This window comes from Syngnathus scovelli, chromosome 22, assembly GCF_024217435.2.
Source record: "Syngnathus scovelli strain Florida chromosome 22, RoL_Ssco_1.2, whole genome shotgun sequence".
Taxonomy (NCBI): domain Eukaryota; kingdom Metazoa; phylum Chordata; class Actinopteri; order Syngnathiformes; family Syngnathidae; genus Syngnathus; species Syngnathus scovelli.
The window spans coordinates 6,188,409-6,257,433 of NC_090868.1; the positions used below are offsets into that span (position 1 = coordinate 6,188,409).

The 69,025-nt window shown below is 45.3% G+C and overlaps 5 protein-coding genes and 2 long non-coding RNA genes across 14 annotated transcripts; 3 read left to right on the forward strand and 4 right to left on the reverse strand.

Annotated features, from left to right (window-relative positions):
* The first annotated feature begins 1,616 nt into the window (after positions 1 to 1,616).
* On the forward strand, positions 1,617 to 3,711 carry kera (keratocan). 2 transcript variants are annotated; one of them, XM_049760632.1, is made up of 3 exons: positions 1,617 to 1,759; positions 2,270 to 3,144; positions 3,224 to 3,711. In XM_049760632.1, the coding sequence occupies exons 2-3, from the start codon at positions 2,283 to 2,285 to the stop codon at positions 3,385 to 3,387; spliced, it is 1,026 nt and encodes a 341-aa protein (XP_049616589.1). In that variant the 5' UTR covers positions 1,617 to 1,759; positions 2,270 to 2,282; the 3' UTR covers positions 3,388 to 3,711. The 2 variants fall into 2 exon arrangements, with proteins under 2 accessions (XP_049616589.1, XP_068505755.1); XM_068649654.1 differs by having other exon boundaries at positions 1,689 to 3,144.
* Positions 3,712 to 4,197: 486 nt separating this feature from the next.
* epyc (epiphycan) lies at positions 4,198 to 18,421 on the forward strand. 3 transcript variants are annotated; one of them, XM_049760602.2, is made up of 10 exons: positions 4,198 to 4,503; positions 6,730 to 6,919; positions 9,632 to 9,791; positions 10,019 to 10,654; positions 10,809 to 11,003; positions 11,258 to 11,377; positions 11,534 to 11,692; positions 11,767 to 11,969; positions 12,052 to 12,147; positions 17,743 to 18,421. In XM_049760602.2, exons 2-10 carry the CDS (start codon positions 6,734 to 6,736, stop codon positions 17,911 to 17,913), a joined length of 1,926 nt encoding a protein of 641 aa, XP_049616559.1. In that variant the 5' UTR covers positions 4,198 to 4,503; positions 6,730 to 6,733; the 3' UTR covers positions 17,914 to 18,421. The 3 variants fall into 3 exon arrangements, with proteins under 3 accessions (XP_049616559.1, XP_049616561.1, XP_049616560.1); XM_049760603.2 differs by lacking the exon at positions 4,198 to 4,503 and adding an exon at positions 4,541 to 4,601; XM_049760604.2 differs by lacking the exons at positions 10,019 to 10,654; positions 10,809 to 11,003; positions 11,258 to 11,377 and having other exon boundaries at positions 4,218 to 4,503.
* On the reverse strand, positions 18,422 to 20,144 carry si:dkeyp-38g8.5 (uncharacterized protein LOC568385 homolog). Of its 2 annotated transcripts, none has more exons than XM_049760641.1 (3): positions 19,967 to 20,144; positions 19,448 to 19,629; positions 18,422 to 19,358 (listed from the first exon to the last, which is right to left on the reverse strand). In XM_049760641.1, exons 1-3 carry the CDS (start codon positions 20,037 to 20,039, stop codon positions 18,747 to 18,749), a joined length of 867 nt encoding a protein of 288 aa, XP_049616598.1. In that variant the 5' UTR covers positions 20,040 to 20,144; the 3' UTR covers positions 18,422 to 18,746. The 2 variants fall into 2 exon arrangements, with proteins under 2 accessions (XP_049616598.1, XP_049616599.1); XM_049760642.2 differs by lacking the exon at positions 19,967 to 20,144 and adding an exon at positions 19,809 to 19,948.
* Positions 20,145 to 20,545: 401 nt separating this feature from the next.
* Positions 20,546 to 23,718, forward strand: psmc2 (proteasome 26S subunit, ATPase 2). The gene is made up of 12 exons (XM_049760615.2): positions 20,546 to 20,842; positions 21,205 to 21,242; positions 21,327 to 21,408; positions 21,712 to 21,811; positions 21,976 to 22,107; positions 22,186 to 22,258; positions 22,331 to 22,426; positions 22,571 to 22,735; positions 22,825 to 22,912; positions 23,000 to 23,202; positions 23,300 to 23,396; positions 23,461 to 23,718. Exons 1-12 carry the CDS (start codon positions 20,773 to 20,775, stop codon positions 23,616 to 23,618), a joined length of 1,302 nt encoding a protein of 433 aa, XP_049616572.1. The 5' UTR covers positions 20,546 to 20,772; the 3' UTR covers positions 23,619 to 23,718.
* slc26a5 (solute carrier family 26 member 5) lies at positions 23,716 to 36,119 on the reverse strand. Of its 4 annotated transcripts, XM_049760592.2 has the most exons (19): positions 35,786 to 36,119; positions 35,119 to 35,144; positions 34,457 to 34,694; positions 33,332 to 33,471; positions 33,011 to 33,121; positions 32,290 to 32,465; positions 32,038 to 32,202; positions 31,706 to 31,941; positions 31,273 to 31,420; positions 30,424 to 30,537; positions 30,266 to 30,343; positions 29,901 to 29,996; positions 27,171 to 27,277; positions 27,004 to 27,073; positions 26,828 to 26,920; positions 26,487 to 26,585; positions 25,917 to 26,123; positions 25,736 to 25,790; positions 23,716 to 24,139 (listed from the first exon to the last, which is right to left on the reverse strand). In XM_049760592.2, exons 3-19 carry the CDS (start codon positions 34,642 to 34,644, stop codon positions 24,012 to 24,014), a joined length of 2,211 nt encoding a protein of 736 aa, XP_049616549.1. In that variant the 5' UTR covers positions 34,645 to 34,694; positions 35,119 to 35,144; positions 35,786 to 36,119; the 3' UTR covers positions 23,716 to 24,011. The 4 variants fall into 4 exon arrangements, with proteins under 4 accessions (XP_049616549.1, XP_049616548.1, XP_049616550.1 ...); XM_049760591.2 differs by lacking the exon at positions 35,119 to 35,144 and having other exon boundaries at positions 35,786 to 36,118; XM_049760593.2 differs by lacking the exons at positions 34,457 to 34,694; positions 35,119 to 35,144; positions 35,786 to 36,119 and having other exon boundaries at positions 33,243 to 33,360.
* A 1,629-nt stretch (positions 36,120 to 37,748) lies between these two features.
* Positions 37,749 to 38,259, reverse strand: LOC125992079 (uncharacterized). The gene is made up of 2 exons (XR_007489528.2): positions 38,010 to 38,259; positions 37,749 to 37,869 (listed from the first exon to the last, which is right to left on the reverse strand). It is a non-coding gene; the product is annotated as an uncharacterized lncRNA (long non-coding RNA).
* A 2,945-nt stretch (positions 38,260 to 41,204) lies between these two features.
* LOC125992072 (uncharacterized) lies at positions 41,205 to 42,272 on the reverse strand. Its single transcript, XR_007489519.2, has 2 exons — positions 41,949 to 42,272; positions 41,205 to 41,574 (listed from the first exon to the last, which is right to left on the reverse strand). It is a non-coding gene; the product is annotated as an uncharacterized lncRNA (long non-coding RNA).
* Between the last annotated feature and the right edge of the window lie 26,753 nt (positions 42,273 to 69,025).

The following is a 69,025-nucleotide window of genomic DNA, read 5'->3' on the forward strand; positions in this document are numbered from 1 at the left end:
ACAAAAAACAGCAACATGACAATAAAAGATTTTGAAGACAAAGGCTTCATAGATTCTGACTGAAAACAAGAGACAGCTGGGCATAGAAGATTAGGGGAAACTTATAACAGGCGGACACAAAGCAGAAAGCATTAAAAAGATCATTTTACACCATCAATTTATAACCCAGTCTCCTCTTACATAGAATGTTTTTGTCTGAGCTACAGCAGAAGTGCATTAGGGTCTTCTACCAGAAATCTGTTATTATAGCAGATATTATGTTAAGCTTATACATGTGTTAGCTATTATTGAAATGGCTTCCGAACTGGTGTTTCTTTAAGTCACTGAAAACTAGGATAATTCGGTATTAGCACATTTGCTCGTGTGTTTTCAAGAAGAGAATATATCAATTCTCCGCTCCCTCATTGACATTCTACTTCTAGACAATGTTTTACTTTATGAAGCGTTGATCCTTCTGCTAGTTCCAGAAATTTTAAAATTGAATCTCTTTCTAAATCCCAAATATTCCCAGCTGTGTTAGACTCGAACCATGCATACATTTTTTTTTTTTTTAAATCAAACAAGGGGTTTGGGTTCTTCTATCAACTCACCTAAGCCAGTTTTGAGGCCCTTGAGTGGTGAACATTAATAATACACATTGACAGGTAAAAAGCAAGACCACGTAGGGTAGGATGAAGACCAGATGTGTATCCTCCTTCACACCCAAAAAAATATGAGGTTTCCTAGACCAAGTGCTGGACCAAGGATATCCCAATTGTCGCAGAATCATCCTCAACACGGTAAGCTTATTGGGGAATCCAAATCACCAATGAAAAATCAATGTAGCTGCTCACTGTAGACTTTACAGGAACTGTTTACTGATCGGACTTTGCCTTCGTACAGGGAGAGGAGGTAATGCCAACAATTTGGGTTTCTGAACATTTATGTTTCTAAAAGTCTTAAATGGGACATTTGAACCTGGAGTTCTGGTGAATGTAAGATTAGAGATTGATTACATCCTGTTAGAAGTGCCTTTGGCTAAGTCTTAGGGCATGTCTAGGCCGAATGTCTGAATCCATTTGACGTACTAATGTTGGGATTCACAAGCGTGCAAACGTGCTTAGAAGCTGTAGTGTGGTCTGTTGCCTATGCCCTCACACAAGTCGCTAGGGATTATCCTGTTGCGGACTCTGCCGTCATCGCTGGAAAGGAGGGCTTGTTTAGGAAGTAATTGACCTAACGAGCCTGCTTTAAATTAAATCCCCTCAGATCAAAGATGACATCACGCCAGTGGGGCCCATGTCTTCAAATGACAGGTAAAATGGCTTCCTGGTGCTGTGTGTAAATTACCTTGCAGAATTGCAAAGACAAAAATCCAAATTGTTGTCTGCATGTCAAAGAGAAGACAATCCTGGATACACCGCAGATGTTGGCAGCACAGAATTAACGCAAAGGTTGGCACTGACCCTGAGGGATTTGTTAGTTCAAAAGAGATCAAGTGTAGCACAGTGGAATTAAGCAAGAGGATGCAAGCAGACAAGGTAGAACAGGTAGCAGTGCGGTGACCTCTTTCTAAATGGGCTATGTCCCGAGTCTTATTAAGGCTTAGCGCATGAGTCCTCATTGGTCAGTCTTCGAGTGACAAGCTGGCATAGTTTGAATGGAAAAAAAAAAAAGTTGTACAAATACTAGGAAGGGCATGCTACAGCTTCATTACTTGGATCACTTGGGAGAAATCTTGACAACTCCAGGGTGGACGTGTCGTTTGACAAAGCTTCAGGTAGGTTTCTTGAGTAGTTTTTGTCCTGTGTCCTTACTTTATGCAGAACAGTATGAAATAAATTTTACTGACAAAACTTTGATGGCTGAAGAACGGAGAGCACATCAAGTACACCGCTTTTGGCTTTTAAGAGTGTCTATCTATGGAAAAAGTATACCTGATAAAATTAGTTCTGCACAAAATGTTGAGCGCATTAAGAATTCAAACCAGATGTCCAACCAGATCTGCAAGGACTCAAGTAGACGCTTCAGAGAAATACGGAAAAAGCTGACCTTGATTTTTTTTCACCCAAAGTAGAAATGTACCTAAGAATCAACTGCATCCTTAAATCTGACCTTTATAGCTGTCTTACTAAAGTTGATCCTGATCTATGTCCACTCAGGGCTGACCCAGAAAAATCTTTCTCTCCAGTATGTGTCTTGGTATTGACATTAGTGGTAGACAAGCAGCAGTACAGGTCACTAGTCTTCATCATATTTCTCAATGTTTTTTTATGTCTCTGCATCACAGTCTGTCTTTCAAAATGGAACTCTTTCTAAGGCTTCTCTGTGCCATGTGCCTGCTTGGGACAGTCCTGAGCCAGGACATGCCTTATGAGGAACAAATGGCCCAAATTCAAGCGTGCCCTCGAGAATGCCGCTGCCCTTCCAACTTCCCCCGTGCAGTCTACTGTGACAATAAAGGTCTGACAAGAATCCCCCCAATCCCCCCATTCACCTGGTACCTCTACCTGCAGAATAATCAAATTCAAGAGGTTACGGCCAACGCCCTTCGCAACGCTACCCAGCTGCGTTGGGTGAATCTGAGTCGCAACAAAATAACCAGTGAGGGAGTGGAAAAAGACACCCTGGATGCAATGACACACCTAGAACACCTCTACATGGATGACAATCTCTTATCCTGGGTGCCGTTTCCTCTTCCGGCCAGCCTGGAGCACTTAAGTCTTTCTCGCAATCGGATCTCCAAGATCCCTGACGGGGTCTTCTTTGGCTTGAATAAGCTGACCCTCTTAGACCTGCAGGGGAATAAGCTGATGGATGATGCCGTGACTGAGGTCAGCCTGAAGGGTCTTGACAACCTGGTGCAGATCAACCTTGCCAAGAACCAGTTGAGCAGTATGCCTCTTGGCCTTCCGCCCACCACCACTCAGCTCTTCCTTGATGGCAACAACATCGACAAAATCCCCACAGGCTACTTCAAAGGTTTGCCCAAGGTGGCTTTCCTGAGGCTAAACCACAACAAGCTTGGAAGTAGTGGTGTTCCTAACAACGTGTTCAACATCTCCAGCATCTTGGACCTGCAGCTGTCGCACAACCTGCTCACTGAGGTTCCCCTGATCCCCCCAGGCCTTGAACAGCTCTACCTGGACCACAACAACATTAAAAGTAGGTTTCTCATGAACACACTAGTATTAACTTCGTGGAAAATAATGAGTGACTGTAATTGTTTCCTGTTTCATTTCAGCCGTGAGTGGCTCCAACGTCTGCCCCATGGACATTGATACCGTGGATGCTAATGACAGCGTGCCACGACTGCGCTACCTCCGACTGGATGGCAACAATATCGAACCGCCGATCCCCAGGGATGTCATTCTCTGCTTCCGTCTCCTTAGGTCCATTGTCATCTAAATAAGCAAACATGTCTGCACGTCGGACACGTGTGGCAAGAGATAAGATTCCTTTTCTCATTTACATTTTCAGGGATTTTATTCAACTCAGTTTAATGGACTACGAGTTGTGCCTTCAATGTTCAAATCTGCTGATAATTTAAATGATAACATCAGAAGACCTTGAACTGAAACCCAAATCTTTTGACTTTTGTTTGTTTTCTATTGTTTGAAGTTGTTAGTTGTTGAGAAATAGTAATTTATTTTCTATTCATTGTTCCTTTTGGAATTCTGGTCTCTGTGTAAGATTTATTCTTCTGTTTTAATAAAAGAATACATCACCGGATGTCCTGTATTTCCCAGATTTATTCCGACTGTGTCAGGTCAAGAGTTCTTGTTGCCTCTTGCGTTCTGATTCTAGATCAGATCTTTTCCCTCCAAGTACACTTGCGTTGTTTGCGGCTGAACTCAGATCAGCTTTGAGCACATCTGAGGTCGGCCTGAAAAAGGAGGGCCTTCCTCGAGAAGCGGGGGGACTTCCTCTCAGCTCTGTGCTAACAGGGGCTCTTCACAGAGGTCCCATTGTGTGCACAGGCCTCTGAATCGTACATGTATGCACACACACACATACACAAAGATGAAACATCAAGTTTCACCTTCAGGAAGTGAAATATTTTAGGCTGATTGAAATACACGGAGCAAAATAAGGCCTACTCTTGTAAAGGATAAAAATCTACGGGGGGGGGGGGGGGGGGGGGCTTCCTCTTGCTCTGCTGTCTTGTTCTTTGTGTTTGATGTCTGGGTGTGTATGTGTGTGTAGTGATGTACTCTTATTTGGGATGGTGTGGGTTGCCGTCCACCTCCCCTACCCCAAACTGAGTGACCAAAAGCAACCTGCTCCGGTCCAATCAGCCTCAGTGCCTACCTTCACACGTAAGCGGCAGGGGCACTCAGGTCTGTCAGACCCTACACATGCAAACGCTACATACACACTTGTGACACCCGGACACACCCTTGCCACCTGTCCCCGCCCTCGTCGAGACACCTCTGCACGACCCCTCCGCCATTGGCCGAGTTGCGGAGCCCTCAGCATCTCCATCGTGGCTGAAGGGAGCATTCAGGAGAGCGGGAGACACAGGTAAGCGTCCTTGCAAACGCTATCTTCACGATAAGGAGAGGGAGGGGGGCACAGGGGGTTCCTTATTGACTCATGGATTGAGTTTGGGGGCACTAAAGGTGACAGATTATTTTCCTTGATCATTTGGATGCTTTAGATGGTGGTTTTATGACCGTCGAGATGGATGTATAAGAATGCTTTTTACCCTGGGTACTGATTCCTTTGGAAAAAAACGAGTTTACCATTGCTCAACTGTCTAAGCCATTTTGCATTTAGGCTGTTGGCTTGACTTTGGGAAAGCTATAGGTGGCATATTGTTATACTTGATAGTAATGCACTAAATGGTGCCTTCATAATAGATATATAAAGGTTGCTTAAGGTTGCTCATTCCGTGTGGTTTTGGGATTTTTGGTGGAAAAAAATTACCATTGCTGCTTTTTCTTTCAAGCTAAAATATTTTAATTTTATTCTCATGATATTTATGCTTATTATCATTGATGAATGTGATGCATTGTTACATATATTGTTCATGCTTTTGGGCTTACTATTGCTCAGCTGTCTTTAAAGCCAAGCCTTGGTTGTACTTGATAAGAAAACTACAGGTGAACGATTGTTATGATTAATGACTGGGATGCATTGAGTGGTGATTTTCTGACCTTTATGATGGCCGTGTAAAGATGTTTAATTATTCTTGTTGATGTTTCTTTGGGATCTGGATTGAATTTACCTTTGCTCAATGGTTTTTAAGGCTATGGCATAGTTCCACTTTAGCGAGTTTGGGTGGCATAATTGCTTTTCTTGATGATCGAATGGTAGTTTTATGGCTTTCACGATGAATCTATCTAGATGTTTTTGTTATTCTGGTTGAACTTTTTTTTTGCATTATAGGATCTTAGAAGGGCTTACCAGTCATTAAAGGGCTTTGGTTTTTAACACCTCCCTGATGGAAGTGCACTTGATGTGATTGTGGTTGGCTTTTTGGGAACCTGGGATACTGATTTGGGTCAAAAAGAATTTAGCCTAGCTACACCGATAGCTTTTTTGCAATCTGCAAACTTGCGAGCTGCAACTATGTAGTGTGGGTATTAAGGGAAAATGGGAATGTCTAGTGTGGGGTCAAGGACACCGCTGTCTTCATTCTTATCATGTAAAAATTTGTATATTCTTACGTTTTGTTCTGGATGTACAACACTTGAGGCATCTCTCTCTTGCTCTCTCTCTCTCTGCTTCTCTCTATTTATCTGAGACAGTGTGCATTTGTGAGTCTTTCCAAATGTATGTGTGTGTGGTTGTGTGTGTGCGCGTGTTTCCTCACAGCCTGAAAAGCTGACTGCCATTCTGTCCACAAACCTCGGTGGAATTTGGAGTTTGAGTGCTGAGACAGGCAGTGACCAGGCCCTCATAAAGGCCCTCTGTGAAGGGCCAAGGGGTCGAGCAAGTCTTGAACCGGACCCCTCCTCCCTCTCGTCCCTCCTTTTTGCACTTTCTCCAGCAAACCCTGAGGGCCAACATCTTGTCCACGTCTCTCTCTTGCTCTCTCTCTTTCTTCTTCTTCTTTCTCCCCTGCTCTCCGTTTCTCTACCCCGGCCTGGAGGACTCCTGGGTGTTTTTTTCTTTTTTTTTTTCTCAAACGTGCTGAGACTTGGACTTGGCTGCACCTGTCACACTAATAAATCCCTGTTCTAGAGTCTATGCAAGATAAATAATATATAGCCTCTTATCATATTCTAATCTTCTGATAATCCCAAATGAGTCACCTCAGATTGAACTGGGATACAAACGAGAATGAACTGAGGAATCCAAAATAAATAGAAGTAAAAAATTGTGATCTTCGGTGGATTCTAAGCCAAACCTAATATTACCACAAAAAAATATACAGTTTTCCCCCTATGTAAGTGGTATTTGCTCCCTAAAATTTAATAAGCACTGACTTGGCTCACCTGTTTGACTAGTTCATGCAAAAGTTGGCCCTGCACACACAAGAAACAGAAGCTCTTCGCACTGGGATAATTGGGCGGACCCTGACCCGTGAATTATAACACAGTAGTGGTGGTGGAACAAAAAATACTAATCCAAACAGGGTCTTTCAACGAGGTTATAGATAATCACGACAGATGTATCGAGATTTTGTGAACCACAAACAGGCAGCAATTTGCAGCACTAGTTTTTTCCCGCATGGTCAAAATGACTGAAGACATTTGGTTTCTTTTCTAACTGCATATACGTTTATGCTCTGCATCCCAAAAGGTGAATGATGAAGACGCTCGTACGACTGGTAGTGGGACTGCTCGTCCTCGAAGCTGTGGCGGCCAATCCCCGGTTCTCTCGGCAAGCCGACCTGGACTCATATGACGACGGCAACTACGATGTGGACGACGTTAACTCGGAAAACCAGGAGTATGACTATGAGGACGGGCCGACCATCGAGGATCCCGAGGTGAGTTGAAAAGGGGGCCCCGACGGTACGGTAAATTTGTTGGAATTGAGAATTCCTGTTTAGCCAGCTGCAAAACGTTTTCTTCCGATGTCAACAAATCACATTAACAGTGCGATTGATTTTTTTGGGAACAGGTCAGCAGGATAAAACTCATTCCAAAGACTGAATACTTCTCCAACTTGGAAGACTAACAATGACTCTATATGAAATAATTCAAGATCGCAATAGACAGTTGTTATATGAAACAATGACGGCTGTTTCTTCCAAATCTTGTGCAGTTTTCTTCCCCCCAAAACACGGAATTCCACAACTGGTTTAGCTCAACTCCAGACGTCTGATGTGGCGGGCCTGTGAAGCATGTGTTTCCATCTATCATGTGAATGTAGGCCGCAGAGTGACAAGGTTCAAGGCAAATGGGGAGTCGAAGAGAGGGCGACTTTAAACCCGTAGACTGACTACTATGTCAACAAGCTTAAACATGACTTTTAAGCCTAAGCACACCTAACATGTATCACGGTAACCCATGACTATGACACCATTGTAATCAATCAGAAACCCCCCAAAAACTCATTTAAGGAAAAGGTGCAATGATGAATCAAGGAAAATTGACTCGTAAGTATGGATTGATAGGGAAGCGGATTCATCCTTGGTGACTATATTGGGAGAAAATAACCAAGAAAAATCAGCTCTTGGTCGAAGCTCATCATATCGTAAAGCTAATTACATTTGGCCATGTATGGAAAAGTATACGAACACGTAAAGGGATCTAGATTGGATGTGTTTTCGACAGATTTGGTCCATGTGCATTAATTGTCGAGGGGACAATGAAGCATGAGGATGAGGATGAGCTCCATGCCTCTGGAATGCTGAGTCTTGACTTTCCACTTCCAAACTTTTGTGTGTGTGTGAGTTGCAATTTATCTTCTCTCGTCTTCTCATGGGGGAGTGAAGGCTCATTGGGAATGAAACTAGAGTGAATCTCCAGCTTTTAATAACCAACTTGGAGGTTTCTTTCGCTCTTTACCATGACATATTTGGACTCTATGCAGCTTTTGCACAGGGAAGGCCTGGAATATCAGCAAAAGAAGCACAGCGGTGGTCATATTGTGCCATATTGTCTTGAATTGTAATCTGCAACAATATGTGTTGTTGTACTTTCTCTGAGAGAAAAATACACATTTTTGCGGGATTCAGAAATTGCAGAGACAAACCCTGAGTATCAGTCTTGTGTTTGTCTTGTTGATATGCCCATGCAAACTTTATTTTGGAAACCTCAGCAACTTTGTCTGCTGTAGAAGCCACAAATATTCAGACTGAGCAGGACACTGCATATGCATGATATTAAGTATTTTTAAAAACTATTTCAGCTTCTCCCCGGCTGAATGCTTCCAGTGACTGTTAAACTATGAAGTGGGGCAGCGACATACTGTTTGGCTTTGACTCCACGCTTACATTGAGTGTCAGTATTCCCATGCTGTTTTTTCTGCACGTCTGCATGCCAGCTTTTCGCCTCTTCTTCCCCCATGGGTGAATATGTTTGTTTTGGGGAAAGGGTGGCGGGTGAAGGGTGGGGGGAGTCAGTGCTTTCAAAGGCCTGCCTTGTTGCATCCCGCACTGTCATCAGCCCAAATCTCTAAAACATTAGGACATCGCTTAATTACTCCCATGCATGACTTAGCTTCCGGAAAGACCTCCTCATGGTTCCTACATACAGTAGCTTCTCGCTGTTAAATTGTCATAGACTTACTATGACATAGTTTAAAATGCATTGCAAAATAAAGATTCATCCAACTACCATGTGTGTCTTGGTTCCACAAGGACCATTGAGTGGTGTTTTTAGTGGTGTGTTTAAGTGTCAGGTCTTACCTGTGGTGTGTGGTGTGTGGGAGTTCATTGCCACCAACTGGAGGAGGCTTGAATTGCAGCGTTGTGCTAATACTGTAAATTATCATGTGTTTACATAAAATTACATATCGATCTTATTTTTATCCTAATTTCATGGTCTTTTGTTCTTTTTGCCGATATTAGGTGCATGAAACTATCATTAGTGCTATGTAGGTTAAGGAAAGTTGTGGTGGATTTTGAGATTAGGCAGCATAGGGAGTCTCTGCTGCTATCTCGTGGTGGAGCCTGAGCCCACATGCAATTTTGATGAGCTACTTGGACATTATTTAGTGCTGATTCTGTAAAAGGACAGGACAGGACAGGACAGGACAGGACAGGACAGGGGAGGAGAGGAGAGGAGAGGAGAGGAGAGGAGAGGAGAGGAGAGGAGAGGAGAGGAGAGGAGAGGAGAGGAGAGGAGAGGAGAGGAGAGGAGAGGAGAGGAGAGGAGAGGAGAGGAGAGGAGAGGAGAGGAGAGGAGAGGAGAGGAGAGGAGACGTTGGTACCTCATAGGATAGGACAGCATAGACCGAATAAGACAGCATAGGATAGGATAGGACATCATAGGATAGGATGGGACATCATAGAACATCATATGACATCATAGGATAGGATAGGACAGGACAGGACAGGACAGGACAGGACAGGATAGGATAGGATAGGATAGGATAGGATAGGATAGGATAGGATAGGATAGGATAGGATAGGATAGGATAGGATAGGATAGGATAGGATAGGATAGGATAGGATAGGATAGGATAGGATAGGAAAGGAAAGGAATGGATATTGGCTGGCATTCTGGTCTCAGGGCTGTTGTCTTCTCCTCAGATAGAGATTGGCACCCTGGCTCCACCTGACTACAACTACCCAATGCCCGAGGCCTCGTTGGAGGAGCAGGAGGAGGAGGAGGAGTTGCCCATAAAGCCCCAGCTCATCCCTCAGGGCTCAGGGGGGTCCGGTGTTCTCATGGGCCCAAACACACAGAAAGGTCTGAAACAGGTCAATCCTGTCATAAATAGGAAGTTATTTGAAATCGTAGGTTTTTGGAGGGTCTTGGAGTTGTGCAAGCAGCATTGTCCTTGATCAGTAACAACTAATCTGTTGTGGTTTTCTGCATCTTTTCTTTGTGCATGTGTTCCATTTAACTAGCTGTTAATGGTTAAATGTGTCATGTTTGTTGTGTCTCCATTAATAACTAATGTTGTCTCTAACAAGAGGTGGAGCTGCGTCTGACGGCCAATGACATCCTTCATGTCTCCGGGGATTTTGGGGGCTCAGTGGGGTCCGGTGCCTCAGGAGCCTCTGGGGTTTCTGGGTCAGGAGGCTCAGGAGACCCACTGGTCTCTGGTGCCTCCGGGGGTTCCGTCGATATTATCTTCATCTCTGGGGCTTCTGAGGAGATTCTCAGCAGCTCTGGAGGATCAGGGGAGTTCTTGGTGTCTGGGGATGTGGATTTCTTGATATCAGGGGATCGCTATGAATCTGGGGAGGTCTCTGGATCTGGAGACCTCCTGATGTCTGGGGAGATCCTAGGATCAGGGGATTTCCTATTATCCGGTCATCTTTCTGGGTCCGGGGATCTCTTGATATCTGGAGATCTATCAGGATCTGGAGATCTCTTGATATCTGGGGATACCATGGGATCCACAGCTTCTGGAGATTCTGGAATTCTAATAGAATTGGGATCAAGCGGGTCTGGGCTTGAGCTCCCTCTGGGCTCTGGAGGGTCTGGGGACCAAATTGGTTCTGGGTTCTCCGGAGATCTCCTGACCTCAGGTGCCTCTGGAGGCTCTGGGGTTTCTGGGGACACAGATGAGTCTGGGGAGTCAGGGATAACATTATTGCCTGGAGGTTAGTACTTTTGATACTCATCACTCCATTATTTGTAACCTTTGTCACCCTAACCTGCTGTTTAGTCTTAATTGTGAGAACGAATGGTTAACAAGTTGATTGAATGTCCATGCCACATCTCGTCATGTCATCACTCCACCTTGGCTCAAACAAGAGTTGGAACTGCCTCTCATTCCTACAACTATCCCACAAGAGGCATCGGGTACTTCTGGAGATTTCTCAGGAGTTTCAGGAACCTCAGGGGACCTTGGAGTCTCCGGAGACATAGATGTCTCTGGAACTTCTGGTGTCTCTGCCTCTGGAGAACCCAAGGAGCCTGATTTAATTCTGATTCCTGACACTGATAAAGGTCAGTATTTAATCTAGATTCAAGACATGTGCCAAAGGCTATTTTGATTTTTAAATCGTGGTGCCAGTGGAGTATGTCTGCTTACTAACACTCAAAAGTGATTTCCATTTAACTATTGTTAAATGCAATGAACACATTCTTGGTAACATCGCTAACTACTGCGGCAAACAGTTTCCCACTGATTGCCAGACTTGTGGTTCACGTCCATGCTCATCTAACCTGTTTCCTCAACGCCTAATCTTGTCTCTAACAAGAGGAGGGGCTGCTTCCGACACAAGAGACCCCTCAGGAGGGTACTGGTGGTGTAGAAACAACACTGGGCTCTGGGCTACCAGAGCCAGAGGAACCCGAAGAACCTGAGGTTGACACGAAAGGTGAGCAAGTAAAGGAGAATAGAAAAGGAAATCAAGTTCCACATGCATTCAACATCAAACCATGGTCACAAAGTTAATCCAGATGACGCAACACAGCTCTTACTATTATGTTCTTTTGCTCTTTTCCTGGTTCCTCTTGCTCCTTGTGTCCTTCAGGTATGCCCACTTGCTTGCTGTGCACATGCCTTGGTGGCTCAGTCTACTGTGATGACTTGAAACTGGATAACGTACCACCTCTGCCCAAAGACACAACTCATTTCTATGCCCGCTACAACAGGATCACTAAGATCAACAAGTCTGACTTTGCCTCCATGAGTATGTTTTATACCTGCGGCTGGTGCGATCTGCTAATGCAAAGAGCTGACAGTGTGGGTCTCACTGCATTCCAGACAAGCTGAAGAGGATCGACTTGACAGCCAATGCCATTTCGTCCATTGAAAGCAGGGCGTTTATGGGTCTGCCGGAGCTTGAGGAGCTGGTGATTCGAGAAAATCACATTTCACAGATGCCCGACCTGCCGGAGACCATGACTCTGATTGACGCCAGCCACAATAACATTGAGTCCAAGGGCATTCCCAAGGAGGCTTTTAAGGTTTGTCGATCAGAATATGAAAATTATTGGTATCAACTTGTCCTCTGTAATTCAATTGTCAAACATGACTTGTGAAATCCAGGACATGACCGGCTTGCTCTACCTGTACCTGACGGATAACGAAATAGACTACATCCCTGTGCCTCTTCCAGATAGTCTGCGATCCCTACATCTACAGGCAAGTTCTGCTCAGGTTTTGAAAGCACTTGCTCTCTGGTTCTGCGGCTCATCCTTTCGATAGCCAACTTGGTAGAATGAAGTACTATAGTGAGAACAGTGGGAATCATTGGGTAGAGGGTTCAAATCTGGTTTAAAGGAACATTCATTTTTGCTGAGTAGAAAACATGACCAGTCATACCAATGAAAGTACTTGCCCAGTGAGATCTTAATCATATACATAGGCCTAGTTTGCAAGCAGCTGTTAGTAGAACGGCGGACTAGGGTAAATTATTTTAGGTCAGTGTTTCAAATCGGGTTTGAAATAAATGTGGCTTTCATTGTGGTTTACTCACGTGACTTCCACGAAAGCAGTGTTGATTCAGTTCCCATTCAGTGACATGTGGATGGTTACTGAGTGTCCATCTGGCAGCCAGTCCATAATATAGTCAGTCAGATGAAAGTCAGATGGGGTAGGTTCCAACTCCGTGTGACCCTGAACAGGATGAAGAATACAGAAAATGGATGGGATGATAACTTGGAATATTGCAAGGTCAACAAAAAATAATAATCACAATTTTTATATGTGATGTGTTTTCACAAAATCAGGTGTATGTTGTGGAAATTAGTTTTGAGTTATTGACAAAATTATTTGTTTGGTTAAAACTTGACATTTTGAGATTTCTCTACAAATAACCGCCTTACTGTCTCTATTTTCATTTCCCATCAGCCATAAGGTTAAAATCCTTGTCCAGGTTTATGAAAATAAGTGATTAGTACACAAGATGCCCTTAACTAAAGCCTCTCGTGCTTGATTACATCTGACAGTGTATGATAGCATCTCAGTAACCTGGCTTTAATAATTTCCTCGCCTGTACCGTTATTTCCCAAATGATTTCCCGAGCAACCAATAAAAGTAGAAATCCACCCTAATGTGACGCCAGCACGAAATTGAACATGACACATGACAAAGTGCATTGCGTAACCAAGTGCTTGTTTACAGCTGAGAACAGTATGATGGCACCTCTCGGTAACCCACCTTAACCAACTTCACGAATGATTTAGAAAAAAATGACCAAAGCAGCCAACAAAAGTCAAAATACACCATAATATGACCCCAGGACAAAATCAAACAGAAGACAGACCGACAGACAGTCGGTAGTTTTTGACCATGCCACATAGTCGAACCGAATGCCACCATGATCCATTCGAAATGTTTGTAATCCAAATATGATTAATCATCAGTCCAGGGAAATTTTTTTCTACTTTTAATAGAACGCTTAACAATGTTTTCATCACTTTTCAGCGTCCTCGTCACTTATTTGGCGACCGTTTATAGTCTATTGAACAGTACGTTGGTGACCCCTGCTGTACAGTCTGTAAATTGTTGATGTGTTTGTATTACAATCCATCCATCCATTTTTTTCCCCATCCATTTTTTAACCTATCCTCACGAGGGTCGCTGGCGTGCTGGAGCCTTACCCAGCTGACTTCGAGCAGTAGACGGGGGACACTCGTCAGGGGTGTCAAACTCATTTTTTTCGCGGGCCACATTGCAGTTATAGCTTCTTTCGGAGGGCCATTATGACTGTCAACTCAAATAGATGTATGAATACCTCATATTGTATACAGTAAAAGCTACAAAACAAACAGACAAATAACTCGTTTTCAAATCAGACGAATAAAAACTGGTCAAATATATTAATATTTTAAAAAAACATAAAAAGTGAAGACAATTTGCAATTCTAGTAATGACACGAATTTAATGCACAATTTGTCTTCGCGGGCCACATAAAATGATGTGGCGGGCCGTATCTGGCCCCCGGGCCTTGAGTTTTAGTTTGAGGTTTAGATTTAAACTGGTTGCAGGGCACACATACACCTCCCATCTCGCCCGCAAGGCAACCTCAATTGCGAGAGATGTGAGTCACCCGGCTCACTCTTTGTTTGACCTTCTGCCCTCTGGGAAGAGGTACAGGAGTCTGCGCTCCCGCACCACCAGACTCGCCAACAGCTTCTTTCTCCAGGCTGTTAGGACCCTGAACTCGCTACCCCCTTCTGCGTAGCGTGCGGCACTGTTGCGCTATTTTCTGGAATGTCTGCTGTACGCTCACTTGCTCCTTTTTGCTCCTCTTATTTATTTATTTGTTGTGTTATTTATTCGTTATTTATTCAGCACGCTGTTGTTTACTTGTTTACTTGATTGTCTGTTGTGGGCCATGTCTTGTCACCGTGGGATAGGGGAGAACGAAATTTCGTTTTTTTTGTGTGTCTTTGGCATGTGGAGAAATTGACAATAAAGCTGACTTTGACTTTTTGATTTTAAAAACGAGCATTCACATTCACAATCATACCTAAGGACAATTTAGAGTGCACAAATAACCCAATCATGCATGTCTTCGAAATACAGTGGAGCCTCGGTTATCGACCACAATCCGTTCCAGAAGGCTGTTCGAGAAGTGAATCGTTCGAATTCCAAATCATGTTTTCCCATTACAAATAATGGGAAAAATGAATCCGTTCCAAGCAACAACAACAACAAAAAACGCCTTTTTTAAGCATTTTTTCATTTGCGCATTTTTGTCCGATCGTGCAACTGCAGCGCACCGCCGATCGCGCAACTGCAGCGCGTCGCCGACCGCACAACTGCACCGCGCTGGTCGCATTATTGTGACAGAGCGGTCGCTAAAATTTTGAAAATATTTTAAAGTCCTAATGGACGTTCCAAAATTTAAGTGGACCTCAGTCGAAAGAAAGGAGCCTAATTTTGTCCCATCGCGCAACCGTAGCGCGCCGGGCGCTCACTGTCGCATTGCTTTAGGAGCGTCTTTGTGTTTTAGGATGGCTTTACTGGTCCCACTTGCTTCCTTTGGAGACATGATTAGAGTTGATGCAATCCTCAGGCTAACGAGAATGTAATAACGAACGGAGTCAGTTGGCATGCGGGTCCTCTCGGCTCATCTCGCGAGGTTCGACAACCGAATTTCATCCGACATTCGAAGCAAAAAAATCTCGAATACTGATTTGTTCGAGAACCGGGACGTTCGAAAACCGAGGCTCCACTGTACGTTGAATGCAACAAAAAATGTGCTGAGCCATCAAATCTTTTTTTTTTTTTTTTTTTTATGCATCCAAATGTATTTGATATACGTATGATATCCATGGTGGGAAAAAAAAATCATGTTACCTTTTCGTCGGTTTGATCAGCTCCAAACCATAGTTAGGGCAAACTGACTACAGCGTCGTGCCACTAATTCTGTGTTTCGTTTTTATTTCTAACACAGCAAGGGCAATACACATGTACGTCACTTCTGGAGCACCTGCTCTGCTCCCGCTCTAATTTCTTTTTCGGGCTCTTCTCACTCCCCCCTCGTTACGTCACACAGCTGTCCCAGGCTGTGCCTGTAAAACATAACACAGATGGCAATAATCTTGTGACACAGAATTCTTCAAATTTTTGTCTGCAGTAATTTTACCTGATTTAAAAAGTAAAAAAAAAAAACTAAGAATCAATAATAATAATAATAATAATAATAATAATAATAATAATAATAGGGCGGGGGCGGCTCGGTGGCGCACTGGGTAGCACGTCCGCCTCACAATTAGGAGGGTGCGGGTTCGATTCCACCTCCAGCCCTCCCTGTGTGGAGTTTGCATGTTCTCCCCGGGCCCGCGTGGGTTTTCTCCGGGCACTCCGGTTTCCTCCCACATTCCAAAAACATGCTTGGTAGGCCGATTGAAGACTCCAAATTGTCCCTAGGTGTGAGTGTGAGTGCGATTGGTTGTCTGTCTCTATGTGCCCTGCGATTGGCTGGCAACCAGTTCAGGGTGTCCCCCGCCTACTGCCCGATGACGGCTGGGATAGGCTCCAGCACGCCCGCGACCCCCGTGGGGACTAAGCGGTTCAGAAAATGGATGGATGGATGGATAATAATAATAATAATAATAATAATAATAATAATAATAATAATAATAATAATAATAATAATAATAATAAAAAGGTTTGGTCGATGGCGGCTCGGTGGCGCACTGGGTAGCACATCCGCCTCACAGTTAGGAGGGTGCGGGTTCGATTCCACCTCCGGCCCTCCCTGTGCGGAGTTTGCATGTTCTCCCCGAGCCCGCGTGGGTTTTCTCCGGTTTCCTCCCACATCCCAAAAACATGCTTGGTAGGCCGATTGATCACTCCAAATTGTCCCTAGGTGTGAGTGCGAGTGCGAATGGTTGTTTGTCTCTGTGTGCCCTGCGATTGGCTGGCAACCGGTTCAGGGTGTCCCCCGCCTACTGCCCGATGACGGCTGGGATAGGCTCCAGCACGCCCGCGACCCCCGTGGGGACTAAGCGGTTCAGAAAATGGATGGATGGATGGGTTTGGTAGATGATGCCTCAGGAAATGACTTGTTTGGAGATGTTTTGGAGTTGAGGCCAAATTACCATTTTGCCCAATTTTACCTGTTGAGATGCCAAACGTCCTCACTGTAAAATGTTTAAATTTCAAATGATGTCCTTACTTGCTATTGGAATTTACTTCATTTCCTGAAGGTTTGGGGGCAATATCTTTTTTCTGAGGTACTGGCTGCTATGGACCTTTGAAAGATCTATGTGCCAAAACTTTAGACACATTTTTCTCAACAATTTCAACCTGCTAACATTGAAACTGCTTAACTTTTGTCAATTTTTTAAGGTACTTCCATGTACTACACACAATTTTAAAGGGAAGTGAAGAATTAGAATACATCAACATCTCAATTTTTATTCTTGGAGATATAAGGGGAGTAGCGTTACAAGTTTTTTACGAATATATTCTGGATGATCAAATAAAATGATGGAGGGTCTTTGTGCTACAATTCTGTCAAAGGTCTATACCAGGGGGTGCTCAAACTTTTTCAGCTTACGAGCTATTTTTAAAATGACCAAGTCACAAAGATCTACCCACTACAATAAATAAATAAATAAATAAATAAATAAATAAATAAATAAATAAATAATATAGTGCGTGTATTTTTGAAACGCACTTAGAAAATGACATTGTGAGAAAAAAGTCCAACTCCCATTCCGTATGAAAGTGATACGTTTTTGGCTTCTTACTTGGTTTTTTGATGGTCATAAACTTTCTTTTGTTTAAAATAAAAAAGCGAGTGCGTGCGTTGATTCGCTTATAAACTTTGGCGGTTTGTGTGTGCGCGGCCGTTAAACTTGCTGCGGTGAGGGGGTTGTAGTCACTGTCTATTGCGCATGTGCGGTTTACTGTGATTGCCTCCCGACAGGCCTACCTGTATGTCAATCAAGCGATGGGCTGGATTCTAGCGTACAGTATTTTATTTATTTTTTTTGTTAACCGTTATGCAATCAACCAGTAGCAGCTTGGCGATCGACTGGTCTATACAGTGATCCCTCGCTTCTACGCGTTTCGTTTATCGCGGCTTCACTACATCGCAGATTTTTTTTCCAAAGTAAAAAAACATTTAAAAGTCAAAATAAAACTTCTAAATTGAGGAAACATGTGTCTAACCTTTAGGACAATGTAGTATTGCTCCAAATATTCGCCCCCCCCCCCCCCAGCTGTGTGTCGCTCCATCCCAGCATAACACTCGTATTTTTTCCAATCCTTCCACAGCGTAACAACATTCAGTCAATGCACGAGGACACCTTCTGCAACCTGCACGACTTCAATTACATTCGCAATGCGCTGGAGGACATCCGCCTTGACGGCAACCCCGTCAACCTCAGCCGAACTCCGCAGGCATACGTTTGCCTGCCCCGCATCCCGGTCGGCGACCTCATCTAAAATTCAAACACCAAAACAAAGCGACCGCCGCCACGCGTCCCTGTAAATAACGACCCAACAAGTGCACGGGGGGCGTGCGGATGATACTCATCTTTGGCGTCTTTCCATACGCCGATGGATACAGTATTTTGCGGAGAGGTACCACTCTGCGTGGACATCCACGATTCCATAAATGCGTGAGATGTGACTGACAATGCACATACACACCGATGTAACACACCTTCAGAACGGGTGCACACATACACACTTAAATAAATAACATAAGCCAAACTGTTTCACAACTTGATTTAGGAGTTAAAGTCAACCCTCAACTGAATGTTTCTGTCTGATGTCTGCTCAGAACTGGTCACATTTTTTGTTTTTGTTTAAAAGATGTTTGTTTTGTAAAGATGAAATATAAATGTTAAATAAATCCTTTGGAAATGTAAACTTATTGAAGGCCGGAGCTCAATGAAAGGTGAGATTTTGAGTACCTAATGCAATAAAAGACGCATTTTAAACACAAGCATTTGTTGTAAAGTCTGTATTGTAATATAAAAATATATGCAGCGAAGACTTTTCGGGAGGGGGGGATAGTGACTATGCACAACAGCTTATTCTAAAGACTTTTGCTCATGATTTGGGAGGAGCGTTGTGGGTTAGCTAACAGCTAACTAACTGTTAGCTTCAATGCTAACAGCTTGGTATATGTGCTCTGTATGGAATAACCACGAGTGAATAAAGTTGTTTTGATGACCTCTTCCAAAACAAAAAGCTTTTTTTTCAATGTTTTTGATTGTTTCAAAGTTTTTCCCACATCTAATTCAACAAGAAAGTTCAAGGTTTATTCCCTATCAAAAACTATCAATGAGTTTTTCAAACAAGTCCAGGAAACGTTCTGTCCTGTTCTTTGAGTCTGTGGTTGTCTCCTGTTCAGCAGAAGGTTCCAATGCGGCTTTCTGTTTCTCCAAAACCAGCCGCTCTCTGTTGATGGCATCTCGGTCCTTGGCCACAATTTCTTTTTCCCGCTCTAAAAGCAGCCTTTCCCGCTCCATCAGGGCTCTGTCCCGCTCGACGATGGCTATCTCCCGCTCCAGCAATGCCCTGTCCCGTTGCAGGGCCATGCGCTCGAGCTCCATGGATTGTTTTTCCCTCTCTGTGGCTTCGTCTAGCAGCATAAACTCCTGGCTGCCTTCCATCACATCCTCATCACCACCGTCCTCCTCCTCTTCTGATTTATTCTCTCCATTCAAAATCACCTCAATTTCCGGGACTATGTTTGTTACTTTCACCGGAGAGATGCTAGGCGGGGTTCTCTTTCTCTTTTTACCTCTGGATGAGATACACAACTTGTCATCGGTGCAGATTCCTACAATAGGAGCACTTCCTTCTAGTCTGCCTTCCATGGCGTCATTCATCACAGTGAAGAGAGGCCACATATAACAATGACTTTTGTCCTTAAGATCCTAAGGAGAAACATTTATGTGTAAGCAAAATTGCACATAAAATATAAATATAATAATAATAATATAAATGTAAAGTTAAAAATTTTTACCTTGTATCGTTGTTTTAGGTTTTCCCATTTTTTCTTGGCCTGACGGTGGTTCAGTTTGTGTTGCAAGCCCATATGTCTGAGGATGGCCATCCATGCCCTTGCGGCTGTATTTCTCTTTCCCGAGAAGAGATAACTATTTGACATCCTTAGCTTCACAAGCTCTTCTGCTTCCTTTAGGCTCCCTAAAAGAGAAAATGAATAATATAATAACGCAGTAGGTATTAACCCAGGGTACATAATAATGCACTTTTAGCCAGTCAGATTTACGAGAGGCAGTGAACGCAACACAATACAAAACACGGAACTTGCCGCATAACAGCGGGAATTACGACAGTATTTGCAAAGTTGCAAATTAACCAACCCTCTATTTTATATGACTTATTAAGATGAGTAGTTTAGAAAGCAAGTAGTAATTGCAAAGTCCACGCGTGCACGCGCAGGGCACTTCGTAGGTCGCCATTTTCACAACAGCACCCAGCCTTTTTTCTTTTCCTTTTTTGCTTTACAAATTGAACTTACAATTATAAACCGGCTCCACGGGGTTTACTGCATCACATGGCGTACTCGTGTACACGTGATCTAAGAACGCCATTTCAAGTCGAGTTAGAAGACTTCTTCAATCGAGTGCACTTCGTAGGGTAGACGTTGTTTTCTTCGGAGTGGTGAAGAGGCAGCTTGCGTCACTTCCGCTTATGCCGTCAATGCTGCGTCATTTCCCTCTTCATTTTATTTCATTTTACAATTCCCTAACATTTCCTCTTTCTTAACATAACAACTGGGAACAAAACAAATAAATATGTACAATCAGATATTCCAGTTCACTTACAAAATCATAAACAAAGGTTACATGTTAACAAAGTATTTACGTAAATAAGACAAATTATTGATGGTAGAAATATTTTTTGCCGTTATCTGCAAATTTTAGAAACTCTATGCAAAAATTAATATCTTAAGATAAGGTGTAAAAAAATGACGTCGTGATTTCCTTTTTTTTTTTTTTTGGGATTTTAATTTACTGGCCAATAACGTCTCGTTGGTACTTCCTGCTATCCGTTCATAAATCGCAAAAGGACAAGGCTATATATATGACTGGGAAGACGGGAAAAATCAAAAAAGTACTTGAGAAGGGTGTAACGTCATTTTGAGAGTTTAGCGTTTGTACACGATTGCTCAAACGCGGTATAATTGGTACATATGAAATAGCCTTCCGACACTTACTTCCGGTTCGGGGACGGAAACGCAAAGCTGCTGTGTAATCGTACCATTTAGCCAGTACAGCAGCTCTGTCTGATAGTTATAAACAATAAAAATCCTGACGAATAAAAATGCCGGACTATTTAGGAGATGACCAGAGGAAGACAAAGGAAGAGGATAAGGATGACTCACCAATCAGAGGTATATTGTTAAAAAGCAACGGTCTTTATTTCAGACATTAGCTGCTTAGCTAAAGTTAGCTTCCATCGGTAACAGGGTTGTATTTGTATTGTGCAGAAAAAAATCAAACCAAACGTCCCTAAACATGTAATTTCTGAAGAAATTACGTGTCACTGCTAAATAAAAAATATATATAGTGAAATATGTAGCATGATGTGGAAGAGCTAACATTTTTTGGAATGTTGAAAATTGTTCCTAAAGTGAACGAATGAGCTGATAATTTGACTTGTCATTATCTTCAAAATTTCTCTTTTTGTACGTGTCAATACCAACCCGATGGCCATAATCCCAATTCATTGACGTTGTGTTCATGTTGTGTACAGCTTTGGATGAAGGAGACATTGCTCTTCTGAAAACTTACGTGAGTGTCCTCCCAGACGTGATGGAAGTAGTAGCCATTATTGTGTATTTTAATCCACATCCCCAAACTGTCTTGCATCACCAGGGTCAAAGCACATACTCCAGACAGATAAAACAAGTGGAAGATGACATCCAACAGCTGCTTAAGAAAATAAATGAACTCACAGGTGAATTAAACATATTCCTTGAAAAGATGGTACATTTAAAATATGAACTATAAGCTTTTATGTAAACGCATTAGTGATTGAAAAATGAAAATTCAAATTTGCTTCATGAACCAGTTAATTTTTTATTTCACTCCTGTTCAACATTGAGCTAAAAATATGGACTTGCAATTTCTTAAACCCCTCATTTAAACCAACAGTGCTATCCAGAGGAGTAAAAAATTAAACTGGTTCATGAAGCAAATTTGAAGCTTCATTTTCCCATCACAAGTTCATACTGTAGCAATTGTTTTGTGGTTGTGACAGGTATTAAAGAATCAGACACTGGGCTGGCATCACCCGCTTTGTGGGATCTGGCTGCTGACAAGCAGACCCTTCAAAGTGAACAACCACTGCAAGTTGCAAGGTAAATGTAGTATCATGACTATTTGGTCTGGCTTTTCTAAATATTGTGAAAACCTTTCAAATCTACGAATCGTTTTCTGTAAAATTGATGTGGATTTAAAGCTCCACATAAGCAAGAACTTTGCTAGCTATGTATTTTGAAACCTTTTAATTTGATTTCAACAGATGCACAAAGATCATTAACGCAGACTCCGAGGACCCTAAATACATCATCAATGTCAAGCAGTTTGCCAAGTTTGTGGTGGACCTGAGTGATCAGGTGGCCCCGACTGACATAGAGGAAGGCATGAGAGTTGGGTAAGAAGAAAAAAAAATCAATTCACCTTACTGATCAATTAAGATTTTAAACGCTGACGCTGATGTTTGTTGTCGCAGTGTTGACAGAAACAAGTATCAGATCCATATCCCTCTGCCACCTAAAATTGATCCGACTGTCACCATGATGCAGGTACAAACACGCCAGGCAACATCTAATTAAATGGTTACCAATTTACACAAGTAACGTTACGTTGTCATGTAGGTGGAGGAAAAACCTGACGTTACCTACAGTGATGTCGGTGGCTGTAAGGAGCAGATTGAAAAGCTGAGGGAAGTCGTTGAGACCCCCTTGCTCCATGTGAGTTGTTTACTTAATGCTGATTTTAGCACAGCCACAAGAGGTCGCCATAAGTATCAGAACTTGCCCCATCATTATAATTAAAACAATAGCTATGGTAGCTAATAATTTGACATTAAAGCTATTTGTGTTTTCTATCACCAGCCCGAACGGTTTGTCAACTTGGGCATTGAGCCTCCAAAAGGTGTGCTTCTGTTCGGACCACCCGGTACCGGTAAGACCCTGTGCGCCCGTGCCGTGGCCAATCGGACAGATGCCTGCTTCATCAGAGTCATTGGTTCGGAACTGGTGCAGAAGTATGTGGGAGAGGTAAAAACATTCAGACTGAATCAAATAATGTGAAATGTTTTTTTGTTTTTTTTTCCAATAAAAACAGTAAATGCATTTATTCTCTTTAGGGAGCCCGGATGGTGAGAGAACTTTTCGAGATGGCCAGGACAAAGAAAGCATGTCTTATCTTTTTTGATGAGATAGATGCTATTGGAGGTAAGGTGTCAAGTTGTAATGTTGGCCGTCTTTTTTTTTTTTTTCTTCATGAAATGTTACATTAAATGTCATTTTTGAACCAAATAGGCGCACGTTTCGACGACGGTGCCGGTGGAGACAACGAGGTGCAGAGGACCATGCTGGAGCTCATCAACCAGCTGGACGGTTTCGACCCGCGCGGAAATATCAAAGTGCTGATGGCCACCAACAGGCCTGACACTTTGGATCCAGCCCTGATGAGACCCGGACGTCTGGATAGGAAGATTGAGTTCAGCTTGCCTGATCTAGAGGTGCAGCAAACACCCACATAAAAAATATAGTGGTGGAATCAGGATCAATCAGGGCATAAAAATTAAAAAAAAAAAAAACTTTTTTGGGGGGTTTCAGGGTCGGACGCATATCTTCAAGATTCATGCTCGTTCCATGAGTGTGGAGAGAGACATTCGCTTTGAGCTGTTGGCTCGCCTCTGTCCCAACAGCACAGGTAAAACTACTCAAATGTAATTGAAACTAGAGAAAACGCACTGACGTTTGAATTTTCTCGCCAGGTGCCGAGATTCGCAGCGTGTGCACTGAAGCCGGTATGTTTGCAATCAGAGCTCGCAGGAAGATCGCCACTGAGAAGGACTTCCTGGAGGCCGTTAACAAGGTCATCAAGTCCTACGCCAAGTTCAGCGCCACGCCCAGATACATGACTTACAATTAGGTGTATGTGAATATTTTGTTTTCCATGTCCTCTAGAAGGCAGAGTGGAAAAAAATCCTTTTTGTTGGCAGATGTTAAAAATAAAAGTTTATTCCACATGAGTCTCAAGATTTATTTAAAAAAAAAACAATTCAACAGTAAGCATCTGTCATTTGGTAATGTCTCTGAAAATATTAAATTACTTTGTGTTTTTCAAAACAACTAATCTCCCTATCTAATATGCAACTGAAGCTGTTAACACTTTACACAGCGCACACACACACACGCATATCCAGCACAAAGCAACATTGCTATAACCAGTAACAACAAAGACAGCTGTCTTTAAACAAATCCTGGGCATTTTAACAAGCCCTTGAGTGCTTCAAAAGGATGCAAAAAATATTCTTCTGTCGTATCAGCATGTAGAATTGGGTTTCGGATTTTGACAGTGCAACACAGCATCATGAACGGTGGGGAACACCATGTTGGGGCTTATGATTCCAGAGAAGAACTGTAGCTGGTCCAGCTCAGTCAGCAGACTTCCTAGTTGAGTCACACAGAAAAATGTGTTGGATCAGAATTTAAGGACTTGGAGGTAAGCTTTTTACGCATTCACTGCCATCGACAACTAAACTTGTCTATTACGTTTATTTTTGTTTTTTTACGGGAATGGTCAGGCGAGCGTCTCAATTGCTTCTCCACTGTAGAGTTCAAATTTGGAAATTTTATAATCAATGCTTGACATCACATTTTAGATATTGCATTTGGCACACTGGGAATCCACAGGGAGATAAATGGGCATTTTGCACGACCTACATTTTTCTACTAATTTCCAGAATTAACTCAGGATTAATCGCAAATTAATCACAAATTTTATTTCTAACCTACAATATTTTTCCAAAATGTTTCATACTCTTAAGAAAACAGTGAAGAGATGTTTCATGCTTGTATCTTTTAGTTCACTGGGTGTAATTTCATGGTCATAGCTAGTCATTTGAAATTAAAGATACTAACTACTTAGAAGGGGTGTGAAACATGAAGTTCAGGTAACTTTTCTGCCACTAGGGGGCAATGTTTTATGTTGGATGTTGCTAAGAGCAGGGGTCCCCAACCCCCGGTCCCGGTCCGTGTGTCACTTGGTAACAGGCCGCCAAGCCACACAGAAAAAAATAAAAATAAATTATCGACGATCAATTGATTCAGGTCAAGACGCTCGTCCCGGTCACGTGACATGTTTCCCCAGTCGAGCCCGCAAAGCTAGCAAAAATGAGTAAGAATTTATTCTGAAAAATGTGGCGATTCTCTCCCAATTCCATCTGTTGGTGCAGCTGTGTCTCGTGACACAGGTTAATTCAGGTCAAGACGCTCGTCTCGGTCACGTGACATGTCACCTCAGTCGAGCCCGCGAAGCAAGCAAATGTGAGCAAGAAACAGATGTTTGGGGAAAAAAGCCCAATGAGGAGACAGAAGAAGAAGAGGCTACGACTTCTAAGAAAAGGAAAGCTGCATTTAAAAGAACATTTCTGGGGTCCTACTTAAAATATGCCTTTATCGCCACAGGTGACTGATGCGCCAAGCAAGCCCACTCTGGCTAATATGTGGCGGCGACAGGCCAGCTAATGAGGCAATGCTTCGGCACATGGAGACCAAGCATCCTGTATTAAAAGACAAACCTTAACCACTTCGGGTGTCATTGTCTCCGATTACGCCGGCTCATTTCTGAGAAACAAGCTCAGTGCTCCCACTAATTCAACGTAATGGTGAGTTTTATTTTGATGTCGTTTATACTTGTTTTAATGCCAGTCGTATCATTTTATTCATTTCATTCGTATTTATATATTTATTATAAATGTATTATTTATTTATATAAATGTATTATTTATTTATATCAAGGTTGGTCCGCGAAAATATTTCTGACACGTAACTGGTCCGTGGCGCAAAAAAGGTTGGGGACCACTGGGTAAGAAGACCAGTTCGATTTTCAAATTGAGAACTAATGAATTGCAACATGCCTCAACTTGTGTATTCTACTCATTTTCACCATAATTTACAAGTCCAGGTAGAGTGACTCTTTTGCACGTTTTTATGATTTTAAATAGTTAAGTTTGATACTGATGAGCATGTCATGATTATACTTACTATTGCAGCCCGCTATGATGACTTGAACATCTACTGCTGCATACTCCTTAATGACCTGCAGAGATACAGAGGGTTATACATAATCAATAAATTGGATTAAATGGTTATTATTGAGCAATACTTTCTTCACTACATGTTGCACATTTCACTCTTGTTTCCTCAAGTGACTAAAATAAATAACCTGTTTGATGGCTTTGGCTCCCACAGAGTCAATAAAGCCCACGTGAGTCCAGTCCAGGATGATGGAGTGGACGGAGCCGAGCGATTGAAGGAAGGCAAGCTCCTCAACATCCGTCGATCTATGATCCTCTCCTAGGCGGCCGTTTGTCTGATCTCCAGCCATTTTACTGAACGACAAATCCTTCTGAGTCATAGCTCCTTCCTTCTCCTGATATATATAAAAAAAAAGCTGAGTGAATCGTTTCAGACTTTTAGTCTTATACAAACTCACTAAACAAAATTGGTTTTAAGTCATTTCAAGGCTACTGTACTACATTTAGATTTGTACAGGTTATATTTATTAGTAGTGTTAATTATTAGTAAGTAACTGTTATGTATTTATGTATAGTAACTTTTGAATAGTTGATATTAGTACACAGTACTCTTATCATATTAAATTGTCCTGTACAGTATATAGCACATTAACTATTGCACAAGCAAATAGACAGCAAAATACATATTTAACCATTGCAAACATGTTGGAGGACACAAAAAGTACGAGGAGGAAAAAAAATAAGGTCAGTGAAGCTACCTCGGTATTTGTCTTTGGAGAACATGTCAGAGAGCTGTTGGCCTTTTGTTTTTTCTGAGCTTTTCTGGCAGTGTGGATGTGTTCCGGGTTTACACCTGTCTGTAAAATGAAAAGAATGCCAAAGATAAGAGCTGAATATAGCACAGAAGCACGTGATTAGATAATAATGTCTTGGGCAAGTGGCTTTTTATTTAAACAAAAAGTGAGGTTGTACAATCTTTTAAGGTTTAAGCATTGTAGCTTTCAATAGGGTGGTTTAGTTTTTGGACCGACCTAACCAAGAGAGGAGTTGAAAAAGTGTTCACATGCCAGTGTTACAATCCCAAGGTAACAAGGATTACCTTCTCTTTGAGGGCGCTCACATAAAGGTCATTGTTGGCAAAGTAGATTGACGAGTTGTAATGGAAAATCTTAATCCCCTCGCATTCCACCGCCTTGGAAGAAGACGAATCAAAAATGGTCACTGTTGAGGGTGTTGGTGGCAACTTGGTCAATATGCTCTCTCCTCACAACTAACCTCTTCATATTCGTCCACTTCATAGTATAGTCCCGTGTTGGAAACCTGCCCGAGGACTGCCGTTTTCGAGCTGCAAGACAAAACAGAGTTTAGCCTTGAACCCAAATTTTGTGAAATGGGGAATACAGAAAGTAACGGTAGTATATTGGCAAATTAAATATACTGACCTCTGTGTTCTATAGATGACTGTCAGTAAAGCAAATGCAATGGCAGAGAGAAGGCCATAATCCAAGCCCAATAGCACGGATGCAACAAAAGTCACCAGCCAGATGGCCTGATAAAGGAAAGCATTCATCAAGCTGCTCAGCTTTTATTTCATTTTGAGTTTTTTTAATTGATTAATATTGATTATTTTCTGAGTACGTTTATTTGTTTTTACAGATTTTTTATTCTACTTTTAATATTACTTTTTTTTTTTTTATCCGAGTCATAGTCTGTAAACTAGCTTGCTAGCCAGCTAGTTAGCAAGGCAACTTAAAGATAAGCTTAAAGTAACTTAAACCCAGTAGTATTGTGTACTATTTGTTTTTATTGTATACCGTAATTTCCGGACTATAAGTCGCGGTTTTTTTCATAGTTTGGGTTGGGGGGGCGACTTATACTCAGGAGCGATTTATATATGTTTTTTTTCCACAAATTTTTACTTGATCATTAAGACATCACTTAAAAGTATAGTTGACCACTTCCCATGTTATTTTTAGTATAGTTGATCACTTAACATGCTTTTATATCTTTATCTTGAACATATTTAAAACATAAAAAATAGAGAAAACATCAAATAAAGCAATTAACACTTTAAAGCACCATATCCAAGTCCACTGTCTGTTTGCTCCTCTTATATTTATTATTATTATTTATTATTATTTGTTTATTTATCATTTATTCAACACTCTTATTAATTCATTGTCTATGCCTTCTTGGGTTTTTTTGTGTTGCTTGTATGCATATGTGTACTATCTCACCGAGGGATAGTAGGAACGTAATTTCAATCTCTTTGTGTGTCTTGGTATATGAAAAAAAAAAATCGACAATAAAGCAGACTTTGTCTTTGATAAAACAACCAAATAAACAAAACAAAAAACTACATCTGAAAAAAATTATATTTTCAGACGAAACTGGATGAGGGCGCTTTAAATTTCACCGTTGGCCGTGACTCATCAACTGGGTGGGCTTAAGAAAAATGGCACCAAAAAGAAAGTCATATTTTGCAAGTTACAAACTTCAAGGTGTAAAATATGCAGCTGAAAACAGTAATCGAGCAGCAGAAAGAAAGTTTGGAGAACCGTGATGTACCAATGGATTACTATTTCAAGTGACGTCAGTGGCACCGCGCGGCGCGACCCACGTCATCATTCACGGTGATCATTTCTAAGTGACACGGAGGACAAAGAGTTTGAAGGAATTAAGGATTTGGAGTGACATAGAAGGTTTGAACAACTATTATGGCTTTTACGCACGCCCGGTCCTACTCTACTGAGTCGGGGGCCGGCGCTCGGCCGAGTGGCTGTCCGCAAACGGTGCATGGGGCTCGGACATGGCCATTACGCACGCCCGGTCCTCTGCCATGGAGCTCTCGTGTCTGGAAGTACACGCCGCCACACGCTTGGAAGTTTGTTTTGTGGAATAAAGAGCCGTTTACCAAACCCACGTCTATCCTTGTACTTTGTTAACGCTACAATATAGTTATATACTAGATCTGTGGAATAAAGACGAGGCTGACGTCAGGGCGCACGCGCGGCGATGTTGACAAAGGACGAGGAATTTGATCGATGGATTTAATGGATTTAAAGTGCACGGATGGTTTGATAATATTATTGCTTATATTATAGTTATTTGAAATATAGTTTATCTATCGTTATATGAGCCTGTGGAATATTTTGAAGTGCAAGCGCCCTCAGCCGCGTGCAGCCACTGTTGACAAAGAACGATCGATGGATTTAATGAATTGGAGTGACACCGATGGTTTTATAAATATGTTATTTATGTAATGGTTGTCCTAAATCACTCTATATGTTACGTCAGGCCCGTTCTCAGCTCCTCATTTGTGTTTGTCACGTTAGCATACCTATCGTTTAGCCTGTTGCTATCGTATCGAATGATCGATGGATTTAATGAATTGACTCCAATTCATCCACCGATGGTTTTATAAACATATTATTCATGTAATAGTTGTCCTTAATCACTCTATATGTTACATCAGGCCCGTTCTCAGCTCTTTGTTTGTGTTTGTCACGTTAGCATACCTATCGTTTAGCCTGTTGTTGCTATCGTTTAGCCTGTTGTTGCTCGTTCATGACTGTTTTTGGTGTGGGATTTTGTCGAATAAATTGCCCCCCAAAATGCGACTTATACTCCGGAGCGACTTATATACGTTTTTTTTCACTATTTGGGGCATTTTATGGCTGGTGCGACTTATACTCCGGAGTGACTTATAGTCCGGAAAATACGGTATGTTCTTCATATATGAACCGAAAAAGGAGAGCACTTGATAACTCGCGTTATGGTTTGGTTTTGCTAGTTTTGTAAACGTAAACTGAAGTTTACAGTATAAATCTGAGTTGTTTTTAAAGCATTTTTGTTTTCATTTTATTTCATAAATTTTAGTTTTGTTACTATCATTGTTTTTTAACTACAACAATCTTAGCCCCATCTCTCTACAAAGGTGATTTTGTATTTTCTCATGCAGCAGTTAACTGTATCTGTCCTCCTATTCTCTCTGTGTTAACAACTGTTGTGACAAATGTAAACTTTTGCACTGTACATCTATCCATCCATTTTCAATGTCGCTTGTTATCAATGTTAAGATGGAGCCAATCTAAATTACTTTGGAAAGCATTCAATTGGCTCATGCAAAACAATGTTAGCACGCTACTTTTTGTTAGCTTTCATCGACTGACCAGTTCAATCTTGCTGGTTCTCCATAGAGTTGGGATGTCTCTGAATTGTTTGAACATACCCAGCAGGTTGACCATGATGATGGCTGCCAACGCAGTCTGGGATACAGAAAAGACAAAAGATGCTGTGAAAATGGTCATTCATCTCTGTGTGTAATTTCTTTTGAGCTTTTTTAAGCTTTGTGGGTGCGGCTAACATTGAGACGCACCAAATAATCCGGAACTCTGACCATACTCTATTATCAGACTTTTAATCACTACAGGCAGCAACTGGTTTGCAGGAGACACCAAGAGCTTGGCAGTTCCGGTAGTTTAATCAATGCTAAAAGAGAATGTGTCATGACATCACCTCCATAGCCTCAGCTCACCTGTGGGAGCGGCTCAAAGACAAAACCAATGGCGACGATCACCAGTAACACCAAGAGAGAGCCGAGCAAGCCCGCAATCTGAACCAAGTGCACAAGAATCACTATCAGTAAACGTAATATTATTATTATTATTATTATCGTTTCATAACATCTTTTACCTGAGTTTTTCCCCCTGTGCTCTCCTGCACCAGGCTCCTTGACATGGAGCAAGTGATGGTGAATGTTTGGAAGAAAGAGCTGATGAAGTTACACAGGCCAAGGGCTATGAGCTCCTGTAAAGCAAGCTAGGTTTAGTATTTGAGGATGTTCTTGATTCAATACATTTCTTGAGATGGGGGAATTTTGATAGTCTTTACAAATGAAAACACAAAGCATACACTGCATTTTTGACGAGCAGTGAGAAAAAAGGTAGGATATTTAAGGACTGACACAAAAAAAATCAACACCCCAGATATTAAGTTTTTGTATTGCATGGGATAATAATTTTATAATTTCTTGGAGTAAATATATTCACTACTTTGATGATCACAATAGGAGAATCAAGGTGATTGTAATTCACAAAAACTAACAGAATCAGCAAACTAAAATTGTACAAACATTTTTGTTAAATTAAAATTTGTAAAAAAATTACAACTAAAACTAATAAAAGCTAAATTAAAATGGCACGGTTTTGATTAAAGTAATTAAAACTACCAGAATAAAAAAAAACATGGCAAAACAAAATAGAAACTAAGTATAATGAAAAATACAAAACTTTAAAAATCTGGCAGCAATTCAGTCCTCCAAATTCTTTTTGTTATTAAAGAATGCATGAACTTCTAACGGCCAAAATACGTAGCAGAGACCTGTCTGACAAGTCATTGTTTATAGAACCAATCCACTGAACTTCTTTGTTGACCACTTTTCTTGGGCACCGACACTCAAGACAAGACTTTCTAAATCCAGCCAACACTTCACTTCGCATCAAATTCTTACACAGAGTGTTTTGAAATCTGGTATTTCCGCACCTGATTACCATCCACACTGTAGTTGTGCTTCAAAGCAAAGATTTTGGCCAGTGAGATTCCCATGGAGAAGCCTACAATCGCAATAGCAAAGGCGTCGGTGACCAAAGTGCGTAACAGAGAGAAGTCCGGAACCACAGGTGGGAGAAGCCTGAGAACACACAGGAGGATGATTGAAGCACATTCACACGGGTTATACATGATATCCTGTATTTTTCAGACTGCAAGGCACATTTCGAATTTTTTTTAAAAAATGGACAATGGGCCTTATAATCAGGTCCATATGATAACATCTTGTTATCAAATCTTATCTTTCGTCAGCTCTCATAAAACTGCTGTTAATCGTCTTTGGAAAGACATGTAATCAATCAACATGACTAGATAATATTCAACATTGAAGCATGATTACACAGACACAAGAAGCGTGAACTCTTACCCAGTTGGTATCCCCCCAACTACATCGACGTTATAGTTTCCAGCCAATGCCATGCCATAAGAGACGCCGGTTGATATAATGACGATGATTATCTCCCCAGGTATAGGGATGGGCAGTTTTTTTTTGAATCGCTCATTTAAGTCTTTGATCACATAGAGAAAGACCAGACACACAAGGCCCAGGATGAGAGTGGTGACATTTGTACTTCTAATGTAACTAAGTACTGCCTTGACGCTCTGCAAAGATAAAGGACAAAAGCTTTAGATTTATTTTGAGAAAAAAAACAAAAACATTCTGAACTATGTCAAAAATGTACGTTGTTTTAAACTCACATATATAACAGAGAAGGCTCCGCTGAAGCGCTTTGTTTTCACTCCCAGCAGGTATTTTAATTGAGAAACCACAACATGCACAGCAGCTGCTGTAGTAAAGCCTCGCACTAGCGGCTCCGTGAGATAAATCGCCACAAAGCCAAATCTGAGAAGACCGAAAACAATCTAAAGAGAAAACGGCAATGAAAATTATTTTTATTTCTGATGAAACCAAAATGGAGCTTTGAGTTGGAAATACTGGACTGCACTGACCTGAATGATTCCCACGAGGGTTGTCAGCACCACAGCCACCTGGACCCTTTTGGCGTCACGTTCCGCCACATCAAAGATGGCGGACACGTTGGTCCCATTGGTAGCTTGCATGTAAGAGTCTGGAACCTCCCTGACTGCAACGCTTCCAATCATCAGGCTTATTACTGCAAAGGTGCCTGTAAATCACACCCACAGACAGACTTAATGAAGAAATATTTTTCTAATTCACCATAATTTTAGTTGTACCATATTTTTCGGACTACCCATTCATTGCCATTGACAACAATATATGTCAATTTTTACTGGGCTAACAGTGAATAAGATGAAAAAAATAGCTAATAACAATTTTGTCCTAATGATTAGCATGGGAAACAAAACCTGAAGCTCCTTTTGCCCTACTGCCTCTGCCAAAAAGTGAAAAGATTATTTTCTCCTAGAATTGCCTTCTCAGGCAATAATTAAAAGTCAAGGAAACACAATAAAAGCTTCAGTTCTTTGTTTAAAAGTTAAACAGGTTTGGTTTATTATCCTGATTGTATTAAGTGACAGGAAGTAGTTTATTGAGTGTGTGACATTTCTCTCCGTCCAAATAGCAAAAGGTAAGAAAATGTCAACATTCCCAGGAAGCAAATTTAGTCTGGAACCAGTACAAAACTTAATTTCTGTAAACTACTCTACTTGAGAATTTTTCAAACTTCAAACAAAAATTATTTTTGCTCACCTATGGATATGTGCCTGGATGTTCCAAAGAAAACGTACAGCAGAACAGGATAGAATGACGAGTACAGACCATAAACTGGAGGCACAGCAGCTAGCATAGCATAGGCAAGACCTACGGTACAAAAGAGAGAGAGCTGTTTAAATAAACTGTCAAACTCAAACAAAACTTGTCCTCCCAACCTCAGAGCTACAGAGATACCAAAACCAAAGCAGCAGGTTGCAACAAGAAGCACCTCAGGAGTTGGCTATGGGCCTCCAAACAACATTCCTTGTTTTTCCAGATGATTCTCATGTCTGCTCAGTCGTGCTAAAAGCTGCTCACCTTGGGGGAGTTGCACAACTCCGGTGCTAAGACCTGAGACCACGTCGTGAAACAGGTATTCCCTGATTGGGTACTTTGGCAGCCATATGAGAATAGGCAGGAAGCTTAGAACCGCTGCCTTTGCCCGTTGCGTCGAGCACCTACGTAAAGCGAAAAGACCATCAATCGGGCATTTATTTTAGATACAAACATCATATAGTCCTACTTTTTAACAATAAGGTTCATTTATTTCACGGGTCGCATTGTAGTCATAGCTTCTTTTGGAGGGCCATATGTGGACTGTCAACCCACATAAATGTATGAGCACCTCATATTATATACAGTAAAACCTACAAAACAAACTGACAAATGACTCGTTTTCAAATCAGACGAGTAAAAACTGGTCAATTATTAAAAAAAAAAAAAGATCTAGTAATGACACAAATTTGATGCACAATTTGTTTTCGCGGGCCACATAAAATGATGTGGCGGGCCGTATCTGGGCCCCCGGGCCTTGAGTTTGACAGCTGTGCCATTAAAGGATGTTCTTTGAGAGCACTTCTTAAACAACTTCATAAAACAGTCAGTAGTTTCATTTTGCATCACAGTTACCATATCATAAATAGTTCTTTGAGAGCACTCAGTAAACAGTGAACAGAGGATGAAGAACAAATGAGTATTGTTTTGTTGTTTTTAATTCTTGCTTTTAAATTTTGTACTTTTAATTATGTGAAGCACATTGAATTACCTAGTGTGTGAAAGGTGCTCAATAACAAAATTGCCTTGTCTACATGTGTTGCACCACCAATTGTGTTAAAAAATATGTTGCTTTCAAGCCCGCAATTAGCGATGCTAAGCGTTAGCATGTAAATGGCATTTTGCATTTTTTATGTTTACTTTGAAATTAAACTTTAACTGGAAGTAGTATTAAACAGCCAATAATTTCATTTCGATATTTGTCAAACTGCTGGGAATGCTCTCACTAAAACAGATTAAATTATAATTGCGTAATAATTGGTTTATTGTGTTGTTGTTTTTTAATTAGGATGAAAATAAAGGTTGGCTAGGTACAAATTGTTGTCAAAATTGGACTTCCACTGCACATACTTGCCATAATAACACAAACATTTTCTTCGTTCAACATACCGACAGTACAGTGCAAGCTTCTGACGGAGGGTAGTGTTTTTTTCTTTGCGGTGGAGAAGCTCTGATCTGAGATGTGCCTCATCGTAGACGGGACGCTCAATCTTGTACATCAGCAACTTCTCTGCATCCTCCACCTGTATTGTTGCCACCGCTGCTGCTTCTTCTTCTTCTTCATCATTTGGCTCCATCAATATTATTTCCTGTCTGCCGTTATTCCTTTACATGCCACACTTGCTCTCTGATAGTAACAAAACAAAATCATCTCATGTTGTTTTGCTTTCTTGTTGTATAATGATTTTAAGTTTCTTCTGATAAGGAAGATTGCTTGAAGAGATAACATGTCAATAATTTGCACAAAAGATGACACCATACGTGTGTCCGCATCTGAATGGTTGTAAATGTGAGTGAGTGACTCAATGAGTCACACGCAAGACCTCTCATATTGAGTGATGGCAGAAACCACTAACAATCAGCCTCTGAAGTTAGTAGAATGATTACTGCCCCCAATATTGTGGATATTATGGAAGTTTAAAGTATTCCTCAATAAGGGACACTCGCTTCTGTAGTGAGCACCAATGAAGAGAAAGACGTTAAATGTCCCCCCCCAAAATCTAAAATATTGGCGCTGGTTGAAGCGGGCATAAGTAGAGATGTCTACATACATTTTGGCGATCAAGTGAAGCTTTCTCTATGGAAAAGAAAACACAAAATGTGAATAAAATTCAAAATATTGGGGAGATCGTTTCAATTAGGTCTGGAAAGATATGGATATTTTGCGGCTGATGTTGACGACAATATTTGGCAGAATAAAATTCTGATAACCGATTGATTCATTTCAATATTTGGCATAATACAATTCAATACAACAACAAAAAAAAATCATGATAATCTAGTCAGTGGCGAAGTTATGTTGGCTCGGCCAACAGTTTTTTTTACCCGTTTTTTTTTTTTTTTTTTTTTTGCAATAGAAATTACCCACATCTGATGCAAATCCATAAATGTTACATTTGACGGACATGCCAACATTGTGTGAGAGTTGTTATTTCTCAGAGCCTCTTACAGTACAAACGTGATGTGGTACGTGGATTTTGTAAGGTTAAAGATAGTTTGAAACATTTCTGTCGCTTCGTTAGCTAGCTAACATTGTATTAACGGAATTAGTAGTATTACAACGAATGTTTATTTTTTTGTTTTTTTTGTTTTTTTAGTAGGCAAGCCGTCTTTCATGATATCAATTAAACAATCTCTGTCACTTGACCGGAAGACTTTTCTCTTCCTTTCGTAATGTCAGCTAATACAAGGGTGCTATTTAAAAGCCAGGTTTCTTACCTCCTTCTCCAGGTCCGGCTCTCGTTAGGATGCTGCGGGTTGAACGTGAACTTTAAGAGAATGACCTTCTGGGCTAAAGTTTAACAGAAGCACGGTGATCCGGTGACAGTGAACGCTGTGACGACCGTTTGCAAAACTACAAATAAAGATCGCATCCATTCAAGCTAATGAGCTGCTCGGGTGATATTTATCGCTTAGTTCCGGTCTACGCGACGAGCGTTGCTCATCGTGGTTTGAATCTCGTGGGGTTTGAATCGGATTCACCAAAACAAAGCTATTACATAAACACTGTTTTCATGGCTGAAATGATTGGTCCATAAAACGTGTTCAGAAGAATCTGTCCCGTACGTTTCGATGCTGCAAATTCGAGTTCATGTATGAGGTCTTCACGTTGACGTCTTTGTTACTTGGCGATCGGATGACGAAAAGAAATATTATTAATAACAATAACAATAATAATAATAATAATAATAATAATAATAACAATAATAATAATAATCATCATCATCATGTTGAAAATTTAACTCAATTTTCTACAACTCCTGTCACTCAAGGGTCATTTGAATTGTTACGTCACCACCACACATGATGAGTTCAATTTTATGAGTACCATAAAATATAATCAAATTCATAAGCATGGATGCCTAGCAGCCATTTGTATCTTCAGTATGTTTACCCTAAAACAGGGATCAGCAACTGGTAAACCCGCTGGCTGCATGTGACGCATTTTTTGCCTTAAGATTAATTAATTTTTTTTTATTATTATTATTTTTTGGTGGAGTTCACCTATTTGCAAATTTATTTCGAATATTTTTGGGAGGGGGGGGGTGAAGAAATGTGAAGCATGCAAGCATTCACCATTAATTTTTATTTCACTGTTTTTATAATTAAAGCCAGGACTATAATACATACAAAATATGCATCAAGGATGATACATGCATTCAAACAGGTGGCCTTCTCATAGTATTTAAGATATGTTGATGCTGAAGAGGAAAATATATATCTGTAACTTTATGAAAAGAAAGTATCATGTAAATTGAATATAGTTAACATTTCAATGTAGCCCATCGTTGCATCAATAAGGAATATTTTTTTTATTTAAAAGAAACATTTACAATTAAAATGTATTGCAAACATATTGCTGAGTTATTCCATTATATTCCTTACATATGTATTTTTTTGTCAAAATACAATGACAGCCACGTCAATATATTGTATAACAGCCTGCATGGTTACTTAAGGTATAAAATATTACAAAGAAGATCAACTGGTGATTGTCGAAACCCTGTGAGCATTTTGTCGTCTAATAGACGTCTATATGCTACCTAGAAGTCTAGGCTAAAACTCGGCTAAAAAAGGTCTAAAAGTGAAAGTTTTTTTTAGACGTCGCTTTTAGACGTCTATTAGACATCTATGCTACAGACGCGTCTATAGCATAGACGTTGTCTATTAGACGTCTACGCAATAAACGTCTAAAAACTTTCACATATAGATGTCTAATAGACGTCTAAAAGCGGTCTATCCCGTAGACGTCTATAGCATAGACGTCGTCTATAGCAGTGTTTCCCAACCTTTTTTCATTCACGGCACACCTTTTCATTGGAAAAAATCTCGTGGCACACCACCAACAAAAATCTGTTAAGCTCCTATATTAAAATCAGTTATATTACAACGAAAGACGTAAAGTCCTATTCCTATATATGTATGGAGAGTCGAATAATTTAATAGAAATAAATACTAAATATTCTTTAAATTGTATTCCTTTTTTAAAATTAAAAGTGAGTTTTTTTAAAAAGGTTTTAGACAGTGTAAGAAATAAACTATTTAAAGTGATTGTGATTAAAATAAAAGAATCAACGTGATTTTGTTTACTGTTTTAGACTAGGTCTATAAATATTACAACAATAAGAACAAAGTCACTTGCTGTTCTGACAGCAGCTGAGTGGCTATAACAGTCGAGGTGTCTTGACTTGACTGTTTATTTTATGTATGTGAAAAATAACCAATCCAGGTTCTCCGGTTGAACTGCATGCTCTGATTTCCATTGGACCCCAAACGCACCACAACCGTCATAGTGTCTGTCACTGTTACCAAAAGCACACAGCAACACACACATAAACTGAATATGTGCCGATGCAATACATTCAGACCGACACAATATGAAATCTCAAGATTCTCCGATTCTCGATTCGCTTGTGGCTGACCAGGCCTTGCGCGAACTGACCAGTGGTTTGGCGATCCTGTTTACAATGCGCTCCGTAATGTCATGCTGTCATGCTGTCCTGTTTTGTGGGTTGTCTTGTCATGTCACTTCCTGTTTTATTGTTGTAACTCTCATTTCAGTTCGTGGGTCTTTCCTCTGCGCGTCAGTCCACTTGACTTCCCTGATCCCCAACTGCGTACACCTGTGTCGTTGGCCCTGATTGTCTGCACCTGTGTCCTCCTCCTTCCGTGTGTGTGTGTGTGTGTATATAGCCTGCGTCTTCCCCTTGTCTTTTGCCAGTGCGTCTTGACCTTGTCATGAACACCAGCGATCACGAACTCACAGAAATTCCCCGCGAGATCCTAGAGAGAAGATACATTTTGCCCAGCTCTGTGATTTGTTTAGTTAGGTTTTTGCCAGAGTATTTTTCCCTCAGTTTGCGGCGCTTTTTGTTTGCTGTCTCCAGCCCTTTTTTCCCCTCGTTTTGAGGCACTTTATTTTATGCCTTTTGTCCCTCATCTTGAGGCGCCTTTTGTTTTTTGTGCTGCCTTTCGTTGGAGAAAATAAAACACCTTTGGTTGGAACTCTGCATTCGAGTCCTCTCTCTGCTCCAGGCCTGACACGTAATTAATATTGGACAATCCCACCGCACAGCTGAACGTCTCTCACGGCACACCAGTGTGCCGCGGCACAGTGGTTGGGAAACACTGCAGTACAGTGTTAGCATTTTTTCTCTTCAAAAACTTCTCCATCACTGTCACTATCGACTCGTCTCGCTATCCACAATGACAACGTCGCTGTCAATGCTACCTGCATGGGCATCCCATATACCTGCCGCTGCATCCCTGCGTCACCAATTTCCTCGTCTGCAAGCACAAGGCAAATCGCTACCTGCTGCTGCAACCTTCTGATATGGAAGAGTACTACGTGATTACTCTGCCGGGCGCGACACCGCACAGGCACACAAATTGGAGAATTTCCCACGGCACCCCTGACAATATTTTGCGGCACACCAGTGTGCCGCGGCACCCCGGTTGAAAAACACTGGTCTATAGCATAGACGTCTAAAAGTGTTCTATCCCAAAGACGTCTAATCACGCTAAAGTGATCATTTGAACATCTAGACGTCTATGAGACGGAAAAGGGTGGAATGCCCTCTCCGGATCGAGGATGAGATCTTGGGGTCTTGTTCACGAGCGAGGGCAGGATGGAGCGTGAGATCGACAGGCTGATCGGTGACCCATCGGCTGTAATGCGGACTCTGTACCGGTCCGTCGTGGTGAAGAGATAGCTGAACCAAAAGGCAAAGCTCTCAATTTACAGGTCGCTCTCCGCTCCTACCCTCACCTATGGTCACGAGCTATGGGTCGTGACCGAAAGAACAAGATCCCGGATACAAGCGGCCGAAATTAGTTTCCTCTGCAGGGTGTCTGGGCTCTCCCTTAGAGATAGGGTGAGAAGCTCAGTCATCCGGCAGAGACTTGGAGTAGAGCCGCTGCTCATCCACGTTGAGAGGAGCCACATGAGGTGGCTCGGGCATCTCACCAGGATGCCTCGAGGACGTCTCCCTGGGGAGGTGTTCCGGGCATGTCCCACCGGCAGGAGACCCCGTGGACGACCCAGGACGCGCTGGAGAGACTATGTCTCTCAGCTGGCCTGGGAACGCCTTGGAATCCCCCGGGATGAGCTGGACGAAGTGGCTGGGGAGAGGGAAGTCTGGGGGTCCCTCCTAAAGCTGCTGCCCCCGCGACCCGACCCCGGATAAGCGGAAGAAGATGGATGGATGGATGGATGGATGGATGGATGGATGGATGGATGGATGGATGGATGGATGGATGGATGGATGGATGGATGGATGGACATTAACATTTAATTCAACATTAAATGAGGTTCTCTTTAGTACATTTAACCTGTGACCCTTACCTTTGTGATGTGCTAGTGTGGTTTTAGTAAGTCATACTTGTTAGGTTCAAAATCAGCAAAAGGATCAGCAGACAAAACCAGTGAGGCAGAATGTTGAGTCTTTTCTCGCGAGGAGTGCATTCAGACCGTATTTGCCGGTGTATTGGTCGACCTTTTTCGATCCAAAATCGACCGAAAAAAATCGACCTCGACTTATACACCGAGTCATAAAATTTAACTTCGTATTCATCGCTTCAAATGTGATGGTAACCAAGGCCGTTTCTCATGCATCTCATTGTGCGTTGCACTTAGAAAATTTGAACCGGGCGGCGTGCGCGAGTGCGCGGCCCGCTGGAAGTCGAATGAGGCTCCGCGATCTCCTCCGCGGTGCTTATAAACAGCCGATCCGCTCGGCGGGGGCTATTTTCGGCCACTTGGCGCGTGCACACGGCCTCCCGGATGTGCCAGGCGGGTGCGCGAGCTCGCCGGCCGCTGGAAGTCGAATGAGGCTCCGCGATCTCCTCCGCGGTGCTTATAAACAGCCGATCCGCTCGGCGGGGGCTATTTTCGGCCACTTGGCGCGTGCGCACGGCCTCCCGGATGTGCCGGGCGGGTGCGCGAGCTCGCCGGCCGCTGGAAGTCGAATGAGGCTCTGCGATCTCCTCCGCGGTGCTTATAAACAGCCGATCCGCTCGGCGGGGGCTATTTTCGGCCACTTGGCGCGTGCGCACGGCCTCCCGGATGTGCCGGGCGGGTGCGCGAGCTCGCCGGCCGCTGGAAGTCGAATGAGGCTCCGCGATCTCCTCCGCGGTGCTTATAAACAGCCGATCCGCTCGGGGGGGGGGGGGGGGGGCTATTTTCGGCCACTTGGCGCGTGCGCACGGCCTCCCGGATGTGCCGGGCGGGTGCGCAAGCTCGCCGGCCGCTGGAAGTCGAATGAGGCTCCGCAATCTCCTCCGCGGTGCTTATAAAGTGCCGATCCGCTCGGCTTGGAGCTATTTCCGGCCTCCCGTTGGTGCCGGGCGGCGTGCGTGAGCTCGCCGGCCGCTGGAAGTCGAATGAGGCTCCGCGATCTCCTCCGCGGTGCTTATAAACAGCCGCATGCGCACGGCCTCCCGGAATTTGAACACATTTCGTCAATAAATTTCGCATATTGAATTTTGAAGTTTAATATAATGCAACAATTGAGCTCGACTTATACAAAGGATATATCATAAAATCGTAAATTTCCATCAAATTTTAGGGGGTCGACTTATACACCGAGTCGACCTGTACACCGGCAAATACGATACATCAATCCGACTACACTAAAGGTCTGTTTACACTCCTCTCTTTTTATTTAGGAATGCCCTACCTACAATGTGAGACTAGCCCCTGATAGGTGGGGGGGAAAGCGTGGGCCTTGTCTCATGAGAGAAGAAACGAGATTCTATGTGAAACTAGAAGTCGCAGACAGGATGCCATGAGAAACGAAAAGAGTGCAAGGACAAAATGCTATGTGAAAAAAAGAAGTCATGTGAAAAGAGTGCAAAGACAAAATGACATGTGCAGACATCAACAAAATAGATTGAGCTATCAACAACTTTCTTGGATTCCAGAGGTGTAGAAGGTCAGGAAGCTCCAGACAGCATCGTTTGACTTGTTGTGGACTGGGTGATGTCTGCAAGGCGAAACAGCAAGCATTCTGTGCAATAACTTTATTAATAAGTACTCATTAGGGAACGCATGATAACATATATATATATATATATATATATATATACAATTTATCTAACAATACTTATGTTTGCTGCAGATATAAATACACCTTTTAATGTTAAAATTACCCAAAACTACGATTGAACCTCATTCATACATTATCCAACCATCACAAATATAAAAGTGGAATGTTTTTAATCATATCATGTTTAAAAAAATGTAAAAATATACATACAATATTAAAAATGTGGGCTATTTTTAATAGAACAGTTAAATAGTTAATAGTTGCAATATACCGTATTGGCCTGAATATATAAGACAGTGGTTTTTTTGCATTGAAATAAGTGGGGGTTGTCTTACATTCGGAGATGTAGGAGCGTATCGGATAAATCTAAATATTTTGAGCCGTCCCCAGGTATAAAAAATTCTATTAGACCCTGGTCCACAATGGCTGACAAAGGTAGAAATTCAACATAAGAACTATCTTCGATGGAGAGTTGCGTCATTGCCGGGCAAAACAAATCCAAACTTGATAGCACAGCCTCTTGCGGTTTAAAATGTAGAAGGGCCATTTTAAGAGAAAATATCTGTCTTGCGTCTCCTCCACCTTTTCTTGACAACTGGTCTGAGATCGGCCGAGCGCCGTTTTCTTTTAACGCTCCTTTTTCTCCGCCCCCCAGGGAGCCGCCCCCGACGTGATAATGCTGTAAGCCTGGAACCTTGTTGAGTGATTTCTGGTTTTTGTTGAATCATCTCTATGACGCGCCCTGCTACATCCGTTGCTATGTTTTTAGCAGCGGCTTGAAGGTGTGGCTTCGCCAAGTTAAACCCGTTTTTGAACATCGGCACCACGAAGTGGAAGACTTCTGCAAAAATAGACCCCAGACCGCGCCCATATTGAACGGGGCTTCCTTGGAAACCCTGAAATGAACCCCCTATTTGTGTTTCGTAATAATTGACAATACGATACAGGTCGGGATGTGTGGCTGACATCGCCATTATTTTTCATTATTTCGATCTAAAATGCAGAACAAGAATAACTTTCCCGTATTCAAAATCTAACGGATTGTTCAGGTCTGTTCACAGGTAAACCGAAATGGTTTCAATATGGCTTCTGCACACGTCTAAATAGTAAACAGGATTAAAAGTTTTGTTTATAACGTCGCTGTACTTCCCTTCAATGGGAAGAGATCGGAGCATAGGCGTCGCCTACTGTCTGATGATGTATGACGTCAGTGTAGACGAACATGAAATATGATCCGGCTCGTCTGTCGGCCGGATGCTGTGCGTTTACGCCTTCCGGTTTGAGCGAGAGCCAATGTTCAGGGTTCATTCCAACAATGTACGCTAGAGGGCTCTTGAACATAATTCTCAAACCTTCTTCGCCCGAAAACAAGAACCTCTGTTTATGTTGATCAAATTGCACATCAATCTTTTTCCTACACACTTTAGTTAATAGAATTTGAATTTCCGAAGCTAATGATTCGTGATCGTTGTAAACAGATCCTCGAATTTTCAGCATATGTCGCACTTCTGAATCATCTTGGAATACATCGCCTCTGTGAGCAGAAAGCTTCGGCTGTTTGAGATAGAAATTCCGTTTTTTCTCAGGAACGTCAGAGATTGAGTTGATGTATGAAATCTCACATAACCCGACCTCCCATGAACCTTTTAAGTCGGTATGTTGCGCTAACTCCACCTTAAATTCTGAAAGGGTATTTTTGCTGAAAAGGTGAATACTAGCATTTGACGCTAATGCTACGTAGAATTCTCTCTGGCCTTCACCCATCTTGTAATTTTCACAGAATGACCGTTTTATCGAACGTCAAATGTCTTTAACACTCTTTGCGGGTAACCAACTGTCGAATTTTGGACAGCCACCCGACCCAGTGGACGAGGAACTCACGTCTGCCTGACACGGTGCATGATTTAAGAATTTTCTGTATGCGGAATTTTTTTATTTTTACTTTTTGTAATTCCGCTTCGTAAAAGCTGCCTTCTATAGGCATACCGTCCAAGTCCGATATTTTGTAGACGGAGACGTTGTGTTATTCTGAATATTTCGTCTGTGTAACTCTGCAAATAACCCTTCTCAAAAACGCCTCTTAGTTTGGAAAGCCGCACAGTTTCACCTGGAGCGAACCGGAACTTGTCCCCCCGGTGGAAAGGATTGTTTACATACAGGTTGGTGAAAACAATATCTTTATTATCCTCGTTTACGGCATTTGGTGTCATTTTTATACTAGTATGAAAACTGTCATTATAGCTGACAATAAAATCCTGAATTACATCGACGTATCGTTGTGTGTTCTTAGCTGTGAAATACCTCCACATGCGTGCCTTTAATGTTTTGTTGAATCGTTCAACAGTTTGCGCTTTTGTATCGGAAGACGTTGCGAAATGTATAATGTTGTGCTGTCTCATTAATTTCTGGAAATGTTTGTTAAAAAATTATTTCCCCTTACCTGTCTGGAGCCGTAATGGTGTCCCGCTAACTGTTAAGACATCTTCAAATGCTTTGGTGACCTGCGTACCTGTTTTAGCTTTCAAAACTCGTATATATGAACGTGTCGAGAAAATATCGAGCACGGTTAGTAAATATTTATACCCATCATTGTAACGTGCTAATGATTGGATGTCGCATAAATCTGCTTGAAATTGTCTCATAGGACCTCGCACAAAAATTTTATCCATCCATCCATCCATTTTCTGAACCGCTTAGTCCCCACGGGGGTCGCGGGCGTGCTGGAGCCTATCCCAGCCGTCATCGGGCAGTAGGCGGGGGACACCCTGAACCGGTTGCCAGCCAATCGCAGGGCACACAGAGACAAACAACCATTCGCACACACACTCACACCTAGGGACAATTTGGAGTCTTCAATCGGCCTACCAAGCATGTTTTTTTGGAATGTGGGAGGAAACCGGACTGCCCGGAGAAAACCCACGCGGGCCCGGGGAGAACATGCAAACTCCACACAAGGAGGGCCGGAGGTGGAATCGAACCCGCACCCTCCTAACTGTGAGGCGGACGTGCTACCCAGTGCGACACCGAGCCGCCCACAAAAACTTTATTTCTAGGAAAAGTTATTCTGGCTGGTTTGTGTAAAGTGTAAGCATCTTGATCGGATAAAAAAGCTTTCACTTTTTTAATGTAATTTTTTTTTACAGCTAACAGCCGCTGTTCTGTGTAGGCGTGCCTCTCCCCCGAAACTAGCTGGATTTTTAGCATTATAATAGACCTTTTCAAGGCATCTCTCCCCACCCATTATCAGGTGTGTTCTGCTGGATATCAGAGTGTGACGCAGTTAATAAAACAAACAAACAAACAAACAAACAAACAAACAGGTATGATATTTTGTGATTTTAAATTGAATAAACACAGAAAAAACAATCATTTTGTCACAATAGTTTATTAGAAAAAAAAGACAATTCAGCTAGTTCTTAAAAACATTACTAATGAGTAGAAAAAAGTATAAAACACACAGCAGTAAAAATGAAAAAACATGGTGAAAAAAAAGAAATTCAACATGGTAAAAAAAATAATAATGTTTTTCTACAGCTCCTACGGTTTAACATAATGCATGAGTGAAAATGTACTGTTACTTTGGACTCAATTAGGGTTTTAAATTTCTTTAGCTCCCCGGTTATATCATTTGGCAAATGGTATTTAATACAGTCTATAAACACTGTTAGAACAGTCATCAATTGGGCCCACATTTTTTTCATAATATTTCCCATTGTGTCTTTCCAAAGGTTCTAAATAATAGCTCGACTTCACTATTACTCAAAAACACAATGTCACTAACTTCTTGTTTTATCAAACGGAGCCGCACAAAGATCTTGCATTCATGCGCGAGGTCGTGTAGAATGTCAGCAACTGTGTTGCGGATGTTTATAAGCATAGCTGAGGTCTTAAAATAGAAAAGCATGGTCGATAAAGTGCGGAGGAAGTTAGCATTGCACAACTCAGCCGTCACTGTTTCACAATTTGCATAGAAATAAAAGCTGCGGTCCTCAATAAACAAGCATGTGTGATGCAACTGGCTAAGGTCATCAAGGGTACACCCGTCACATGTAATTTTTGCATGTTTAATTAAGGCATCGTGCAAAAGATGAGCAACCATTAATTTCATACGTATGTAATCTTCTACCGTAAGCCATTTAAGCGGTTCTGTCTTCATAACGTATTCATCCTGTTGTGTGTTGACTCTCGTAGGCGTTGATGTCAGCGGTGGTATTATTTCATAGTCCATGTCGATCAGTGGGGAGTCCTGTGTCGGAATGTTGTCCCCAGTGGTGGGTGAGGGGTAGTCCACAACGATTGTGTCATCCGCAGCCAGATCCATGTAGCCCGCAAAATCATCAGCTACCCTGGCCTCTGTCTCTGTATTAAGTATGTGGGCAATGTCAGCGGCAGATAAGCTGGGTAAATCCATACCGTTTTCAGGGTAACGTGCGCATGCGTTGTCAAACAGCGCGATGGCTCGCGACGAGGACCACGGTTCACGCTCCATCCCATTTGCTAGGCGGCTTTCGCCGCTGTACCCCGGGGTCTCAGGGCTCTCAAACACATCGAAGGTTGATGACAAAGCTCCAAAGAGACGTTCGGGCTGCAGATTGTCGAAGCAGATCAGTGATAAGCGATCGCTCGGTCCGGGTGTAGGCACCGGAAGGACGTCAAACCTCTCCAGCCCTGTTGCAGCCGCTGATCTCGATCCCTCAGCCGGCGCGCTTGGCCGTGGAGCTGCGATGAAAGCCATGTCGGCCTGGTCTGTCTGTGCCAGAGTTGTCAGGGCTGGACCAGAGTGTGATCGCAGGCCCATGTTCCATAGGTACAAAACTTGGTAAAAGTCGTCTGGCGGGGATTTTTTGAGCCATCTTCTTTCTCTGACGTGTAGAGCGGTCTCTTGCTGGTAGGTGTGGAGGCTGAGTCTGAAAGCCCGCTCTTATACATTTATGTAGATAGGTATGCTATTGACTACAACCCCACCTTTCTGTGACTGTAGGTAAAACGAGGGGGGCAAGGAAAGCCTGTACTGAAGAGGTGTGAGGGGGGCCAAGGGGGGGGAGTTTAAAGTTATTTTTTAGTAAGGGTTAATCTAAAGTCAGTTTACGTTTCACTCTGACGATGTTTGTCCAGACACGGCTCGATACAAAGAGTCCCGTAATACTGTCACCAAATGCTTGCATTCGTTTGTACCATTCTGTCAGTGGTACATTCAGTATTGTTTGGAAAACTCCACATTTGCTATTAAACACTTCTAGCGTCAGACATATTAGATCTATTAGCTCTCCATCTTCTGCCCCATCAACAGTTTGTGGAGAAACTTTAAGCCGGAAAAAACATCTTCCGCTGGCTGTAATTCTTGAAACCCATGTTACATTCAGCTCACCTTCTAATCCGTATTCATCGAGAAACTCAGTCAAAACCTCGGGCAGGAGTTGATTTAAAACACCCCAGTCATTTGAGTTCAACGAACCATACGTGCTGGCTGGCTCACAGTCGTTGTTTGGTCTACGGCCCACTTGGTTTCTCATGAAGAAAGACAGCTCACCAACCTCGTAAAAAAATTTAAATCCCCACAGAGTCTCCGGTGTTAGATACCAGTTCTGCTCAAGTTTTTCTGTAGGAGGCTGTTGCATACGCTTTAGATACATATGTTTCTTCCTAGGTGCGTCTAACAAGCCATCAGGGCCTCTGCGGCAAAGATGTGTACTGACCGATGTTTCCGCTATCATGATATGTGCTTCAGGTCTGCAGTTTAACACCAAAGCTTTAGCTTAGCTCTTTTCTGTTGTTAGGTTACGGATTCTAGTTATTGATCTGACTCCAAATTGCGATCAACACTTAACACATAAATTGCTATGTCCTAATCCACACACTGGCTGTCAGGCTGGGAACAAGGCGGAGGACTCGGATGCAGAGTCGTTTCTTTCTCTGATTTATTCCAGCACACACACTGATCAAAAGTACAACTCAAAACGCCTCTTGCGAGGGAAAACACGTGGCAAAAAGTACAAACAAAAAGCGTCGCACTGGGGCGAGACAAAAAGGCTATGGGGATCACGGCACTAACAAAAAGCGTCGCTCGGTGGCGAGACAAAAAGGCTATGGGGATCAAGGCACTGACAAAAAGCGTCGCTCTGTGGCGAGACAAAAAGGAGGAGTCTTACTGAGAGCTCGGACGTCAAAGAATCGCTGGTGGTCGGGACGAGGCAAGACACACTGGCACAAGACAAGGGGAAGACATGGACTAAATACACACAAAAGGGCGGGGACACAGGTGCTGACAATTAGTGTCAACTACACAGGTGCACACAATCGGGATCAGGGAAGACAAGACAACCAAACACCGAGGAAGGAAACACGAACTGAAACGGAAGGGATGACAAAATAAAACAGGAAGTAAAGTTACGACACCGACGAGACAGAAAACCGGAAAAATAAACGCGACCGCATGACACTGGCGCGCCTAACAATTTTGCGAGTTCGTTCTGTCAAAGACAAGACCAGTAGATCAATCAGACCAAATTTACCAATTGTTTATTCCTGACAAAGCGCACTAATACAGGCCTGGGTCCCGGGTCCCTCACACTAAAACTCGTGCGTTTTTGTGACCACCAAAAGACGACACATTCTTCAGGGTTGCCCAGTTTTAAAGAAACACAATATGAATATTAAAGCATGCAAAATATTGTGAGATGATTGGTCGATGTCCATCTCCTCCCCGTGTCGGCGTTATCGCTGAGGTCAGGTGGTTGGATTTCCCGCGAAGCCCGAGCCACATAGACGTGCTGTTGTTCTCATTCCTTAACGACCTTGAGGTGATCTCGTCCGGTACTCCCTGTCTGGGCCTATACACAACACTTCCAAGAAAACAAGTTCATGCAGTTTGCCTGCACATTCTTCACCACCCACCAATCCACACGAGCACTCCAATACTAGATATTATATTAATATGATTATAAGTTTAACACAACCTTAAAAATATGTTTGCAAACTGCCGAAAGCACATTTCCCTTTATTCCCTCTCATGACCTCATTTATGAGGTCATCACCCGTTACTTTAGCAAACAGCTACCAGCGCGCTGTCGATCCTTCCTTCCCCCCGCTGCTCATGTTGAGTCACCAGGGCATATTGGCCCATCGGTGGCAACGGGCCAACGGTTTTCTCGATCAACCGGACAGTGAGTGACCTAATACATGGAATACAACAACAATCGCATAAAATCATAATTGTAGTAAAAATAGCTACAGCAACAAGCACAGACATGATGAGCCCTTTCCAGCTTCCGAACGTTTTCATCCAATCAGACCAAATATCGGTGTGTACGCCTGAATGATCTTTCATCTTTTTGTTCAGTATCCTTAGTCCTTCCAACGCCCTGGTCAGTCGGCCTCCTGGTGCCGTGTTGTTTGGGATGAAAGTACAACATGCATCACCAAACATTCCACACACACCATGTTCCTTAGCCAATAGCATGTCCAACGCAATTCTATTTTGGAACGCCATTAACGACGTTGCAGCCAATTGTTCATGAACTGCGGCAAATGATTCAGCTGTATAATTACCCAGTCGTTGGACATTGTAATGAACGTAATTAATACGGTCTACATTTTTATTGGGGGTGATCCATAGGAAGATACTTTCGAATCCCGAGGACACTTGATTAACGAGTTTATACTTATCTGGCACACCCCGGGGCACTCCTATAGTGTCAATATATGTTGGATCGTCGTCGCTCAACCACGGGGGCAAAATGTCTCTTTTGGCTCGCTTCAGGAGCCCCGCCAGTGGGGACTCCAGGTTCCAATTGAGATTCTGTATTTCAATGGGGACAACCACCACAGGCATTATCAACGACACGAGGGCACAGATACCTGATGCATTCTTCGGCAAGCGATCCTATAATTTGTCATCTCCACACCACAACCAGATGTCACTGGTCTTCCTCTGCTCCTTCCATTATTGCTGGGTGAATTCTGGCAAGTCCTGTTAAAGCTTGAAAGCAAGTGAATTTGGAAAAAAACTTTGTATATCACAATTACAAATTGAAACCTACTCACCCATTTCTATTTTACCACTCTCCCCCTTTGACACATTCACCCAATGTGTCATTACGTATCAAAAGGAACCTGCAAAGCGTCCCCTCTCATCACCACACTCATTGTAGCCAGGCCTGCGGAACCTCTAGTTACCATCTGGGCCCCAGGACCATCACCCCAAGTCCTTGAAACTTGACTGTCCACCACACACACTCAGCAACACAAACAAAAATCATCGCACTGCTGTCAGTGAGCTTATAGTCCGGCTGACAGCGGACATTTGTACACACAAAAACAGACATCAAGTATTAAAATTGAAACAGTCATAAAATGAATTCTGGCGCCCGCGGATCATGCCCTGAAAACCACGTCATCAACAAGTTCATCATAAAAACCAAAAGGGCAAGGGTTAACATATTCTTGTAAATCCAACACAAACTTTCCACGAATGCAATCGACAACCTGCAAGAAGGAAAACAAGTTACGCAAGCAACGCGCAATCCGCTCCTTGGCTGGTGGCTGATGCTGCAAAAAAAAAAAAAAATCAAGTCACACAGAAAAACAAAGCAGAGCGTGCTATTGTCGCAAACACGTTCAAGCGTCAAACAATTGGTCACTGTCCACCTAGTCCGTCACCCCGTCGGGTGAGCTCAAAGTCGTCACACGTCAAATCGTCCAAAGTCTTGCTGTTCGATACTAGTTCTGTCTTGTCTGACCATATCACTGAAATGGGCCTTCTCCATCACACCGTTTTGTTGTCGATGGTGCCCCTGATTGATCATTGAGCCATGGTTCCGGTCAGAACTCATCACTTACCAGTTCCAGACCCTCCAGTCTGTACCACCCCTTCAGGTGAGAGGAATTTTATCCTCAATTGCAAACACATCACCCCAACTTCAGACCTCTCTGGCCAATCATACTGCGCACACACAGTCATAGATGATCACATGCGCACGCACCCATCCACACACTCGCAGACACACACATCCGTCTCTATCACTCAGCTCTCCTCCCACACTAAGCAAAGTTAGTATGTTAGTGTGCAGGCAAACATTGACTCCTAATAGTAACTCTTCACATTTGGACATACTTGTCAACATGACCAACTCCGCGAGTCGTCACCTTATCGTGGTGGAGGGGTTTGCGTGCCCCTATGATCCTAGAAGCCATGTTGTCGGGGGCTTCATGCCCCTGGTAGGGTCACCCATGGCAAACGGGTCCTAGGTGAGGGGTCAGACAAAGCACGGCTCACCCAAGCCCCTTATGATGAGTGATATAAATGGACTTAGTTTTCCCTCGCCCGGACGCGGGTCACCGGGGCCTCCCTCTGGAGCCAGGCCTGGAGGCGGGGCTCGAAGGCGAGCGTCTGGTGGCCGGGCCTTCGCCCATGGGGCCCGGCCGGGCATAGCCCGAAATGGAAACGTGGGTCCCCCTTCCCATGGGCTCACCACCTGTGGGAGGGGCCGACGGGGTCGGGTACAATGTGAGCTGGGCGGCAGCCAAAGGCGGGGACCTTGGCGGTCTGATCTCCGGCTGCAGAAGCTGGCTCTTGGGACATGGAATGTCACCTCTCTGGCTGGAAAGGAGCCCGAGCTGGTGTGCGAGGCAGAAAGATTCCGACTAGATATAGTCGGACTAGCCTCCACACACAGTTTGGGTTCCGGTACAAGCCCTCTCGAGAGGGGCTGGACTCTCTTCCACTCTGGAGTTGCCCACGGTGAGAGGCGTCGAGCAGGTGTGGGTATACTTATTGCCCCCCGGCTGGGCGCCTGCACATTGGGGTTCACCCCGGTGAACGAAAGGGTAGCCTCCCTCCGCCTTCGGGTGGGGGGACGGGTCCTGACTGTTGTTTGTGTCTATGCACCAAACAGCAGCTCAGAGTACCCACCCTTCTTGGGGTCCCTGGAGGAAGTGCTGGAGAGCGCTCCTTCTGGGGACTCTATCGTTCTACTGGGTGACTTCAATGCTCACGTGGGCAATGACAGTGAGACCTGGAAGGGCGTGATTGGGAGGAACGGCCCCCCTGATCTGAACCCGAGCGGTGTTCTATTGTTGGACTTCTGTGCTCGACACGGATTTTCAATAATGAACACCATGTTCAAACATAAGGGTGTCCATGTGTGCACTTGGCACCAGGACACCCTAGGCCGCAGTTCGATGATCGACTTTGTAGTCGTGTCATCGGATTTGCGGCCGCATGTTTTGGACACTCGGGTGAAGAGAGGAGCGGAGCTGTCAACTGATCACCACCTGGTGGTGGGTTGGCTCCGATGGTGGGGGAAGATGCCGGTCCGACCGGGCAGACCCAAACGCTCTGTGAGGGTCTGCTGGGAACGTCTGGCAGAATCTCCTATCAGGAAGAGCTTCAACTCCCACCTCCGGCAGAGCTTTTCCCACGTCCCGGGGGAGGCGGGGGACATTGAGTCTGAGTGGACCATGTTCCGCGCCTCCATTGTTGAGGCGGCCGACCGGAGCTGTGGCCGTAAGGTCGTTGGTGCCTGTCGTGGCGGCAATCCCCGAACCCGCTGGTGGACACCGGCGGTAAGGGATGCCGTCAAGCTGAAGAAGGAGTCCTATCGGGCCGTTTTGGCCTGCGGGACTCCGGAGGCAGCTGACAGGTACCGGATGGCCAAGCGGAACGTGGGAGGAGTTCGGTGAGGCCATGGAGAATGACTTTCGGACGGCTTCGAGGAAATTCTGGTCCACCATCCGGCGTCTCAGGAGGGGGAAGCAGTGCAACGTCAACACTGTTTACAGTGGGGATGGCGTGCTGCTGACCTCGACTCGGGACGTCGTGAGTCGGTGGGGAGAATACTTCGAAGACCTCCTCAATTCCACCTACATGCCTTCCATTGAGGAAGCAGGGCCTGGAGACTCTGAGGCGGATTCTCCAATCTCTGGGGTCGAAGTCACTGAGGTAGTTAAAAAACTCCTCGGTGGCAAGGCCCCGAGGGTGGATGAGATCCGCCCAGAGTTCTTAAAGGCTCTGGATGTTGTGGGGCTGTCATGGCTGACACGCCTCTACAACGTTGCGTAAACATCGGGGACATGGCTCTGGATTGGCAGACTGGGGTGGTGGTTCCCCTCTTTAAGAAGGGGGACCGGAGGGTGTGTTCCAATTACAGGGGAATCACACTCCTCAGCCTCCCTGGTAAGGTCTATTCAGGGGTGCTGGAGAGGAGGGTCCGTCGGGAGGTCGAACCTCGGATTCAGGAGGAGCAGTGTGGCTTTCGTCCTGGCCGTGGAACAGTGGACCAGCTCTACACCCTCGGCAGGATCCTCGAGGGTGCATGGGAGTTCGCCCAACCAGTCCACATGTGTTTTGTGGACTTGGAGAAGGCGTTCGACCGTGTCCCTCGGGAGCTTCTGTGGAGGGTGCTTCGGGAGTACGGGGTGCCGAGCCAACTGATAAGGGCGGTTCGGTCCCTGTATCACCGATGCCAGAGTCTGGTCCCCATTTCCGGCAGTAAGTCGGATTCGTTCCCAGTGAGGGTTGGACTCCGCCAAGGCTGCCCTTTGTCACCGATTCTGTTCATAATTTTTATGGACAGAATTTCTAGGCGCAGCCGAGGCGTTGAGGGGGTCCGGTTTGGGGACCTCAGCATCGCGTCTCTGCTTTTTGCAGATGACGTGGTGCTGTTGGCTTCTTCAGGCCGTGATCTCCAGCTCTCGCTGGAACGGTTCGCAGCCGAGAGTGAAGCGGTCGGGATGAGGGTCAGCACCTCCAAATCCGAGTCCATGGTCCTCGATCGGAAAAGGGTGGAATGCCCTCTCCGGATCGGGGATGAGATCCTGCCCCAAGTGGAGGAGTTCAAGTATCTTGGAGTCTTGTTCACGAGTGAGGGGAGGATGGAGCGTGAGATCGACAGGCGGATCGGTGCAGCGTCGGCAGTAATGCGGACCCTGTACCGGTCCGTTGTGGTGAAGAGAGAGCTGAGCCAAAAGGCAAAGTTCTCAATTTACCGGTCGATTTACGCTCCTACCCTCACCTATGGTCACGAGCTATGGGTCGTGACCGAAAGAACGAGATCTCGGATACAAGCGGCCGAAATGAGTTTTCTCCGCAGGATGTCCGGGCTCTCCCTTAGAGATAGGGTGAGAAGCTCGGTCATCCGGGAGAGACTCGGAGTAGAGTCGCTACTCCTCCACGTTGAGAGGAGCCAGATGAGGTGGCTCGGGCATCTTATCAGGATGCCTCCTGGACGCCTCCCTGGGGAGGTGTTCCGGGCATGTCCCACCGGTAGGAGACCCCGGGGACGACCCAGGACGCGCTGGAGAGACTATGTCTCTCAGCTGGCCTGGGAACGCCTTGGGATCCCCCGGGATGAGCTGGATGACGTGGCTGGGGAGAGGGAAGTCTGGGAGTCCCTCCTAAAGCTGCTGCCCCCGCGACCCGACCCCGGATAAGCGGAAGAAGATGGATGGATGGATGGATGGATGTCAACATGACCTATTGTAAAATCTCCAATTCAATTTTCCATAAACTCGCCCATCAGATTCATCGCAAATTGTCTTATATGTCTATCTGGGGGGAGACGACTGTGGGACCCGCGTGTCAGGGGAGCCTCCATAACCTCAGATTGCTCCTACAAACTCGATCTCTATTAATTATCCCAATTAAATTCAATAAAGATGGGTCCGACTATTCCCTCTGGATTTTTACATCATCATTTGGCTCTCCCCCTTTTTCCTGTTGTCTAGCTCAAATATGTTTCTCAGTCTGCTTCTCTTTATTGCCCCTCTTGGCGAGTCTAACTCGCCCCTTTTTCTCTTGACCGAATCCACTTTAGTCCAAATGTCCTATTCTAAAATGTATCTAACTCGACTTCTACTTCTTAAGCCTGACGAGCCAAAATATCAGATCTCGCTCTTGTTTCTTACCGTTTTAGCCTATTTGTTTTATCCAAATCTGTTCAATCTCTGACTATGATGCTTTTCTCTGTAGCTCTACGCATTATTCAATTTTTTATCAAATCTCCTCAGTTCTGTCAAACTCAGTGCACAATGAAGCTCCTGTCCACCTTGACCCAAGCTCCACCCAGTTTGGTAACGCCACAGCAAGGAGTGCGATTTGGCCGTCGGACACTTCCAACACCCCTGCGTCCCAGAGGCCACACAGAGTGTCTTCCATGCCTTGGTCCGCCTCTTTCGGCCAACGATATTGAGGCCGTTTGATAGGCTGCGTCTCATCCATTTGGAGATCAATAGGGGCCACCGAATGACAAAACCCGACATCAAATGGACCCTGGGACCACAGTGTGTTGGGCAAGGCCGCCAGCATTACTTCAGCGTCCTCATGATCAGTTAACTCCCTACCGTGTGTGCGGGACACCAACATCATCTCCAGCAATCCTGTGTCTGCCATGGGTTGTTTAATTTCAAAGTCAAAGTCAAAGTCAAAGTCAGCTTTATTGTCAATTTCTCCACATGCCAAAGACACACAAAGAAACCGAAATTTCGTTCCCCCCTATCCCACGGTGACAAGACATGGCTCACAACAGACAACAAGTAAACAAGTATAACAAAAGCGTGCTGAATAAATAATGAATAAATAACACAACAACAACAATAATAAACAACAATAAATAAATAGGAGGAGCAGAGAAAAAAAAGGAGCAAGTGCGCGTACAGCAGACATTCCCGAAAGTAGCGTAACAGTGCCGCACGCTACGCAGAAGGGGGTAGCGAGTTCAGGGCCCTAACAGCCTGGAGAAAGAAGCTGTTTGCGAGTCTGGTGGTGCGGGAGCGCAGGCTCCTGTACCTCTTCCCAGAGGGCAGAAGGTCAAACAAAGAGTGAGCCGGGTGACTCACATCTCTGGCAATCGAGGTTGCCTTGCGGGCGACATGGGAGGTGTAAATGTCCTTCAGGGAGGGTAGCGAAGCACCAATAATCTTACCAGCCGTATTCACAATGCGCTGCAGGGCCTTCAAGTTCTGTTCAGTGCAGTTACCACCCCAGACAGCGATGCAACTGGTGAGGACGCTCTCAATGGTGCCACGGTAAAATGTAGACAGGACTGCCTGAGGAGCACATGCACGCCTGAGCTTCCGCAGGAAGTACAAGCGGCGCTGAGCTTTCTTTGCCAGTGACGAGGTGTTTTCGGACCAGGAGAGGTCCTCACTGATGTGCACCCCCAGGAACTTGGTGCAGCTCACCCTCTCCACCACAGCACCGTCGATGATCAGCGGCAGGTGTGTTGTGTGACCCTTCCGGAAGTCAACAATCATTTCCTTGGTCTTATCGACGTTCAGCAGGAGGTTGTTGTCCCTGCACCACGTGGTCAGAAGGTCAACTTCCGACCTGTACCGAGTCTCGTCGCCCTTCGTGATGAGACCCACCAGAGTCGTGTCGTCAGCAAACTTCACTATGCGGTTGTCGCTGTAGGTCGCAGTGCAGTCATGCGTCAGCAGGGTGAAGAGCAATGGACTGAGCACGCAGCCCTGGGGGGCTCCCGTGCTCAGCGTGATGCTGGCGGAGATTTTGTCGCCAACACGCACCACCTGAGGCCTCTGACAGAGGAAGTCCAGTATCCAGTTGCAGAGGGAGGTACTGAGGCCCAGCTCGTCGAGTTTGCAGATGAGTCGCTGCGGCACAATGGTGTAGAAGGCAGAGCTGAAGTCCACAAACAGCAACCTCGCATATGAGTCCTTTCTCTCCAGGTGGGTGAGGGCCGAGTGGAGGGCAGAGCAGATGGCGTCCTCAGAGGACCGCTTGGCACGGTACGCAAACTGGAAAGGGTCAATGGTGGGGGGGAGAACGGACTTGATGTGCTCCATGACCAGCCGCTCAAAGCACTTCATGATGATGGGCGTCAGTGCCACAGGGCGGTAGTCATTGAAGCAGGACGGTGCAGGTTTCTTCGGCACAAACCAGAATGTCAGGATCTGACATTAGTTGCTTCTTCACATCTGGCGGAAGTCCATCCAGCAGCGCCGTTCGGAAGAGCACCTCTGCCTCGTGCGTGAGAGCCGGATGGCGACCTGTGGTTTCAATCCAACTCTCCACACATGTTACATAATGTTGTGCAGGTGACATTTTCACATCATAAGGAAACATAGTGGGGGCCAGATCGGTGGGTTGTGGGAAAGTCAATTTAATGTTTTCAAACAGGGGCGCTGCTACTTGTGGCAAGGGCACCTCCGTCCCCAGTCTCGCTGTGCCTGCTGCTTCCTCAATTGCCTGCAATTGCACTAGGGAGCATGCTCCTGCCAACATCTGGCACATGTCACCGAGTGTACAGCTCTGCCCACTCATCAGAGCCAAAAATTTGTTTAGCCACACCTTGCCTCCTCTGTGAAGTGGGGGCATATTTTCCATCATCGCGGTCACATCACGGAGCACCATGGGCTCGTAGTGCTGACCGCCCGATGTGGTCACCAGCGGACACATCAATTCATTTTTCTGCACCTCGGCCTGTGTCATCTGTCCCTGACCACTCCGCAAATTATATTTTCTCCGTGTCTCTCTCTCTCTCTCTCTCTCTCTCTCTCTCTCTCTCTCTCTCTGTTGCCCATTTTAACATCTCCGCTTCCTGTCTACGCTGCTCATCGGCTTGATCAATTTTCTTTTTTAGCTCCTCATTCTCGGCAGTAAGTCTATGCCAGCTTTCTCCTTTCGTCACATTGGACGGTTGAGGGCTCAGACCGGTGGTGGAGGTGTCCACGCGGGATGTGTCCCCCTCCCGGGCCCGTCGCCTCTCTTTATTTACTGCTTGTTCAATCAACTGTACAATACTCTGATCCGCCCTTTCACCTTCGCCCTCGACATCCACTACCATCCTGCCACCCAACGTCACCACCGGAGCCATTACTCCGGCGGTCCAACATAGCTCACTCCGAGTGTCGGGGCACTCGGGTGTGTCACATCATGCAAAGATGGATAAATGCCCTTGTATTCATTTCTTTCCTTGTCTATTTTCACCGCTTTCTCTACCCTTCTTTCTCATGCTCTTGTTAGCCTGCAATTGTCCAAATCAAACATTTTCTTTTAACTGTCTTTCTTTTGAACCTCTAAATCGCTCGTGTTGCTAACCTAACCTAACCTTAAAGAAAGGACAAACAGGTTACTCCCAATAGCTCCTCATTATTTACGAGTTAGCCCCCCTTTCTTGAACATTTTCTGATCCATGCTGTCTTCCTCCTCACACGCCTGCACCCACACAGGGTGTGCACATAAACGCACACACCGAGCGCGCACACAACCGCTCAATCTCACTGCTTCAAACATTCACTGCGAAACTCACACTGTCCCTGCCCCGCCCGGGCCATAGCACCCCCCGTGCGAGGGGGGGTCGCGGCATCAATGTTGACTGGCTACAGGCTGGCCATTTCCTGCAACAATCATGATGCCGGCCCACCGCCCGCACGAGCATAGCACAGGCCCACGCGCACAGCCCAGACCCGCGACTACGCGCGAGTGCAGGCACGCTCATCAATCTCGACCTCTCAAAGGGCAGGCCAACTTTGCTGTTGCGCCCTTCATCATGTTCACATTCGACATCTTTCAATGTCTTCTACACAACATTTGTTGTCTCTTATTCTCATCCTATCAAGCCACCGTTCTAGTAACTTTCTGTCACACACCTTATTTTCTCTACTGCCACACCTTGCTCATCTTAGTTTCTCTAACCAACTTAAACACACCATTGTCCACTTCTCAATTTCCCTATTATCGCTCAAAAGCCTCCTAAACATTCTCCATTACTGATTTCTTCCATAGAACACACATCTCACTCACACACACTCATATACACACCCACTCATGAGGATCCTCTGCGCGCACACACACTCTCCCCCCAATTTGGTTCATTTTGGATATTTTAGCGGTCTGATCTCTCACAGGAGGAACTGTTACCACCGGATATTTTTTGAGGAGGCCTCACTTCCCCTCGGGGATCTCTAAAAAAAACCAGCTATTTGAATACGATCGTCACCGCACCCTTGTCCGCCACGACGAAGCACTAGGTCCCTTAGTACGCGTAAGTCCCTGACTTTACCGTACACGTTACACACGTAAGTTCCAAACTTATTCACCGTATGGATCTTAACTTCATGCACACCTTATTTGATCTGAACGACAGTCTCCTCTTAAATTTCCTCTTTCAATTTGCAGCATTTCGACTTATAGTAACAGGTATTCTGCTTACCTTATCGGTGATGAGCTCAGGGTTGAGGAGTCGTCGTACCAGCTCAACGTTGTGCGCTTATTCCAAACGGTTCGCCGACCGGGAGACAGTGTCCCTGACACTGTCCGGTGTCTTGGCTAAAGACCACGAGTTGTCAATTACCCTTCTCTTGACATCACGTCCGCGGTCACCAAGAAATTGTTAGGTTACGGATTCTAGTTATTGATCTGACTCCAAATTGCGATCAACACTTAACACATAAATTGCTATGTCCTAATCCACACACTGGCACACCTAACAATTTTGCGAGTTCGTTCTGTCAAAGAGAAGACCAGTAGATCAATCAGACCAAATTTATCAATTGTTTATTCCTGACAAAGCGCACTAATACAGGCCTGGGTCCCGGGTCCCTCACACTAAAACTCGTGCGTTTTTGTGACCACCAAAAGACGACACATTCTTCCGGGTTGCCCAGTTTTAAAGAAACACAATATGAATATTAAAGCATGCAAAATATTGTGAGATGATTGGTCGATGGCCATCTCCTCCCCGTGTCGGCGTTATCGCGGAGGTCAGGTGGTTGGATTTCCCGCGAAGCCCGAGCCACATAGACGTGCTGTTGTTCTCATTCCTTAATGACCTTGAGGTGATCTCGTCCGGTACTCCCTGTCTGGACCTATACACAACACTTCCAAGAAAACAAGTTCATGCAGTTTGCCTGCACATTCTTCACCACCCACCAATCCACACGAGCACTCCAATACTAGATATTATATTAATATGATTATAAGTTTAACACAACCTTAAAAATATGTTTGCAAACTGCCGAAAGCACATTTCCCTTTACTGTGAACTAGCCGCTCGATACTCTGGTGTAATATAGCGACAACAGGTCCACCCCCTTCTCTCAAACCACACCTCTGTGTATCACGTGTTTTTAGTCAGGACATGTTTTTAACTTAGACAACTTTCATAAAAACTAAACAAATTGTAACATACGAAATATGCTGGAGGCATATCAAATATACTGAAATATAAGGCCTTCGGAGGCCTTCATCTGTCTCCCTCCAAAATCAAATGATCCCAACAGTCAGTCTCTTTCAGATAACTTCGTCAGCTTATTAACGACGTTTTAATGACTCAACCTCAGCTCAAACTATTGTATGTTAAACTTTCTCCTTCAGATGTCTTTTTCAACAAAGTTACACGCAGACAACTCGGAGCCAATAATGTTGACTCTCAAGACTCAACTAGCTGTGGCCCCACAAGCTATTGTATGTCAAATTAGATGCCTTTTTCAACAAAGTTACACAGACAACTCTGAGACCCCATAAACTATTGTATGTCAAATTAGATGCAACAACACCTTGACAATCTCCTTCAGATGCCTTTTTTTCAACAAACCCCCCCCCCTTGACACCCATTTTTTTCAACAAAACTCCCCCCTTGACCCTAGACGCACTGGTTGATAGCAAATCTAACTCAGGTGTATCACTTCTCTGCTCTGTTTCACAAAAATACAGGCCCTATACATGCCCATACATGTCCCCATCCAAAAATAGCGCCAGCAAACCAAAATGGCGACAGCCAAAGATGGCGCCGTCTCGACTGGCGCTATCTTGGCGCCCGCCAGACTGGCGCACATGCCCCCGCTCCCAATCCAAAAGGGGGTTGTTTATGGTACCATAAAAGGCCATAAAATGTTATGACCCCTACCTCATTTACATACACCAAGGGTTAGTACCTTATTCTATTGTGTTAAGCCACTTAGGCAGATGTGAACAACTCTAAAAACACAAATTCTGCCTTTAATTCATATCTGAAGAGTCAGATAACATTGAACAAACTGTATGAAATACCTTAGAGGCCCAGAGACACCCGTATATGTATAAATCGGTTTTAGTTAGCTTATGGGCTTATAAATATAAATTGACGATTGAAACAACGAAAAGGAAGCTATTGCTCTGAAAAATATAATTTAAATTTGTCGCGCAGACGAGTTTGACTGCACCGAGCTGCCAGCCGGAAGTGATGTCTCATGACATCTCAAGTTGTACGCGTTTAGCTTCAGTGAATGTAAACAAAAAGAGAAGAGGGGCCAGCGCGGAGACGTCGGGCCAGGCTTGCGGCCAACCCAGCTCGCCCAGCCGTGCCTTCCATTCTCCTGGCGTACGTTCGTTCGCGGGACGACAAGATGGGTTGCGTTCGCCTGATAGGATCCACGAACCGGACAGTGCGTGCCTGCTGTGTGCTCGTGTTCAGAGTGGCCTGGTTGACTGTCATCTTTCCGGACTCTGCTGTGCATCGGGAGCGGCTAGCGTGCTATCACTCTTATTGTTCATTGATGTTGACTTCTTGTTTTATTTTTCCTGTGTTGTTTACTTGTGCGTTGTGAACTCTGTCTTGTCACGCTGGGATAGTGAGAAACGTAGTTTCAATCTGTCGAAGCGTGACGGGAGGGGCACAATTCAGAAAACCTGCTCAGCTCGTCGAAACAAAGCGATTTAAGCAATAAAATTAAAAATGCGCCTAAAACCTAAACCAAACCCTGCAGATGTTCATTTCTTCATGCGCAGTGGTCAACTCGGCACTCTAAAGCCCCCTGAGAACTTTTTACTATGCCAACCTAACCACAGTGACAGGAGAGGCACAATTCAGAAAACTTGCTCATGTGTCGTGGTCAACTCGGCACTCTAAAGCCCCCAAGAGCACCTTTTTCTATGCCAACCTAACCAAAGTGACGGAAGGGGCACAAATCAGAAAACGTGCTCAGCTCGTCGAGAAAATGTGATTTAAGCAATAAAATTAAAAATGCGATTTAAACCTAAACCAAACGCTGCAGATGGTCATTTCTTCGTGCGCCGTGGTCAACTCGGCACTCTCAAGCCCCCTAGAGAACCTTTTACTATGCCAACCTAACCAGAGTGACGGGAGAGGCACATCTCAGAAAACGTGCTCAGCTCGTCGAGAAAATGCAATTTAAGCAATAAAATTAAAAATGCTTATAAAACCTAAACCAAACGTTGCAGGTGGTCATTTCTTTATGTGCCGAGATCAACTCGGCACTCTAAAGCCCCCAAGAGCACTTTTTACTATGCCAACCTAACCAGAGTGATGGGAGGGGCACAATTCAGAAAACGTGCTCAGCTCAGCCCAAGTGAACTGCTAGATTCATCATATTCTGCGTCAAAAGAGGTTTCTGAATCGGATAAAATGATGCTAATATTGCCGCTAGAAACGGAGCTGTCGCTATCATCTGCCATGTTGTTTGGGTTTGTTGAGATCCGGATGTACAACTTGTGACGTCACAGTAATGGCGCCACCAGTGTGGCTGCGTGCGGAACCTGATCGATAAACTGGCATTTAATTTTAGCTTTATTCTTAGTAATCGGTGTCCATTTTTTATTTCCAATGCGGCAAATGTGTTCTCTTTATACATTCTATCAAATTCCGTTCTAATTGAAAAAAAAGGGATGTCTCTAGGCCTTTAAATTTACATGAGTTTAAAATTATTTTTGCCTCGTGAACATTTTAAACAGGAGTTATTATTAAAACTTAAAACAAGCGAATTTGGCCTAGTGCTAGAGTGTCCACCCTGAGACTGGAAGGTTGTGGGTTCAAACCCCGGCCAGGTCATACCAAAGACTATAAAAATCGGACCCATTACCTCCCTGCTTGGCACTCAGCGTTAAGGGTTGGAATTGGGCGGTTAGATTAGTGATGTGAATTCCAGTTCTTTTAGCTGAACTGAATCTTTAGAATCAGTTCACTGAAAAGATTCGTTCAAACGAGTCCCCCCCACTGATCCGTTTTTTCTTTTCTTTTCTTTTTTTTTTTTTTACAACATCCCGTGGAAACAACCCATACTCATCAAACAATACAACTACACAATCCCCCCCCCCCCCCCAATTATTATATATAATGATAATTGGCTCGAGTAATAAACACATTTCTTTTTATAATACAACACCTCCACACTGATCCGTTGGCAACAGTCTCTCACCTGGTGGTGAATGGGAAGTTGCGTCACTGACTTGTTCGTGAACGGGAAATTACGTCAGTGACTCGTAAAGTCCCTCCTCCATCTATCACTCGCTGCTGATTGGTCGTTCGCGAAGATTCACGAATGAGTGACAGACAGCATTGCCGCTATGCCATTGCCAGCCGACACACGTTATGCCGACATTGATGTTTTAATTTTGTATTTGTTGGCTTGTAGTTGATGGTGTTATTATATCGAATGTGTGTGTGTGTGTTTATGACACAGGGCGTGTGATGCGTCAGTGCAGTAGTGTTGGAGTAGTTGGCCTGTAGTTTGTGCATGCTGCATGCTGCCTCTGCTTGCCACTTTTCTGTTTTCAGCTACCGCCACCGGCTAGCTCTCTGTTTCCGGGGGTGAAAAGACGAGCCGAGTGCATAAGCCTCCTCAGCCGGTACACAGCCTCTCCATTGCCAAGACTTGCACACGCCTCCTCGTGGCCACACACGGTAACTGCCACCTTGCGGCCCCAGGCTAAGTTGTGCAGGATCTCGGAGCAGCAGTGGGCCCCAGAGATGTGGCATGTAGGCCCACCGGTGTGTGGACATGCCCTACTGCCCATCAACCACTGTCCCGGCTGTGGGTAAACAGCTCCAGCTATGGGTAAATAGTGAAGACCTCAACGGTGGACCAGGCGGAGGATGATGGCTGACCTAAGGGATGGCGTCACAACGGCTGGGAAGGCGGATGAAGGCTGCAGCAGAAAAGGGTCACCAGTTGTCTTGGTCTCCTTGCCACTGGACTCTTACCCTGATCTGTCAAGAACAGTGTGGTGACTGTCTGTGCACCAGTCTCCCCACTCTAAACAAAGTCACGCACAGGCGTCTTTTTCAGGGAATCCACCTTACATCCCGGATTAAAGTCCTGTGGCGACCGGTAAGTGGCAACGGGGGCAGGATTGTGAAGTCTGGAAGCCCCTAGTTACAAGTTGGCACATCAGGCGGTGGATGTTAGATGATCGTTGGGCTCTTGGACCGAGGCAGAAGAGCTCTTCGGTAGCTGCATCCACGACTGAGCAGCCCTTTTTAGGATCCACTCTGCTCACCCCTGTGGGGGAAGGGGCTAGAAAAGGTGCCCTAAACATAGCCTGCCTCAAACCTCCCGACTGGATTACCGCGTTCAGAGGGATCACCAATATGCGGTCGAAAACACAGAAACATGAATTTTGGAGCATGGAATGTGCGCACACTAATGGACAGTGGAACCAGTGATAGGCCGGAGAGGAGAACCGCCACCATTGCCAGGGAACTGAGAATATGCCGGATTGACATAGTTGCTCTTTCAGAAACCCGACGGGCAGAGGAAGGTCATCTGAAGGAGGAAAAGGGTGGATACACTTTCTTCTGGAAAAGAAACGCCACAGATGAGCCTAGGATCCATGGGGTTGGTTTTGCCATCAAGAATCAACTGATCAGTCAGTTCTCTGAACTCCCTGTGGGAATCAGTGAGCGCCTGATGACACTCCGTCTGGTGCTGGCCAACAACCAGACGGCAACAGTTCTTAGTGCTTATGCACCTACCCTCATTTCCGATGAGGACAAAAAAGAGGCCTTCTATGCCTGTCTGGATGAGGTATTGTCAAAAATCCCCAAGGAGAACAAGATTATTATATTGGGAGATTTCAATGCCAGAGTGGGAAGTGACCACCACCTCTGGAAGGGCACCATTGGAAAGGAAGGCATTGGAAATATCAACTCCAACGGGGTTTTGCTTCTTAGCAAATGTGCTCAATACGACCTCATCATCACCAATACCATCTTTCGCCAGAAGAACAAACTCAAGGGCTCATGGAGACACCCTCGCTCTAAACAATGGCATCTTATTGACTATGTCTGTAAGGGAACGGACAGTACAGCCAAGTGCGTAGCGACGGACTTTATTGGAGAAGGGGATGATGGGAACAGCTGGCGCTGGAGCGGCGATCGGGCTGGAGAGGACAAACGATTCTGCGGGGGTTCCAAATAGTCAAGCGAGTCAGTATCTTCGAGACTGATGAGCGAAGCAGCATCAAGGGACAGACTGACACTCAGGTCTGCGCTGGCGGCGCTGATATAGCGCTGTCCATGAGCCCGTGGCAGGTGACGGCGATTCCATTGACAGGGGGGCGTGGTCCTGTCGCCGGTGGCACCAGCACGTGACAGAACCCCCCCCCCCCCCCCCCCCCACAAGGGACGGCTCCCGACGTCCCCAGGAACCAAAAACAAAAAAAAAAAAAAAAAAAAGGAAGGCAATTCCCCGGGCGACCAGGTGGGGGGGTCAGCACACCGCCGAAACGTCCGACACCTCGCCAGACGCAGGATCGACGGACGCGGGAGCAGAAGACCCCGGCACCGGCGGGCAAGACCTCCCCTCGTCCCTCCTCGGGCGCCCACGCCGAGGACCCGGTTGGTCCGGATGGCAGCGATGGAACTCCGTGATGAGCGAACGGTCGAGTATCCAGCGGCTCGGAACCCAGGAGCGGTGCGCGTCGTCATAACCCTCCCAATCCACTAGGTATTGGAGGCCACGACCGCGCCGCCGCGATCGGAGCAGGGAGCGGACAGCGTAAGCCGGGCCCCCATCAACGAGCTGGGGCGGCGGCGGCGGAACGGGCGCCGGCGCCAACGCGCTCTCATGGATGGGCCGCACACGGGACACGTGGAACGTGGGTTGAACCTTCATGGACTCTGGAAGGAGAAGACGGACTGCGGCCGGGCCAATCACCTTCTGAATAGGGAACGGTCCAACAAAGCGGGGCGCCAGTTTGCGGGATCCTGCTCGCAGCGGCAAATCCCGCGTCGAGAGCCACACACGCTGCCCCACTCTGTACTCCGGAGCCGGTGTCCGGTGCTTGTTCGCCTGGCGGGCGTAGCCTGAAACAGAGCGGAGAAGAGTGACCCGGCCCCTCGCCCAGGCGCGATGACAACGGCGGACACAAGCCTGGGCCGACGGGCACGCCACACCACGCTCCTGGTGGGCGAACAAGGGTAGCTGGTACCCGAAGACGCAGTGGAAAGGCGAAAGTCCCGTAGCCGAGCTGGGGAGGGAATTGTGAGCGTACTCTACCCAAGGAAGCTGTTGGACCCACCTGCGCTGGTCCCCGGCGGCCATGCATCGGAGAGACCTGCCCAGTTCCTGGTTCAGGCGCTCCGCTTGACCGTTGGACTGAGGGTGAAACCCCGAGGAGAGGCTGGACGTGGCGCCGAGGAGTCGGCAGAACTCCGTCCAGAAGGTGGAAGCGAATTGAGGTCCTCGGTCTGACACGATGTCTTGTGGGAGACCGTGGTGACGAAACACCTCTCGCACCATGATGGACGCCGTCTGCTTCGCAGATGGGAGCTTAGGCAGAGGGATGAAATGCGTCATCTTGCTAAAACGGTCTACCACCGTGAGGACCACCGTGTTTCCCTCTGAGGGGGGGAGGCCCGTGACAAAGTCGATTGACAGGTGAGACCAGGGACGCTGGGGGACCGGCAAGGGTTGAAGCAGCCCGGCCGGAGGACGAGTAAACGTCTTGTAGCGGTTACAAATTGAGCAGGCTCTGACGTAATCGCTGGTGTCCGCTTGCCAGGTGGGCCACCAGAAACGCTGTGCCACCACGTACCTTGTGCGTGCCGCGCCGGGATGACAGGCCAGGCGTGAGTCGTGCGCCCATTGCAGCACGGACGACCGCAGACCTTCAGGGACGAACAGGCGACCCTCCGGGCAGTTGCTGGGGTCGGGTTGATCGCGTGATGCGGCTTCCACTTGGGGTTCGATCTCCCATGTAAGAGCCACCACCCGAACCGAGCTTGGGAGGATAGTGGGAGGCGGACCCTGTCCCTCCTCCCCCCCAGGAAACAAACGCGACAGGGCGTCCGCCTTCGCGTTACGGGAACCCGGTCTATAGGAAAGAGAGAACTCAAACCGGTCAAAGAACAGAGCCCACCGTGCTTGTCTTGCGTTCAGCCTCTTGGCCGATCGCAGATACTCCAATTTGCGGTGGTCGGTCCAGACGATGAACGGAGTGGTGGCGCCCTCCAGCCAATGCCGCCACTCCTCCAAGGCCAACTTGACGGCGAGGAGCTCCCGATTCCCGATGTCATAGTTTCGTTCCGAGGCCGACAGACGGCGAGAAAAGAAGGCGCACGGGTGGAGACGATCGTCTTGGCGGCTACGTTGAGACAACACCGCCCCGACACCCACGTTCGAGGCGTCCACCTCGACCACGAACTGTCTGTCGGGATCGGGAACCCTGAGGATGGGAGCGGATGTGAACCTCCTCTTAAGCTCTGAAATGCCCGTTCTGCCCGTTCCGTCCATTTGTATGGGGAGGCGGGGCTGGTAAGGGAGGTGAGGGGCGCGGCCACCGTGCTGTATCCACGGATAAAACGGCGATAAAAGTTCGCGAACCCTAAGAACTGTTGCAGTCGCTTGCGTGTTTCGGGAACAGGCCATGACGTGACCGCTTGCACCTTCCCAGGGTCCATTTCGATGGATCCCTCATGCACCACATAGCCGAGGAATTTGACAAAGGAGGCGTGTAACTCGCACTTCTCCGCCTTCACGTAGAGCGAATTCTCAAGGAGACGGCGCAGCACCGCCCGAACATGCTTGATGTGCTCAGGGAGCGAGCGGGAGAAAATGAGGATGTCGTCTAAATAAACGAACACGAATTTGTCCAGCATGTCTCGTAACACGTCATTAATCAGTGACTGGAAAACCGCTGGGGCGTTGGTGAGCCCAAACGGAACCACCAAGTACTCGTAGTGTCCGCTCGGGGTGTTGAAAGCCGTCTTCCACTCGTCTCCCTCCCGGATGCGGATCAGGTGGTAGGCGTTGCGAAGATCCAGCTTTGTGAAAATGGTGGCACCCTGAAGGCTCTCGAAGGCGGAAGACAGAAGAGGCAGAGGGTATCGGTTCTTCACAGTGATCTCGTTTATTCCCCGGTAGTCGATACACGGGCGTAGCGTGCCCTCCTTCTTCTTCACGAAGAAAAACCCCGCTCCCGCAGGTGAAGAGGACGGCCGTATGATACCGGCTGCCAGGGACTCCCGGATGTATTCCTCCATAGCCCGGCGCTCAGGAGCGGACAGGGAGTAGACGCGTCCCTTGGGAGGGAAGGTGCCGGGAAACAGCTCGATAGCGCAGTCGTAGGACTGGTGTGGAGGAAGAGAAGTGGCCCTGGCTTTACTAAAAACCTCCTTGAGTTCGTGATAAAACGCTGGGACATTGGGGATGTCGGGACTGTACCTCGGCGGGGCTCTGCTGAGTGGGCTGGTGGCCGCCTTCAGGCACACCTGATGGCAGCGTTCGCTCCACTGCCGAACAACCCCCACCTCCCAGTCCAGCACCGGGTTGTGCTGCCGCAACCAAGGGTGCCCCAGTATGAGCTGCTGTCCTGGGAGGGAAAGAAGAAAAAACTGGATGGTATCGTGGTGATTGCCCGAGAGCAGTAACTTAATTGGTTCCGTCACGAAAGCCACCTCGCCGATCAGACGGCCATCAATGGCACGTGCGGGAATGGACGGGCTCAGAGGGAGGAAGCCGACACCCCACTGGCGTGCCAGGCTAATGTCCATGATGTTCCCCTCTGCGCCGGAATCCACCAAGGCCGCCACGTTCTGGTCGCCCGCCGCGAGCTGGACGCGTGCCTGTAGCGTGAGCGTGCTGGGGCTGGGAGAGCCGGTGCTGGTCGAGCTCACGCGGATCCCCCGACGCCGCGTGAGCTCCGGCCTCTTTAACGGGCATCCCGCTACCCGATGACCCCCCTCCCCACAGTAAAAACACAAGCCCAGTGAGGGGCGTCGACGGTGCTCCTCCAAGGGAACCCGAGCCCCTCCCAGATCCATGGGCTCGGCGGGTGGTGTGGTTGGCGGGTCCCCAGCAGACGGAGGAATGTGACCACACGGGTTTCGCGGGGACCTCCTCTCCCGAACGCGCCGCCGCGTCTGGATCCGCCGGTCTACTCGGGCCGCCAAGTCGATCGCGTCCTTCAGGGTTCGCGGGCGATCGTACGAAACCAGTCCATCTTTCATGTACTCAGCGAGTCCGTTTAGGAAGGTGCTAACGAGCGCCGGCGTGTTCCATCCGCTGCTGCCGGCCAACGTCTGGAACTTAAGGGCGTACTCCGCGACCGATCGGCTACCTTGACGCAGCGTCGCCAGTTCCTCGGCGGCGTCCTCGGCGGCGGATCCCAGGTCGAACAGGCAGAGCAATTCCTCCGCGAAGGCGTCGAAGGAATCGCAAGCCGGTGCCATCCTTTCAT

Excerpts from the sequence above, each read along its gene's own strand:
- psmc2 (XM_049760615.2), top strand. The coding sequence starts at position 20,773 with ATGCCGGACTATTTAGGAGATGACCAGAGGAAGACAAAGGAAGAGGAT. Across the intron at positions 21,409-21,711 it reads GAAAATAAATGAACTCACAG|GTATTAAAGAATCAGACACT; the intron begins GTGAATTAAACA and ends TGGTTGTGACAG. Across the intron at positions 22,108-22,185 it reads GAGGAAGGCATGAGAGTTGG|TGTTGACAGAAACAAGTATC; the intron begins GTAAGAAGAAAA and ends TTGTTGTCGCAG.
- slc26a5 (XM_049760592.2), bottom strand. The coding sequence starts at position 34,644 with ATGGAGCCAAATGATGAAGAAGAAGAAGAAGCAGCAGCGGTGGCAACA. Across the intron at positions 32,203-32,289 it reads CCCTCGTGGGAATCATTCAG|ATTGTTTTCGGTCTTCTCAG; the intron begins GTCAGTGCAGTC and ends TTTTCTCTTTAG. Across the intron at positions 30,538-31,272 it reads ACAGTGTGGATGGTAATCAG|GAGCTCATAGCCCTTGGCCT; the intron begins GTGCGGAAATAC and ends CTTGCTTTACAG.
- epyc (XM_049760602.2), top strand. The coding sequence starts at position 6,734 with ATGATGAAGACGCTCGTACGACTGGTAGTGGGACTGCTCGTCCTCGAA. Across the intron at positions 6,920-9,631 it reads CGACCATCGAGGATCCCGAG|ATAGAGATTGGCACCCTGGC; the intron begins GTGAGTTGAAAA and ends TCTTCTCCTCAG. Across the intron at positions 11,693-11,766 it reads GTCTGACTTTGCCTCCATGA|ACAAGCTGAAGAGGATCGAC; the intron begins GTATGTTTTATA and ends ACTGCATTCCAG.
- kera (XM_068649654.1), top strand. The coding sequence starts at position 2,172 with ATGTGTCTTGGTATTGACATTAGTGGTAGACAAGCAGCAGTACAGGTC. Across the intron at positions 3,145-3,223 it reads GGACCACAACAACATTAAAA|CCGTGAGTGGCTCCAACGTC; the intron begins GTAGGTTTCTCA and ends GTTTCATTTCAG.
- si:dkeyp-38g8.5 (XM_049760641.1), bottom strand. The coding sequence starts at position 20,039 with ATGGCGTTCTTAGATCACGTGTACACGAGTACGCCATGTGATGCAGTA. Across the intron at positions 19,630-19,966 it reads CGTGGAGCCGGTTTATAATT|GGAGCCTAAAGGAAGCAGAA; the intron begins GTAAGTTCAATT and ends TTTCTCTTTTAG. Across the intron at positions 19,359-19,447 it reads ACCTAAAACAACGATACAAG|GATCTTAAGGACAAAAGTCA; the intron begins GTAAAAATTTTT and ends GTTTCTCCTTAG.